The sequence below is a fragment of the Dryas octopetala genome, chromosome 9 (assembly GCF_963921425.1).
Source record: "Dryas octopetala chromosome 9, drDryOcto1.1, whole genome shotgun sequence".
Taxonomy (NCBI): Eukaryota; Viridiplantae; Streptophyta; class Magnoliopsida; order Rosales; family Rosaceae; genus Dryas; species Dryas octopetala.
In genome coordinates, this window is record NC_141374.1 from 7,735,756 (window position 1) to 7,806,662 (window position 70,907).

At 36.6% G+C, this 70,907-nt stretch overlaps 2 protein-coding genes across 2 annotated transcripts; both read left to right on the forward strand.

The window, feature by feature from the left end:
* The first annotated feature begins 14,047 nt into the window (after positions 1-14,047).
* Positions 14,048-21,153, forward strand: LOC147273609 (electron carrier/iron ion-binding protein). Its single transcript, XM_086227700.1, has 5 exons — positions 14,048-14,397; positions 17,404-17,465; positions 19,282-19,372; positions 19,861-19,963; positions 20,153-21,153. Exons 1-5 carry the CDS (start codon positions 14,189-14,191, stop codon positions 20,864-20,866), a joined length of 1,179 nt encoding a protein of 392 aa, XP_086083826.1. The 5' UTR covers positions 14,048-14,188; the 3' UTR covers positions 20,867-21,153.
* A 30,170-nt stretch (positions 21,154-51,323) lies between these two features.
* On the forward strand, positions 51,324-53,818 carry LOC147273610 (SBP (S-ribonuclease binding protein) family protein). Its single transcript, XM_086257068.1, has 4 exons — positions 51,324-52,131; positions 52,244-52,341; positions 52,512-52,873; positions 52,978-53,818. The coding sequence occupies exons 1-4, from the start codon at positions 52,085-52,087 to the stop codon at positions 53,515-53,517; spliced, it is 1,047 nt and encodes a 348-aa protein (XP_086113194.1). The 5' UTR covers positions 51,324-52,084; the 3' UTR covers positions 53,518-53,818.
* Positions 53,819-70,907: the final 17,089 nt, after the last annotated feature.

Sequence of the window (70,907 nt, forward strand, 5' to 3'; positions counted from 1 at the left end):
TCAGGGGTATAGCAATTTGTATTAGAAAAATTCTCACGGAACATTGTATGTGATGCATCTAGTTTTGATTTTTGAAAAGTTGTAAGAGTATACCATTCATGTAAGGTATAATTTTCCACAATTGAATGGTAGAAATTATCATGTTTAATGTCTAGAATTAGAATGGATATGTTAACTTATTAAATTAAAAGTTATTGAAGAAAGAGATAGATGCTAACTGTTTGTGGGAAAACCCACACCGATCCAAACGACCAATCACAGCTCGACACGTGGCTGGTCAACGCCCACCTCGGAGTTGATTCTCAGTGGTCAAACTTTGACCTCCACATCATCACTGATCAGCACTTCCTTTGCCAGCTCAGACCGGTCTCCGTGCCGGGCCCTCCATGTTCGGTCCGAGCCGAACCGACGATCTTCCAAGGGATTGAGTGTCCATCTTTCCACGGTCATCCCGGTTCGGATCGGCTCGGCACTGAAGTGACCTCCTCTCGAGCTCTGGCGTCGGCCAGTTAGGGCTCGGAGGGACCCCTATCTTTTGGGTCAGCTCGGTCCGGAATCTCATCTCCGATCCGATCACACATGGACTTCATGCATATGCATAAAGAATATCTGTTCGGTTCGGCTCGGCTCCCCGCCGCCATCTCCAGGAAGATCACGCTGGGACGAACCGCCACACTTAAATGCACCTGACACAAATCTTCTGACAGATAGAATATCCAGTCTGCATTCATGACTACTGGGGCAGTTTGCCTGAACCTTCCAACCTTGCATTCAATGGAGCATTCAATGCAGCATTGAATGCTGAGGAGGTGAGTAGCTGTGCATGCAACTAGCTCTGACCAGGTGCGTGGGTCTCTGGCAACCATTCATTCACATGCAGGTAACTTATTCATTAAGTCTTCCTTTGCCTATATAAGGCACCATATATGCACAAAATCATCTATGAATCTATGAATCTATCAATCTATCCACAAAACACTTCACAAAAAATCCCTACTCACCCAAGAGCATACCCAACTTGCTCAGAATAACCCAGAACATTTGCCTTGTTCTTCCTATTCTCCCAAGTTCATCCTTTGTTCTTCCTCACCCACCATCAAACATCATCACTGACTTCGTCATCGGAGCGTGTTTGGCTGGTACCACACCGGTCCATCTCCTTTGATCTTGTTTCTCTTGCAGGAAGATCTCAATCAACACTCACTTCATCATCCAGCAAAGCATCTGATCAGCCAGATCAGCTTTTCTAAGTTGTTGCATCTACCTTACGAGAATTTGCATCAACAGATTGGCGCCGTCTGTGGGAAGATCGACTTCAGCCATTGTGTTCATCACCGCAAGTGCTAAGCTCTTCCTTCACACAAGTCATCATGACTACCATCTTTCGGGACAGCAGTTCTTCTTCAGGGGCATCTCAGAATGATGAACAACATCAGCCTGAGACACCTGAGAAGAGGAGGGGAGCACAACTCCCCAGGACATCCAAGTCCAAAGGTCCCTCAAAAATCAGAGCTGCTCACAAACTCCTTAAGGAGAGCCAGCGACACCTAGCCGCTGAGAATGCACTCCTGAAGCAGAATAATGAGCTGCTCGCAAAACAGGCCGAGCTGGCCGGGGAACTTGCACGCCATCGTGCTCAGCTCGAGAACAGTGGGGGATCGGGTTTCCGATCGCGCCGGACCCGAACCGAGCAGGAGGTCCTTTCACCGTCTCCTTCTCGGCAGAGCACTCCCGCTGAGCCGAACGACCAGACCGATCGGCAGGATGCGGATTACGTCTTCCCGGGCTTCGAGGACATGCCCCCGGCCGAACAGGCCGAATTCCTAAACGCCCACCGTCTTCTTCAGCAAAAACAGGCGGCTTTCGGGAAGCGTGTCCCCAGGAATTCGAGCGGAGACCGTGCCGATCCGAATACAAATCGGCGACCGCCGGCCCAATCCAGGTTGGGGGCCAACAGTCCAACCGATTCGGCCGAAACCAGGGGCCCGATTAGGGATAGGCTCGGCCCTATCGCCAGCCAAGATCCTTCCCCATCAGGAGCTCCTTCGGGGAGACGATCGGTGAGCGACCGACTGGGATCTACTATGATCATGTCGGATCGACAACCGGTGAGCGAGAGGATCACTCGTCAGCCGGTGAGTGAGAGACTCGGCAACCAGGCCGAGTGCTCAGGAGAAAATGCGGCCGAGCCGACCCCGCCCAATGTGGAAAATCTTGTCCGGACTTTGGTCCAAAACCAAATCCGGAGCGTCCATGATCGGCTCGGCCAGGTCGAGGTCTCCAGGGGATACACCGGCAGGACCGACCACGGAGAGGAACTCCCCCTCCCGTACACCAGCAGAATTATGGATGCGGAGGTCTCCCGCGACACCAAACCCCCCAAGATGGATCAGTATGACGGGACTAAGGACCCCTACGACCATCTTGACAGCTTCAGATACGCCATGGAAGCCCGTCAGGCATCTGAAGCTACTAAGTGCCGGATCTTCCCTTCGACCTTGAAGGGATCTGCTCGGGTTTGGTTCCGGACCCTCCAGCCCAATTCCATCGACTCCTTCTCCGACCTCCGGAGGGCCTTCCTGGCGAGATATCGGGTTGTATCCGAACGACTCTACAACTTGAACGATATGTCCCTCATCAAACAGCAGGAAGGGAAGAGCCTCAAGGCCTATCTGATCCGCTTCAACATCGAGTATACGAAGTGCGACGATTGCGACGACAGATCAGCTAAGAATGCTCTTATGCAGGGTCTGCTCGCCGGGGGACTCCGCTCCCACCTGATGAGGAACCCCCCCTCTACTTACGACGAGCTTTCTGCTGAAGCCACCAAGTGGGCGCGGGCTGAGGAGTGGGATGCTCAGGTGGAGGCCCTGAATCCCAGGCCGACCCCAGCCAAGAGGAAGGAGGGAGAGGTTACAAGTCCCAAACCCCAGGTCCAATCCAAGAAGACCAGGACCGAGGAGCCACGCCAACTTCTGGGCAAGGGGCCCAAGTTTGTCCAGTACACAGAATACACTCCCCTCAACGCCGGTCTGGAGACGATCTTCTCCAAGATCAAGGACCAACTCCCAGCCGCCAGGGAGATCAAGGGACCTCCCCCGGACAAAATCAGGGAGGGCGTCTTCTGCAAGTACCATTCCAATCACGGCCACGTCACGGGTGATTGCTACGCCCTCCGCGACGGGATTGAGACTCTTGCCCGGGCGGGTAAGATCAATCAATTCCTGGCCGGCGGGCCTAGGGTACCCAAGGCCGCGCTGAAGAAGCCCACCAATACCATCGAAGTCCAGGACGCTGCCATCGGGTCGATCGGAGGGGGGCCAACCTTCGTGGGGAGTTCTAACCGATCCCAGAAGGAGTATGTCAGACAGGCGGCTCAAGCTCACGAGTCCCTGTCAATCCAAGCAGGTCAGCCCAGCACTTCCAAAAGACAACGGAAAGATTGGGCACCGGTCACCTTTGAGCCTAACGAGGCGAATGAGATCATCTTCCCCCACTATGATCCGGTCGTCATAGTGGCTGAGGTGGCCGGGACTACCATTGCACGCTCCTTCGTCGATGGAGGAAGCTCAGTCAATATCCTCTACCACTCTGCGTTCGCGCAGATGGGCATCGGCGAAGATAAGCTGGAGACCGACACACCCGCCTTGGTCGGGTTCGGGGGAGAAGTGGTTCAGCCCCTCGGACACATCTACCTTCCCCTTTCGCTCGGGAAGAGACCGATCAAGAAGACTTGTATGACGTACTTCATCGTCGTCAAGCGCCCATCGGCCTACAATATCATCCTGGGCAGACCAGCTCTGGTCGACCTCGACTGTATCGTCCACTATGCCAACCTCCTTATCAAGTGTCCGGTGGGCGACGATTGTATTGTCATTCAGGGCGACCAGTGCTCGGCTCGGTCTTGCTACGCCGCTTCGATCAGACAAAAGGGTCAGCTGCCGAACTCGCAGGAACTTGACTCCATCGCCGATTCGGGCAGGTGGCCGAGGGCGGAAACTTTCGACTTTACTCGGCCCGAGCCGAACCCGGACTCTCGGCCCCTTCCCGCCGAGGCCTGGGAAGAAGTGCCGATCTCGGACAGTACCCCGGATCGGCTCGTCCGAGTGGGGACTCAGATCAGCCCCGAGCAGCGGTCTGCCATAATTGACTTCCTCCGTGCCAATGCGGAAGTGTTCGCCTGGTCTTACGATGACATGCCAGGTATATCGTCTGACGTGATCACCCACAGGCTGAACACTGACCCGGGATGCAAACCGGTCCGTCAGAAGAGGAGGTCATACGATCCGGTCCGATACGCCGCCATGGCTGAAGAAGTAACCAAGTTGCAAAATAACGGGTTCATCCGGGAGGTCAACTATCCCGACTGGCTTGCCAACGTGGTCATGGTGAAAAAGAGCAACGGGAAGTGGAGGATGTGCGTAGACTTCACCGATCTGAACAGGGCTTGTCCCAAGGACAGCTTTCCCTTGCCCAGAATAGACCAGCTCGTCGATGCAACAGCTGGACATCAGCTCCTCAGCTTCATGGACGCCTATTCTGGGTATAATCAGATCCTCATGCACAAATCCAACCAGGAGGGCACATCTTTCATAACGGATCGCGGCATGTACTGCTACAAGGTCATGCCCTTCGGTCTTAAGAACGCCGGAGCCACCTACCAAAGGCTGGTCAACCACATGTTCAGATCTTCCATAGGCAAATCCGTAGAGGTTTACGTGGATGACATGCTGGTTAAAAGCATAAAGGCGGACGATCACGTCCAGGACCTCTCAGACATGTTCGGAGTCCTGAAAGAATATCAGATGCGGCTGAACCCAGCCAAGTGTGTCTTTGGAGTTCGGTCAGGCAAGTTCCTTGGCTATCTGGTCAGCCAACGGGGGATTGAAGCCAATCCGGAGAAGATCCAGGCTTTGATCAACATGAAGTCCCCAAGGACACGCAAGGAAATCCAGAGTCTGACTGGAAGAGTCGCCGCCCTGAACCGGTTCATCTCGAAGTCCACTGACCGGTGTCTCTCTTTCTTCAAAGCGCTAAGGGGAGCAGGGAAGGGCATAGAATGGACCCCCCAATGCGAGCATGCCTTTCAAGATCTGAAAAGGCACATGGGGGAACCTCCCATCTTATCCAAACCAGAGGAAGGTGAAGAACTCTTTCTCTACCTCTCTGTTTCTGACTCGGCCCTCAGCTCAGTTCTGGTGAGAGAGGTCGGCGGTGTACAACACCCTGTCTTCTATACGAGCCGAGCCCTCGCCGATGCCGAGACCAGGTATCCAAAATTCGAGAAGATGGCTCTCGCTCTGGTCAGCTCGGCTCGGAAATTAAGACCCTATTTCCAGGCTCATTCAATCGTCGTCTTGACGGATCAACCGCTCAGACAAATCCTGGCAAAACCCGAGACCTCGGGTCGGCTCATCAAATGGTCAGTCGAGCTCGGCGAGTTCGACATCATCTACCGTCCCAGGACGGCAATCAAAGGTCAGGCCATGTCGGACTTCATCTGTGAGTCGACCACCACGACGGAGGACCCACCGCGCGCCGACGCTGTGCCGACAGCGTCCGATCCGAACACAATCGACGAACGCGGCCAGGTTGATCTCCTCACCTGGACCCTCTATGTGGACGGATCTTCCAACGCCATGGGAAGCGGAGCCGGACTTGTTTTGATCTCCCCAGAGCAAGTTGTGATGGAGTATGCTCTTCGCTTCAAATTTCAAGCATCCAACAATGAAGCAGAATATGAGGCACTTATCGCCGGACTCAAATTGGCAAAAGAGCTCGGCGCGACCAAACTGAACATCTTCAGCGACTCCCAACTCATTGTCAATCAGATATTGGGAGAGTATGAGACTCGAGAACCTAGCATGGCTGCCTACCTCGATAAGACTCGTCTGCTGCTTGGGAATTTCCATGAGTACAAAATATCCCAAATCCCGAGGGCAGAAAACTGCAGAGCCGACGCCTTGGCACGCCTAGCTTCGGCCATAGACACCGGATCCGCTAGGCACGTTCCAGTTGAAATCCTGGACAGACCTAGCACCGCCGAAAACGAAATCACCGTCATGCAGACCGAGGCCGAGCCGAACTGGATGACGCCGATCATCAACTACTTGGTCTCCGGGATCCTCCCCCCAGAGAGGGACAAGGCACGTCTCATCAAGACGAGGTCAGCTCGGTTCAGCATGATTAACGGTCAGCTCTACAAAAGGAGTTTCTCCCTGCCCTACTTGCGGTGTGTCACTCCCCAAGAAGGTCAGGATGTGCTGAGAGAAATCCACGAGGGGATATGCGGAAACCATTCTGGAGGAAGAGCCCTTGCCTACAAGACAATCAGACAGGGCTACTTCTGGCCGACGCTGAACAAAGACGCAGACCATCTGTCTCGCGCTTGTGTCAAGTGCCAGCAATTTTGCCGCGGTCCCCCATCAACCTCCCCAGTTGCTAACCTCCATATCCAGTCTCTGGCCGTTCGCGCAGTGGGGACTCGATCTGATCGGCCCTATGCCGAAGGCGAAAGGGCAAGTCACCATGGCGGTGGTAGCAGTCGACTACTTCACCAAGTGGGCCGAAGCCGAGCCCCTAGCCACTACCACAGCCGAACGGATGGAGACCTTCGTCTGGAAGAACATCATATGCCGGTTCGGCATGCCGCACACCATCATTGCGGACAATGGCAAACAGTTCGACTGCAAGAAGTTCAGGAGTTTTTGTTCACGTCTGAACATCAACTTGCGCTTCACCGCACCTTACCATCCGCAGTCGAACGGACAGGTCGAGGCCATCAACAAGATCATCAAGAAGACCCTCAAGACTAAACTAGATAATGCCAAGGAAAATTGGCCTGAACTCTTGCCAGAGGTGCTTTGGTCCTACCGAACTTCCTATCGCAACTCCACGAAGGAAACACCCTATGCATTGGCGTTCGGAACTGACGCTGTCGTCCCGGTCGAAATGGGGACTCCTTCATTTCGGACCGGCACGTACAATCCCGAGACCAATGACAACGGACTTCGGCTCGGCCTAGACATGATCGAGGAGAGGCGGACCGACGCTAACCTCTGCCGAGCCGCTTATCAAAAAAGGGTAGCCAAATACTACAACCAAAGGGTCAGGCCCCGGAGCTTCGGATTGGGCAGTCTCGTCATGAAGAAGAATCCCCTTGCCGTCAAGGAAAGCTCATTCGATCCGAACTGGACCGGACCATACAGAATTACGGGCATAGTCAAACCCGGCACTTACAACTTGGCCACTCTGGCTGGGAAGCCTCTCAAGCATAGCTGGAACGCTGAACACTTGAAGACTTATTATCAGTAAGAATGTAGTTAGGATCGGGGACTGTCCGACCTAACATTCGTTCCAATCAATGAAAGGATGAACACATTTTTGACTCATCTTCTTCTTATTTTTTCGAAACAAACACTGGGGACTCTACTCCTATACACTTTCAACGAAGAGGAAAGATCTAAGTGTTCCCTTCAAAAAAATAATAAACCTATGTGCCGAGCCGAAGTGCCATTTTCGGCCTGACGCTCGGTACTACAGACTCATCAGGTCTATAAACTCATGTGTCGAGCTGGCGCGCCACTTTCGGCCCGACGCTCGGCATATTACAGACTCATCAGGTCTATAAACTCATGTGTCGAGCTGGCGCGCCACTTTCGGCCCGATGCTCGGCATATTACAGACTCATCAGGTCTATAAACTCATGTGTCGAGCTGGCGCGCCACTTTCGGCCCGACGCTCGACATATTACAGACTCATCAGGTCTATAAACTCCTGTGCCGAGCTGGCGCGCCACTTTCGGCCCGATGCTCGACATAGTACAGACTTATCAGGTCTATAAAAATCTCTGTCCGAGCCGAAGCGACTTTCTACAGTCCTAACGCTCAACATGATATTTCGAAAAGAAAAAATATACACTCCAACCAAAACTTTCATCGTGCACGCCGAGCCGATCCGAAAGTAGGTTTGAATATTTTTTCTCAAAAAACAAAATTCCTAAATATCTCAATGGGTATTCCGAACCCATCCGGGATCACTAGGGTTTTAAATTCTTACTTATCTTGGGTATGCTTATCAAGCTGATCCGAAGACAAGTTCTAATTTATCATTACCATTCATTTTCATTGCGATCGGTATGCCGAGCCGATCTCAAAATGTCTTGGTTTTTATTATTTTTGTCACTTTTATCACTTTCTTATTCATGTGTTACTTGTTATATCTTTAGCTTAATTTCCGAGCTGAACTGATAATAACTTGGCTCATAAAGAAAATACTGATGAATTAAACAAAGATAAAACCAAGTACAAATTGTTCCAAAATAAGTCAAACCCGAGCCACATCTCGGCTCGGGGAGAAAAAGTAAAAACATAACAAAAATAAAATCAATAATCATGCAGATCGTTCGGCAGGGCCCTCCAGGATCGGCTCAGTAGACTCCTCGGGCGTCTCCTCGCCGAGCTGCACCACCTCAACCCCGCCGATCTGCATCTCAGCATTGGGATCGGATTCGGGGACTGGGGGGATCGGGGTCGGCTCGTACGCAGGCAGCGGAGGATCCTCCAGAGTCGGCTCAGCTTCGGCGGAGACTTGGCGATCGGGAAGAGGAAGCTCATCCTGCTGACTTCCCTGGGTGTCCTCCTCACCGTCGGACTCGCCGAGGAATGAGACATCCCAGTCCGGCCTCTTCGACCGGATCTCAGCCAGAAGCTCCTTATACCCCTCGAAGTGGGCATCAGCAAGTGCCTGAGCGCTCGGCACTCCAGCTTGACGTCGGAGCTCGGCGGCCCTCCGTTCGGCAGCCTCGACGTCTCGCTGGAGATCGCCGACATACTGCCCCAGGTCAGCCACTTTTTGCTCCGAGGACACAAGCTCTTTACCGAGCCGAGCGACCTCCACCTCTTTCTCGGCCAGCCTGGACCGCAGACCCTCCGACCGTTCGCGCTCAGCCTTGACCGCCCGCTCGGCCTCGGCCAGCTTCTCTTTGAGCTCCAGGATTCGCTCCCGAAACCTCTCCATTTTCGCATCGGCCTCGACGGCGGCATGGGCAGCTTCGAACTGCCTCATGGCAAGCTGCAAAAAAAAAAAAAAAAATATTACTAATCCGAACCGAGCGGATAGACGAAATCCGAAGTAAAAAAGACTTACCAACATGGCCTGGCGGGATGTGCTCAGAGCTTGGTGGCTGAAGCTCGGCTCGCCCTGACCGGCCCAGAGCCCCTCCCGCGCCTTCGACGTCATCACGCGCTTGAGGCCCGTGACGAACGGCTCGAGGCAAGGGTCTACCTCCACCGCCTTCAGGGGTGCCGAGCCAGACGTTTCGGCACCAGGACCACTGGGCTCGGCCCGAGCTCTCTTCTCCGCCCGGGCCTCGGTCTGGGGAGCCTTCCTCTTCTCTGTTTGCCGAGCCGGCCTCGGCACAGAAGGTCCAGGCTGGGCTGCCGCTGCGACAGAAGTCGGGACCGGCTCGGCGGGGGCCCGCCCCGCGGCCCTCCTCTGAACGCTCCGCGCCGCCTTCCTCCTTAGGCGAGCCTCCATGTCGGCCGAGCTCATCCCTCTCTCCGCCCTAGGATTCCACCTGGGTACAAACCAGGAAATCCCGCTCGACCTGATCTGGGTCTCCCCGAGCAGGAACTTTGTAGACAGGTACTCTGCTGGTGAGTCCCTGATCGCGGCGATCTGATTCCTGAGCTCGCCTCGGAGTTTGTACTTGCCCCAGCTGACTGCAAAGACGAAACCAAAAAGAGTTAGACAAAGAAAAAATACAATTATTACAAGACGTATGCAAATTGTCCTCGGATCGGCCCCAAACTCCCAATGCCCACCTGGAATCCTAAAGGCTCTGGGGACCCGAGCCGAGGTGGCGGTGTTCGGATCGGCGAACTCCCAATCCCCAGAGACAAAGAAGTATCTTTTCTTCCATGTCTTCTGGGAGGAGGGATTCCCACCGAAGAGTGGCCCCGAGTACGCCTGGAGGTTGTAGAACCCGAGCTCGCTCTGCTTCGACCTCAGCGCGTAATTGCAGAACAGGACATCCTTGTGTGGCACACACTTGTGCACTTTGTGCCACAAGATATGCATGGACAGGATGATCCTGTATACATTTGGGTTCAGCTGGTGTGGCGCCGCGCCGATCGTCGCGAGCCAGTCCTGCAGGAAGGTGTGCAGGGGAAGCCGAACCCCGTTCTCAAACATCTCTGGGTACATGGTCACCCATCCTATTGGGGGTCGGCTCGGCTTCTCCCCCCCGGTCGGCAACCTCATCAACACGGAGTCGGGAACTGAGTACCTATTCCTCAAGTCCCTGAGATGGTACTCGGTCATCTCATTGGGGATCTGATCGGCCTTCCACGCCAATTCCTCGTAGAAGTCCAGGTCGATCGAACTCCCCGTCACCCCCTGAGCCGAGGTCGACGCCTCGTGACCCCTGTCCCTTTCATCCGAGCCTGAGGTGAGTCTGCTCGGGATGGTGGCGATCGGCTCGACGTCAAGAGGTTCTTCGTCACCTCCTTCGGCCGTCCCTTGTTCCCAGTCGGAACTCAATATTTCGGGGTTTTCCTGGTCCCCTCGGGCTCGGCGCTCTCCACCTGGATTGCGATTCAGTGCCGAGCCGGCCTCGTCCAATTCTTCGGACAACCCGTCCCAACTTGCCTCGCCTGCCGGAGGACTTCGGCTCTGCTCGGCGTCGCTATCTCCATCAAATGCCTCTCCCGAGCCGAGCCGATCACTCGAGTCGGATCCAGACATTACTAACAGTTTCTCTTTTTCTCTCTCTTGCTTTTTGGATCAAAAGGTGCTCTTTTCCAAGAACACCAAGAACACACACCCAAAACCCGAAAAGTGCAAAAAACTCAAAAGTGAGGAGAATCACTTACTGGTTTTCCTCCGCCCAAAGTCTCCGCCCCAAACACCCTCGGAACCACCTCGCCTATCGCCGTATCTGATCGGATTTGGGATCGGACCACCGCTCGATCGACGGGGAGAGAGGAAGAATCACGGTGAGAGAGAGAGAGAGTTTTGCAGGAGAGAGAGAAAGCTTTCTGGAAACTGAAAGTGAAAATGAGGGAAGAGAGAGAAACCATCACTTTTATACCCCATGCAAATCAGATCTCAACCCTTCATTTTTGGCGCTTCACATGCCAGATCTTGACACCTGTCAAGCATTCAAAAATACCCATAAATGAGGTGACCCTTACGTTCCCCCATGCAGAAATCAAACGTCCCTTCACCTGTCCCTGAGATATTTTGACCAATCACAAGTCGTCATGTGTTCGGATCTTCGGGGACATAGGCTTGTAGGGTTCGGCTCGGATCAAGCAACATGCTATCTTTGGGAAGGTCCTCACACTTCAACTTCCAATCCACCGCTGTCTGCTCGGATCGGAAGCTGGGGGACTCCTGTTTGTGGGAAAACCCACACCGATCCAAACAACCAATCACAGCTCGACACGTGGCTGGTCAACGCCCACCTCGGAGTTGATTCTCAGTGGTCAAACTTTGACCTCCACATCATCACTGATCAGCACTTCCTTTGCCAGCTCAGACCGGTCTCCGTGCCGGGCCCTCCATGTTCGGTCCGAGCCGAACCGACGATCTTCCAAGGGATTGAGTGTCCATCTTTCCACGGTCATCCCGGTTCGGATCGGCTCGGCACTGAAGTGACCTCCTCTCGAGCTCTGGCGTCGGCCAGTTAGGGCTCGGAGGGACCCCTATCTTTTGGGTCAGCTCGGTCCGGAATCTCATCTCCGATCCGATCACACATGGACTTCATGCATATGCATAAAGAATATCTGTTCGGTTCGGCTCGGCTCCCCGCCGCCATCTCCAGGAAGATCACGCTGGGACGAACCGCCACACTTAAATGCACCTGACACAAATCTTCTGACAGATAGAATATCCAGTCTGCATTCATGACTACTGGGGTAGTTTGCCTGAACCTTCCAACCTTGCATTCAATGGAGCATTCAATGCAGCATTGAATGCTGAGGAGGTGAGTAGCTGTGCATGCAACTAGCTCTGACCAGGTGCGTGGGTCTCTGGCAACCATTCATTCACATGCAGGTAACTTATTCATTAAGTCTTCCTTTGCCTATATAAGGCACCATATATGCACAAAATCATCTATGAATCTATGAATCTATTAATCTATCCACAAAACACTTCACAAAAAATCCCTACTCACCCAAGAGCATACCCAACTTGCTGAGAATAACCCAGAACATTTGCCTTGTTCTTCCTATTCTCCCAAGTTCATCCTTTGTTCTTCCTCACCCACCATCAAACATCATCACTGACTTCGTCATCGGAGCGTGTTTGGCTGGTACCACACCGGTCCATCTCCTTTGATCTTGTTTCTCTTGCAGGAAGATCTCAATCAACACCCACTTCATCATCCAGCAAAGCATCTGATCAGCCAGATCAGCTTTTCTAAGTTGTTGCATCTACCTTACGAGAATTTGCATCAACACTAACTTCTAACTTTTGTTCATGTTGAAAGAAGGAGATGAATTAGTCATTAGGGAGACTTAGCAATTCCAATCCCCACAAAATGGTGGGATATCAACCCATTACTAATCCATCTTCTTCGTTCAATTTGGACAAAATTAATTAGTTAGCCTCTATTTCTTCATTCAATATACATTGTTTAAATTAAGATAAAGGGTTCAACCAAATGTATGTACCACAGGAGCTCTCTTCGTATTAGTTTTTGTATCATATTATTTTGTGTTTATGTCAAATACTAGTCAGTTAGCTATAATCCAATTCATTTAAATAGGGGTGAAATATATTAATGCCTCTAACTTTTGGTTGATTTCTCATTTTGGTCTTTGAACTGTAAAACTTTGTAATTGACTCCTTAATTTTGTTGGAGCTGTTAGTTTTGTCTTTACTAAACAGTTGAATAAAATGGCACAATAATTCCATCCATTCCTTGAAGTTGAGCATTTGAATGGATGAAATTACCCTAGTTCTGTCATTTTTTTTTTTCAACTATTAGGCCTTGTTTGGTTTGTGGAATGGGTTATTTGGGAATGTCAAACCCATGTTCATTTCAGGGGGATGGGAATGCGTAATTCTCATTTAAGTGTTTGAAAATGCTGGGAAAAATTATTACCATTCCTATGTTTGGTTGGTTTGGTAATATGAATCAAAACTTGTTTTTCAATAATTTCCTCATTTATTATGTTCAAAAAAATATTTTTTAATCTTTAGAAGGGTGATTTAGTAACAAGTACCCACATTATATGCTTTCTCAGGTTATGAGAATAGTGAACCCAAAAGGAGCCCACGGGTTTTAAATTTCCCCTTCATGGGCATCTCATACCTATGTAAAATGTAATACATGCCCATGAGTGTGGTTACAAACATGAGAATGAGATTTCATACCAATTTCCAAGCCCCATATATGCAAACCAAATAGGCTCTTAGTGTTGTCATTAAACTTTCTTTATATAATACTAGTTAAACAAGTTTATAGTTAGAAATAAAAATGTACCGCCGAACAATTGAAAATGGCCGTCAAACACTCGATGTTTGGTATGTGTGAAAAAAATAAAAACTAATAGATCAATATTAAGTAACATAAAATTGTTACAATATTATTGTACTTTAGTTAGAATTTTAAAAGTTATAAGGTTTTAGTCAATAAATTATAAAATTAAAGAATATGGATAGAAGTTTCCTAGTTTTAATTATGTTTGATACTAAGTGAATCTATTTATCATTTGTGTTAGCATGTGATATCATATTTATATTCGTGTCAGGTAATGATCATTCTAAACCTGCCAATTTCAAATGCTGTTTCAAGTCGTGTTTTTCGTATCATGTTCAAATTGCCACCCATGCTAAAAATGCTAGGAAACTATCATACTTTGGTATTGGTCCAGATCTGAGGACCACTAAACTTCCCTTAAAAACAAAAAAAGCCCAACCCGGCCCATTATGACTCCGCTGACCAGTGAGCAACCCCCCTATTAAAATTGAAACGCACGCCGATCCCTTAACAATTACACAACTCCGCTGTGTCTCCGACTCTCCGGTGCCTGAAATCAAACCCTTTAAACTAAAAATTTTACGAAAAAAACTAAAATGCCAACAAATCACTCTCTAATTCAAATCTCTCTCTCCTTCTGACTCGTAATAATTCCCAATTCAAAATAAAAAACCAAAAATCAATTTTGGCGCTCTTATGGCAGCAGCAGCCCCTTCGCCCTCACCAGCCCTAAGCAACAACACCTCCGACGCATCTCATGCCACCACCACCGCCACCGCCACCCCCGCGAAGCCTGCGCCGCCGCCCCTCCACACGGTATTGCACCGTACGGACACGCCGCCCAAGACCCTTCGCGGTCTCAACAAGCCCAAGTGTAAAGTGTGCGGCAATGTCGCTCGCTCCAGGTAATTCTTTTTTTGGTTTTATTTCCTATTTTGTTCTGCACAACTTAGATTTGGAGCCCTAAGGACCTTGTTTGTGCTTGTTGTTTTTCGGTTTTGGTGATTAATTTGAAGTGATTGAATTCCTTGGGCTGAAAATTGATGTTGTTCATGCACTTAAGGGCAAGTAATGCAACTGCAACCTTCCAATTGGTGTTAGGGGAGTGTTAAAATATAGAACGATAGATCATCCACATTTTAACAGCTTAAACTTTTGGGGATAGTGGTAAATGAAAAGAACTTATTACTCTTGTAAGAGATGGATTAGGAAGGAGATCCATTTTGGGATTTTCAATTTGGTTTTGTGCATATTGCACAAGTTTCTCGAATATGGCACAACTGCAACCAATCATGTCCCCTTGTGTGTTGTGAAAACTAAGTTAAGCATTTTATACCAGTGAGGACTGAAGGCCCTATCGAGAATCCAATTTTTAGCGATGGCATCTTCACAAGAAGAATTGGAAGAGCCCACGACTCTTCCCTAGTTTGGAAAGAGAAGATCTTGGTAGAATTTGTTGCAATGCTATTTTTGTGAGTAGAAGGTAACTTGGTGGAGTTCAAAACATTTTCTGGTTCAATTATGACGTGTTTGAAATTAGTAGAGGCTTGACATTGATGAAGCCAATAATTGTGAGAATGATCTCTTATTCTAAAATGATGTAGGGGAGGTTTAGAGAAGATAAGCGAGTTACAACATTCATTTATAGGTGTGAAAACTAGGTAGTTGAAGTAAACTGTCATGAGCAGTGAAAATGGCATGAAAATTCTAGATAGAATACCAATGAGGGTTTGGTTGGAATGGTCAGGCCCATGGTTTGCTCCCATGTGGTCTGGGGATCAAATCCTCTCAAGGTACCTACCTAGCTATTTGCTAGAGTTTCCTGCCTCCTAAAGATTGTAGGGTTTGGCAAGAGGCCCCCAATTTCGAGCCCGGTTCCGTGAAGCACGTTTGGGGGATTTCTGGGTATTAAAAATAAAAATTCTAGATAGAATGCTTCTTCTTGTTATTTAGAATCCCTTGATAGTACTAAAAAAAAATTAATTTTGGAAGTTGGTGGTGAGATCATACTATAGCTGATGCAGTAGAAGTTTTGTTACATACTAAGTTCTCCTTCTCTCTTTTGTAGCTGCCATGTGCCAAACGGGCCCTAAGTTTTTTTTTAATCTTTGTATTTTTAATAAAATTTCTCGTTTCTTCTCAAAAAAAAAAAAAAAGGGTATTAATGAGCTAAAATTTCAATTTTTTCTTTTCCACATTTGCCCATAATTAATAATTTCACAACTCATCAACATTATTTATTTCACTCTTACATTAAAACTAAAACAAATAAATAAAAAACTTCGTCTTCCTCCCTCCCGTCCACACTACTACAGACCAAAGACGATGTTATACATACAAATTTCAAGTTAGTTGACCTCACCAAGCCCGTCAATTTCGTTTCCACCGGCATTGTCATGCCCAACTAGGAGATGGAGATGGACAACAATTCCAAGCATCAAAACGATGATAGGCCTGACCTTGGCACCATTGGGCTTCACTTTGGTTTTGATAATTTGACTTCCATGGGCGACGATGTTGACAACGTACAATGTTTCCCGACTGCGTTTGGGAAGAAGATAAAGGAGGGAGCTTTGAGGAGTTAAAAGGATAGGGAAAATCTCAAATTGTAGCAGTCGACTATTCAGAACGAGCAGGGCATTGTCAACCCTATTGAACCCAAGTTGAATCCAAGTTGCAGCTAAAAAATGTGGGCATGGATTTCAATGATACAAGGAGACGAAAGGAGTGGTGTGGACGGAGAGGGAGGAAGATGAACTACTTTTATTTTATTTGTAAGAGTGAAATAATTAATGTTGATGAGCTATGAAATCATTAATTTTGGGCAAATGTGGAAAAGAGAGATTTGAAATTTAGCTCATTAATAATTTGGTTTTATGTGCAATCAAATGACGCATGGCAGTTAAAAAAGAGAAGGCAAATGGAGAAGGCAGCTAGAATTCATATTTTAAATTCCTTGCAGTCTATCACAGTCTTGTAATCCTCTTTATTTGGCATTCTTGGTCATTAGCCAAAAAAGCCTAAAATGAAACATTTATGTCTTTGTTGGGCTCTGTAGTAGGATCAACTTAATTGGCATGAACTTTATTTTCAGTTTTAATGTCCTTAGATAAAGATGAATCTAAATGTTCTAAGTCTTGGGGTATCATTGTAGTTTAAAGTTTTAGGTTGCTTTATGTTGTTGGTAGTTCTTTGCATTAGTATTCTAGTTGGTTCGTTCTTATTTGGGATTAGTTTGAGCCGCCTTTAATTTTTAGGAAGACTTCTTTCCTGTATAAATTACAGATTTAGCTTCTTCATACTGTTTTAGGATTTGACATTAATATAAGCAAGTCTCCTATTTGAAAAACAAAATTGATATAAGCAAGTCTTTATAGAGCGAATTACCCAACTTTTGATTAATGAAATTTCTTGGAAGTTTGAAAGTTTCTGGTGAGACTCCTAGAATGGCCTTAATGAGACTTTAAGGTTTCTTCATTCTTAATTCTTCTTTCTCATTTTTAAATTTCCTACTTTCAGCCACTCCTGAACTTTATTCAAACTCCCTTTGACCCTAGAAATGCACTTTGCAAAACTTAAGATAATCTGTCTTCATTACCATCTATAAAAGAAGAATAAAAGAAAAAAGAAGAAAGAATCAAATAACTGTTCGAGGGTGCCATTCACAGCTCTTACTGAGGCTCACCCTAATTGTTTTCCTTGTTAATTTCAGTTATGATCCTTCTCCTTCACGCATCATTACGAGATAGACATTAGTTGGTTGATTCATTATCTTGATATTGTTGAAGATTCGGAAGTTTTATCTTTACTTCATACACACTGCGCCTGTAGTTTTTGCACTTGCATTGAAAATATTTTTTGTTTTAATCTAGCTTCTGTAATCACTTTAATGAGCTGAATTGAATGTGCAGGTGTCCATATGAGTCATGCAAGAGTTGCTGCTCAAAAGCTCAAAATCCATGTCCTATTCATGGTATGTTAAATTCAAGCATGCATACTTTGTCGAAATCTTTCTATTTTCAAGTGTGTAGGTATTTTCAAAAATGGACAATTTTATTGGTTTTAGCTATATTTGGGGGAGCATGTATGAAGTCTATATGAAGCTTTAGTGCGAAATAATGAAAAAAATCATTTTGGTGATGTGTTGGACAAATTGGCATTTCAGTTAGGATACTCTGTGTTGTTTCTTTGTAATGTTTTTGTAGCATAGCAGATATGTATAGGTGGACTTCGGTCCAGTGTTTGTATGTATATCTTTGCTCGTCCTAATAAAATTTGAGTTTCTCCTGAAAAAAAGTCTTATATTGCTTGCTTTTGTCTGGATGGTTTGCAACATTAACACAGAGTCCAAGCATATTGCCAAGTAACCTAGGCTTCTTTTTCTAGTTTGGAAAGCTCATTCATTGCCACATAAATTCTTTTACAATTACATTGGCTTTGTTTTTAATGCTATTCGGGATATGCATTAAGTGATAATAATGCTTTAGAATTAAATCTAGCTCTGCATATGTAAGTTTCTTCGCATATTTGGTTTCTGTCTGTTTTTTTTTAATATTTGGTAGTGTTGTCAGATGCTTAAGAAATCTGGTGTAGAGAGACTCTGGTGTGGATGGGATTAAATCTCATGTGAAGAAGAGTAATGATAGCAACTGCAGAGTTTTGAGGGAAGGCCATTAATGCCAGCTAGCTTAGGTAGTTAAATGTCATGGCTTTCAACTTCAGGCATGAAAATGGGCTGATGGCTGTGTCAAAGACTGCAGGCCATCTAGAAAAAATGGAGCAACTGTTGTGTGAGTGATAATGAGGAAATATTGGCAATTAACTATTTACATAGTTGTAATATTATTTTCTGAATATTGACTCAACTATAGGTAATGTTTCCTTCAAGGGAAAGGGCTAATAGGTAACTGTAGAGATGCATGGTCTTAAGCTATTTTACCACCCATGGTATCGCTTATGTAGAGCACCAAGTAAGCTAGCTGTGGCAATGTTGGTAATAATGAGGGGAGCTTAGTGTCTCTTGGATACTAGAAGAATCATGGACAGTTTTGGCAACACAACATTTGCTACAACTAAGATCTTCTCTGGGAGGCAAGATTTGTATGAAGATCCATATCTCAAGTGTTATGCAGCTTCTGGTTAATGTCAAAGTATGTTGGAGCCAATGCGGTAATGGTTTGGTTTGCCATGTTAGTGGGTTGTATGCTAATAGGTATGAATGGGGTAACTGTGCCGTCGGTGGACAAGATTATGGAAAATTTTGATCGTACTTGCTCACTTAGGTGACACGTCTATGATTACACTTAAGTGTGCATTAGCTTGTGGGTGTGAGAACCATCAATGGCTCATTTACACTACACAAGAGTCAGCAATGTGTCTTGATAAGGGTACGATTTGGATTTGATTTAGCACTTGCTTACATGATTTCCTGTGGGTTATCTGCTATGTTTGATGCACAATAGTAACAAATATATTTTGGTTCAATCATGTTCATTTTGTAAACAATGATAAAACATCATAACTTCTCTTAAAGATCTCAATGTTAAATTTTTAATAATATGTGGTTGTGAAAGAAAATGGCATTTCCGATATTGTTAGTCTACTTCCTAATGATCAACATTGGGAATCACCTAACAATAGACCAAAACATGTCAGTTTCGGTCAGTTTGGGTGGATTTTTCACAGCCCTAGTTTGAGGAGACTTTTTTATTATCTTTTAAATGTTTATTCTGTTTTCTTGAGATGACATTGTTTTTGGCTTCTCTGTACCAACTGTGTGAACACTGCAGTCCTGAAAGCAAATGCAACTTTTCCCGACAAGGCACCAGCCCCAAGCTCTCCTCTATTTGACCATCGGTCAACTGAGGCATCATCATCAGGGTGAGTTCTGAACATCAGTCCCCCATTTAATGTCTAGTTATATTTCTGATAATTAAAATCTACACTTTTACTGTCTCAAAAATTCCATTTATTAATTGTTTTCCCTAGAAAACTGTGTTGCTATTGTATTGTTTATATAATAGGGTCAGATTTCTCAAAGTTTAAAATCGGTAGCAGCTCAGCCAAGTTTAAAGTCTAATTTTTAGAACTTGCTGATTTTAATGAGTCAAAGTTTCCTATGGAAGGCAAGTAGCTCAATATTTCCTTGGGTTTTTAGCTTGTTCTATAGTCCAACAGTGATGGTTTTATCTCCCACAGCTTTTCAATTTTTGCTTTCTGAACTTCCCATGCTTCTACTTTTTATTGGCATGTTTGACTTGGCTGCACTTGGCACTTACTCAGTTAATTTTTCAGGGTCTTTAAAGCAAGCTCCTTTTTCATTTTTGGTTTGGGATGGTAGATATCTTAAATTGTTGGCTGTGTTTCAGGAATTCACTTAGAGTTGCATCACTCCGGCAACTTTCGAACAATTTTGCCCAATTCAATAATGTGCATATTCCACTTCGTTCAAAGAAGCCATTGACCAGAAAGGTGCATGCCCTTGGCACTATCTATCTGTTCTTATACTGTCTTTTTGGTACATTGGATAGAGTCGAACTCATTACCTATCCTGGTCCTAACCTTTTTCCCCACTCCCCCCTCATCCCCTAGGCTAGTCCCATGGATGTTCTACTGTTGTAAAGTGAGAATAACTTGTCCTAATATAGGAATTAATTTCAGGATGCTGTGGCTATTAATGAATGGAGATTTGCCAAGTTAAAGGAATACAAAGACAGAAGCATCGAAGTGGAAAATGAAGCTTTTGATCGTTACATGCAGAATATCAACCTATTAGAGGAAGTGTTTTCTGTGAAATCTATTGTTTCGGAAGAGTCCATAGGGGATGCTTCATCCATATCAGACCTTAATACTACTACTACTACAGAAGATGACATTGGGGATATGGTCTCAGGGTTGAAGTTGAAGTTGAGATCAAATCCTATGAGAACCAATAACTTCAGAAAGAGGATACAGCAAATTGTTGATGAGGGATTAAGGAAACTTAAAAAACGTGAGTTAGATGAAGGGGATAATGAACCAAGTGAGCAAAACGAATTGGATAAGGGACCCAAACATGGAGAAAAATGGCAGGCCGAAAGGGCTTCAGCTTTGAGTGATCTCATGGATAAGCTGAACAAAGCCCGAAATGAGGAGGATCTGAAGTCTTGTTTGGAGGCGAAATCTCAGCTCTTCAATGAACATAAATCGATTAGTAGATCGGAATCCGAAGGCACTGAGACAATGCAGGAACAGACTACAAAGAAGGATTTGGAACCCAGAAAAGAATCAAATTATTCATTTCCTAAATTGATTAGTACTACTGAAATTGATCAAGAAACTCTCAATAGCATTGATGCACACTTCTCTTCCCTTGAGCAGATAGGAGGATTGTGATTAAAGATTTAGAGGTAAGATTTTGCAGTAGGATATGGACTTTTAGCCAATTCAGAGGATCATAGGTTTGAGAGAGGTGCCATAGCTTAATGTATTTTCATCCTTGAGTTCCTGTTTCTTCTGGTGCATAAATCAGTGATGTCTATATGGCAGTTGCTTCAATTTACATTTTCAATTTCAATCCAATAAGTACCTTATTTTTCTTTTTAATGTAACATAGGGCAAAATTCATGAGCAATGTAAACTGCATCAAGCCAATGACCTAATTCTTCAATGCAAATTTCATGTATAACTAATGATTCTTCTGCTATTCTTACATTAAATAATTCTTGTAAAGAGTTAGGCTTGCTACTTGGTAGCATGCTTTGACAAGATGGGTACATGATATGCCAGGCAACCAGTAAAGTCATAGAACATAAAAATTGTTTTATAAAATATTGGGTGTAGGAAAAACATTTTTCTTTAAATACTTATTCTTTTTCTGATAAAAACAATTAAATAATTACATAAGCTTACTCTTGCGATCCTTTGGATCTGCCTGCTCCATTTAGCCTTATCCTTAAAATAAAAAATTCTAATTTTCTTTGTCGGGTCATTCGACACTTGTTTGTCGAATTGTTTGTGGTAATTCAACACCTAACTGTCAAACATTGGCGGAATTTTCAATAAGTAAGCACCGAATGGAAATGAAAAAGACATTTGGTAGTATTCTACTGAACATTATATTCGGCCGTAAGTTGCCGAATTCCTTAATATATTTTGGTGGCATGTTACCGAATGAGTTTGAGTGATTCTATAATTTTTTGCAAGAAAGAATAAAATAAGAAAAATTTGTCCAAAATATATTAGGATGATCAACTTAGCAATAGAGGGTGGTCGGAATAGCCTCCCTCTGCCAATAGAAAATTGTGTGACATTGGTTATTCACCAATTCCCCCAAATCTGTATTTCCTAATTATTAGTGAGGATGAAAAACTGCCTTAAAAACAAAGAGAATACAGTCAGGATTAGTTGTGTCATTGTGTGTACTCATTCTCAAACCCATAAAATTAATTTTTAAAAGAGAGAAAAAAAAAAAAAAAGGAAAAAGAACCCCTGTTATTCTTGAGAGAAAATGTGTGGTCCATGCCCAAATGGCTTCTTAGGTTTTGACTTTTATAAGTCTGACTTTCAATGGCCAACTAAGAGGTTCCACCCAAACAATTTAAAATGTAGTAAAAGAAAATCTGCTTAGGGCAATGTCTTTGGGCTAAGATAGTGGGTCAATTATATCCATAAGGAGAGAATTCAATGCAGGCCATCTAAATATTTTATCATTTTCTTGTGATCTCTAGCATTCTCAACCTTTCAACTTTCAAGAAACCCCAATTGGGAATACGTGGTTTTCAAATGATATCATGTCCATCTCTTAAAAACCCATTCCATACAATATTGAATTTTTATCTCAAGTCTCAATTTTGGGTTTGTTTGGATGCCTCTTGAAAGCCCTTTGATTGCTTGTGCTTCACTTGCCACAAAAATAGGATTATTATTTGGTAAAGCAATACCAACAATGTAGGATTTTCATCTCGATTGATTGCCAATCAAAGAGTTAAGAATTAGAGGAAGGGTGCTTCCAAAGTGAGTTCAGTCACAAAATAAACCATAGACATAAAAGACACCAACTTTATGTGGTTCAACATGGTTACAAAGATATAAGGTACAATCATCTAATTCAACATCTTTCATTTGAGCCCTAAAACTATCTATGATCTTTTATTTGCTCCTTAAGACAAGTTCCTAATTTTTAAACTGTGACACATTGTGCCATATAAGAAGATAAAACTAACCATACAAAAATAGACCCGAATGATGTTTTGTGAGCTCTTGGCGATTGTGCCAAACACATGGAATAACTTTTGCATCTTTCTCATATATAAAGTCACCATAGTTATTTCTTATTTGATAATAGAATAAATTTAATTTTTCCTCATGTGAAACTCAAACAAGTAATTTACTAAAAGAAAGAATTTAAAATATTATAAAAAGTTTAAGCCAAGAAGTCGAACTCATAATGTTAACCAAGTCAAATTAGCACAGCACAATTACAGATCCTTAATTATCTCATTGTTCTGTCTTTTAATCAAAGTCTTATTAGCTCGGTTGGCTTGTTGGTGCCCTCATGAAAAGAATCCCATATGGGTTCTAAAGGTACATACCATTATGACAAAGAAATCCCATCTTCTGAATTTTTCACATAAAGCTTTGTTGAAACCATTAGTTTTGTAGGTTTCTCAATGCTTAGTGCTTTTCTTGCTTTATTCTTCTTCATATACTTCTCAACCCACAACTACTTTCTTGGTGGATATCAAACTTTCTAGCCCATCTTCCCTTGAAACAAGGCTGTCAATGCTTTCAATTTCAATGGCTCTACTCATCTCAACCTCACCTTTTCAAGAGTTTGCATTTCTATCAACCCCATTATCATGACCAGTGCCCTCAACCTGTTCATCTTAATCATGATTCTTTCTCATTGATCTAGGTTCACTATACACTAAATTATTAGCCACCTGAAAAAGAAAACACAGAAAAGGAATATGTTATTAAAAGAATAAAATGGAGTTGAGATGATGCCAAAGGGGATCTTGACAATAAAAAGCACAAATCTTTCAAGTTTTTAAATGGTTGTACTCGTGCCTCTACAAAGTAGAGAAATATTTCTAGTGATTATCAAAGCAATCCAACTTTTAAATGTTTAATTATTTGTAATTTGTAATCCAAAATATATGATTTTCCTCTCTGAATAGTCAAACTTTACTAGACAATATCCCTTCAATAAGTCACTTATTTAAGACATTGATTTTTTGTATAACAAGCAAAATCATTTCCATTAACTGTTGATCAGTACTCTCCCTCAAACCCTCATTCACACATGCTTTCCATCTGGAACCCTTTCTGCTTCAAATCAAATTGATTTGTTTAATTTAGGCCACAGGGTGAGGAACCATAATTATGTTGGCCGGCGATAAAGATTAAAAAATTAAAACCCAGATGAGAATCTCATGCACCTGGTAATGCAGATTTCCAAGCCATTTAAAAAGAAATATATATAACAATATTATATATATTAATTTTGAATGACTATCACCAAAGCCCAGGCCAGGAAGGAAGCATCTAAATTTCCCTGTAATTGGTATCTATATTCTACTTTTATAAAGTCCTCTTCATGTGTATATGTGCAGCCAAGAATCATGGTTTCTCTATAATTGCTGCCTACTTGTACAGTTTCTATATAGAGAGCTTTGCTTTGATTGATGCCATTCCAGTGCCACTGGTTTATGGTTTAAACTGTGCAAAAAAATGCCTTTCACTATGGTCATGTTTGCTTGTCAAGTCACTCAGCAGCACATGGGCTTGGACACTATTTTAAATGTGCTAAACTTAAAGTCACTTGGAGATATATGCTTAACTTGGCCAACTCTACATCATGTATTCATGTTGGGTTGAGTCATAAATCAAGATGTCCAAATCAAGATTAGTTTATTTATTACTGTACCCTTATGAAAATGGATAGATTTTTTCTAATAATCTTTCTGAAAGGATAATTACATAGAAGAATATTATATAAGAAAAATTACTGAATATAATGGTCTTGTAGTTTGGGTCTTTTTTTTTTTTTTTTGGTAACTGAAAGTGTTCTGGGCCACCTTTCACGCATCAGGCTAATCCCTTGAACCGGTCAAAGACACATTATTTTAAATAAAGTCATTTTTTATTGTATGGGCGTGAATGTAAGGAGAACAAAAAAAATTAGGTAGCTGTGACCAAGAACCAATACGTGTTATGTTTTGGACCATGTTGGCTACCATGCCAAATGTTTACATATACACTCATCAGTCATTTTATTGCCATGGACAGATAATATGACAATACCATTAGTTGTTTCTTTAGCATGAAATTGACCCAAACAATGACACATTTGGGTTATATATACTTATATCGTTAGACAAACCAGAGGAGGTGATTATCCTAATTCTTAATGAACAATAATAATATGGGAGAATGACCAATTTAATTATCATAGTTTGGTTATTTTCATTTAAATCCCTGTGATTTTAATTTGTCAATCAAGTCTCTATATATAGTTGGAGAAATTATTAGTTACAAATTACAATGAAGCTAGGACTAATTTTAGAATTTTTCAATTAGTTAGACAATTTTTTTTCAATTAGGTCTCTGTACGTAGTTATGTTTCATTTCCCAATCAGGTTTCTACCTTATTATTCCACAAACATTTCACACATGTTGTTCGTGACATTTTTAGCTAACTAATTGACGAATTCTCTAATTTGGCCTTAATTGCAAACAAAACTTAACTACTGGAGTCTAATTGAAAAAAATAAAATTGTAAGGACTTAATTACAAATTTCTAAATTATATGGACTAAATGGCTCATTTTCTTAATAATAATGTTCAAGATTGGTGCCTGCCTCACATGGTCCCAAGCCATTAGGCACACATATTCCTCACTTGAGTTTAAGCAATGTGTAATTGATTGATGCTTCACTGAATGGTACTGCTATTTGTATGGGATTGGATTAATGGGTCAAGAGAAGCAGGTGACTTGGTAGAGTGGTTCCACATAATATGGGGTGTTGCTGAACAACCGTGTCCTGCAAGCTAGGCATCTGAGCAGACAAATCCAAGCAAAAAAATCCAAACCCAACTTAAGATTTACAAATTGTTAATGTTTTAATCGATGTGGGATTATGGTGCATTTTAATAGTTAGTGAATTATTAGAAAAAAAAAAAAGAAAAAAGAAGCACGTAACAATAATTAATGTATAGTTAATTAATATAGATGTTTTCCAGGTTTGCTAGTGGGGCTCTCTTTGGTGAGGTTATTATAATCTAACAACTGTTAGGGATATAGAGATTTGATGAGCTTAACTTTTGCAAAAGTTGCAAACTTTGAACCACCAAAACCAGTATATTGGCTAATTTAAATTAGGGTATATAAGACAAAAAAATGCAAAGATAAAGAATCGGGGGCAATCTCTACCTCATCCCCTACATGACCAAGCCTCCCATTTCCCTATCTAGCTATAAAGTCGTGCAAAGTGGTAAACACCAAACCCATCCAATTAATTCGAAATATGTACGTGTTTTTGTTTTTTTCGATTTAAAATTCAATACCTTGTGCCATAAGCTTACTATTATATCTAAAGCCTACAATAGACAATAAGTCTAGTTTACCTATCATAAAAGTAAAAAATAAAAAGGGAAGAGAGACAATTTGACTGTTGTAATTCTTTTTTACTTTTTTTTTTCAATGACTATTGTGATTCGATTGTAATGTGAATAACAAAGTAAAACATTATTTGTGCTCTTCCATATCATTGCCAATTTGCCACATTAACACTTTACTGCCACATGATCACATCGGAGAGTAAATATAATATATTTGATTCTTCCTTTGGTATTAACAACGGTTATCTTTTAGTATAATATAATCTTATATATATTACGAATATAAGGATTAATCTGTATCTTTGAGTTTTAAAATTAAACCATAAACCATATAAGACAACTTTGGATTAATTTGTAATATACACAAGGATTAATATGTTTGGACAAAGGTGTTAAGGACTATAGAACGATTGTGTGTGCAAAGGAACCGAATTAATGAGTGGAGGATGATCATGCATGTTTGGACTTTGGACAGACAGATGAGGACACAAGGGTTGAGAGATTGAGATTGCATAGACAAGGGAAAGCTAGCTGGGCTAATGGGCTGGAGCCGCTGGACATACAATTAATGAGTGAACCATATATAGGCTGTAAGCCTATTTGCCTATATATAATATGTACCCAAATGAAAAAAAAAAAAAAAAAAATGTTTTTTTTCCTTCTTTTTTCTAGCTATTGATTTAAAATTAGGTGCCCAAATTACTTTTGGTCTACTTTAATACGTGCCATAATAGCCGCCACAATAAGCAGCTAGAGTCCAAATGTTAGAAATCTACTTCATTAACAAAGATTTTGATTGTGACCTTTCGAAATTCATGCTATAATAATTAAGAAAAACTTACTTATAATAGGATAAAGACTGATTTGTCATTATAAAAAATATTTTTTATTTTAAAATTAAAAAAAATCATTAAATATATGATAAAATGTGAAAATATATATAAGTGTCATCTTATTAGATTGAAATATTAAATCAGTCATATCATGTTGCAAGAAAGTTTCTTTAATCATATTATGGAGCGTAGATCGAAGAGTCTACATTTTTTTGTTTGCAATTTTAATTTGATCAGGTTTAATAATTAATAATTTGACAAAAAAAAAATTTAATTAATGACACCTGCTTTTACTTAATTAATCATGCTTTGAATATTAAATTCACTCGTTATTAATCTTTTTTTATCTGTAAATGGAAAATTAAAGCTGTTTTGAAAGCTAAGCTGTTTGATTTTCTTTTTTATTTAAAAAAAAAAAAACACCTGCTTACAACAGGGTAAAAAAGCTGTTTGGTCGTTTCAACTTTGAGAAGATAGTTTTCCTCATTAATTGGCTGCTTCTCTATTAATTCTAGAATGAACAAAAGTTGGTCTCGATCGGCTGTATATTTCATGCATGTTTGTTATCTTTTCATATGTTCATTTTGATAGAAATATGTAAATTACCTTTTAGCGAAGTGCAAAATTCATTCAGTATCAAGGTTTAGGATGGTGAGAGAGAGAAATTTTTTTTAATTAATACCTTTTTTTTTTTCTTCTAGAAGAAGTACCGGTCTTGGAACCTAGCTAGCTATGACCTTGTGTACTTAAGCTGCAAGCACTTATATAACTACAAGGCTAGACAGACGGTCGGTCATCTCCATACAAGGCTAAGCTTAATTGTCATCTACTTGGCCAAAAAAAAGCTTAATTGTCATCTCTCCATGATATCTATCTGATCGATCAAGTTCTCACCTTCCTCAAAAAAATTGAACTTATAAAGTAGGTGAGGAAATTGGGGAGGTGAGGTAATGTGGGGATATGTGCCAAATAAGTGAGACTCGATCTCTGAGAGCATGATATCAATGATAGCATGAAAATAGAGGGTCAAGAAGCATCAAAGGCAACGTGGAGGCAAAGGAAAGAAAACACTGACAGTACCATATGCTTTGAGATAGATGGGTGGGGTGGTGGGTTTGTAACTTTGTACTAAGGGAGAGACTTTCTTTTGTAGCTCGATCACCCCTTTTCTCAATTATGTGTTGGTTGAGAGGTTTGGGAAGTGGGAAGATATATGCAATATTTTAGAATATAAAAATTGACCCAATTGGCCTTCCCATCTCATATAATCATGGACATGATCTATAGGCTATAAGGCTATAACTTCCTTACAAGGCCACGAATGAATAGAAAAGGATCAAACATATAAAACAAACATCCCTCTATCCCTAAAAGCTTATAATATTCTTGGCTAATTCCCCTTTAATTTATTTAAAATCTCAATGAATCTGTCCTTAGTTTGAAGTTTCTCCACTCATAGCCAGGGCGGTGTATAAGATAAAAGTTAAAGTTTCATTCTCTTCCTACATATCACAATAACATAGCACTCAAAAAAAAAAAAAAAAGATTTACAATTTGGATAGGGATCGAGAATATTATGTATTTTGAGCAATATATTTCAAGCTTTACATATATATAACTATATATAATATTTAGAGTCTCTTTATTTATTGTTATTTGATTTCAAATCAAATGTTTCAACTTTAATATGATATAAGAACTTCAGTCTATTCTTCCCATCCTAATGTATATTAAAGTCTGTTTCACAGTAAATGAAGAATATGACTGTGGATCCACTGAAAGCTCCCCTTTGCATTGTTAGTTTTTTATGGAATTTATTCCCCTCTCTTGGCCCCCTCTCTCTACCTTTGATTAAGATCCTATGATATTTCGATGAATATGTTTCTATAAATGAACCACCGCATAATTCTTCTTCAAGAAAAAAGGGCAAAAGAAAGTATTGGAAATTTGGAATTAAGACACAATTTCAAACTTTACCGTTCAATTCTTTGGTTCTAGGAAGCATGATGTCATGTCTTCCCTTTAATGAGGTATATGAGTTTTATTGAGTATTGATAATCCTTCCTCGATATACTAGAACATTTTAGAAAGATGTATAAATAAGTTTCAGCCATTCCTTAGCTTTGGACAATTTATTTTAGGCATAAATTCAATTTAGACATATAACTATATATGTCATTTCAACGGAGTTCACGAACTTTAAAATATTTCAAATATATACCTGATCTACTATCTAAATTAAAAAATGGACTTACGTCTATTGATTCATTGAGAGATCAGTTAAATACCAGCTTGGCTTTTGCTGACCGGGATTACTTGGCAACATAGCGCCATATCAGCAAATTTTTCCTGCCAAATGAGCGACATGGTGACACATGTCCACCTAACCCTTGACACAGGCCCACAAACTCACCATCTCTTTCTCGCTCGTCGAATACATGTGAGAAATTTATATTTGAATTTAGAGGAAAACATGATGTTTTTGGGAGACTAAATGATTAGGAGAGCATTCGACGAGTAGAAAAGAGGTGATGGGTGTGTGGGCCCGTGTCAGGTGGACATGTGTCGCTCATTTGACGGGAAATGTATGCTGAGTTGGCGCCACGTCGCCAATTAATTCCCGTCAGCAAAAACCAAACTAACATTTAACTGATCTCTCAACAAATCGATGAATAGAAATTCAGTTTTCAATTTAGATAATAAATCGGGTGTTTATTTGAAATATATGAGAGTTTGTGAACCCCGTTGAAATGACATATATAATTATGTGTTTAAATTGAATTTATGCCTTTATTTTAATATATTTATCTAGTTTTGGTCAATAGCTTGGGACAATTTGATTAATTAGGCAGTCACATTTGGGATCGATCAATATATAGCTAGTAAAATGATATGGAAGAGCTTGGTTTTTTTTGGTCTAAGGAAGATCGGAGCTTGGTTTGAATTTAGGAAATATATATGGAAATTGGTTCTGACTTCTGAGTCACTACTTCTGACCCTTTTCTTTGACATGACAGAACTGGAAGAAATTTGAACAAAAGGTTTTTGAATTCAAATAAAAGAGCTCCACATTGCATAGTCTCATGAATTTGAGAAATCAAGGTGGTTGTACACTTGTACATGTTTAAATCTCATCACATCACATCTATGCCTAAAAGGAACAATAATATAGCTAAAAAAAACAATAATATTGTTGGAGTCGGTAATTTGTTCACCAATTTAATGTATCAGTATAATGAGATTCAAAGTAGCTAGATTTATATTTATTTTGAATGAAAGTAAATCTATATTTAAATAAATAAAACATTGTCACATTACTTGTGAACAAAATTTGTTAAATGGAACAGCACTATAAAAAGAATTTGGCTTTGAGAAATGGGTTAAACCAAACATTTTGGTGTGACCCCATTTTGATAAAGACATGATCAACAATTTGAATATAAAGGTAGTCCAATAATCAAGCCAAAAATGAACCTTGGGAAAACAAGAATCAAGGAAAACGTACAAACAAGAGAGAAAATAAAGAAGACCCATTTGGTTAATGATTCCATCCAACGGCAAGCTAGAAATCTATTGGTATTGTGTGTAGTGAGTGTCTGTGTCAGAGTGTGAATTGAACATTGCAAGTATGTTATAGTACTTTTCACATGCAACTTCCCAAAGGAAAAAAAATGTCAAGATGGTGTTGTTTCGTAGGTACCAGTTTTTGAGTGATTATTATTGTTTCTTTGCAAAGCTTTGTTGGATTCTAAACAAGAAAAGCTAGCTGCGAGAATCATGCATGAGAGAGAGAGAGAGAGAGAGAGAGAGAGAGAGAGAGAGAGAGAGAGAGAGAGAGAGGGGCATGTTTCTTGGTTCTTTGTTAGTGCATGTGTGTGTCTGACGCGTGAACGTTATTAATGCGTTGCGTTTTCCTAGAGCAAGAGTGAAAAGTGTGTGTGACTGACCCCTCTCTGTGTGCGTGAGAGTGATGTACGGAGAGAGAGAGAGAGAGAGAGAGAGAGAGAGAGAGTGGAGTTTTATTTTACAATTACAAACAATACCCATCTTCCCACGTCTCTTCATATCTTGGCCATGCATTATTGTTTCTTATTACCATCAAAGGTGCTCATATTCCATATTTCCATGACACTTTTATGCCCTGTATGACTGTATCGTTGAATGAAAAACATTCATGGCTTGAAATGTTGAATACTTGATAACAAAAATAAACACAATAAATATATATTTATGTCCAGAATTATTGAATGAAAAACTTTTATGAGTTGAAAAAAATACGTGATAAGAAAAAAAAAAACACAATAAATATATACACATTCGTAATTGGCAAGTTTTTCTACCAAATTAAAACTTAAATTAATTACTTAGTAAAAAACGGAGATATTCTGAACATTATATACTATAAGATAAAGTTCGCATTCTCCTAGCCTGTTGTTAAGTTTGACTAAGTTTTCTGATTGGAAGAGCTATTCAATTAAAATTGAAATCTTACTAGAACTAATTTGACAGGTTGGTGTACGTTCATCAATATTATTTAAAGTTGAAAATGTTTTAAAACCTAACAATTTCCCCCTTTTCTCTTTCTTCTTTTTTGAGTCTCTCACGTACAGTAAAAGCTATAATGCATATAGAACTGGCCGGTTTGTGGGTCTCACCTTATTTCATGTAAGAAAATTAGTTAAGAAAATAGATAATTAGCTTTATGTTTCTTTGAAGTTTAATTTAGATATCCACTTGAGTTTTAAGCATGAGAAAATTGTGTATATGCTATATACTGGATAATGAGATGACATTTAATTTCTTGTACCCATACAAGAAGTATATATAAGAAAAGAAATATATATTTGCTGGCCATTGACAAATCTTGAATAAAGATGTTGCATTTAATATTATTAATGCTTTTCTTTTTCTTCTCTAGCTTGTTTTTCAATCAATAAATTACATGTTGTCTTTAAGCTATTGCATGCGGTATAATGACATTTAACTAATTTTCACAATTTGCAAACAAATTATTGATATAAATGAAAAGAATAATAAATTATAATTCGTTTTTCTTCGACATATGACATGATTTACTTTGAACTTAAGATCTACTACTATTTCTCTATCCTACTTGAATGCCACTTTTTTTTTTTTTTGGCCAACTACTTGAATGCCACTTTAGTTAAGAGTTCATGGACATTTCTGAACAAAATTAACAAATTCTATATTTTCACGTTTCACTCTGAATTTTAATAGATGATGTAGAGAAAAGTGACATGTACGTAAATTTTTAAAAAGAAAAAAAAGTTGGATATTTTGTTTGGTTATTGGGTTGAAGAATCCAAAATAGCTGTGTCAATATAAAAGACATTAGTGCTTGAAAGGGACAACACATCTCTCTGGCTCCCCCTTATTAGAGAATAGGCTAGGGCATATATATAAAGAGCTAAAAAGGGGAAGCAAGCTAGTTGAAGCAATTATATTCCATTGGCACCTTTGAATTGGAAAGTGAGGCTTCTCTTGTTTGCATATAATAAGGTCCATATATATATGTGTGTGTGTGTGTGTATATATGGTGCCAATTAAACACTGGCCATTAATCCAAACAATGCCAACCCATGACCTTATATATACATATATTCCCTTCATGATCATCAACCCTTGCCTACCCATCTCTCATGGTCCCCATGAAAAAGAAGTTTTAATTTGGTGTTTATATATTAATTAATATGGTGATTAGTGTTGGCATTCATATATAATTTGCTTCTTAGTGTGGACAAGGTTAATTCAAAGAGGGGATTCATGGGTCATAAGGTCTTGCCTCCTGCTTGCTAGTGGTTGCAATGAAAAGGTAGCCAAAACCCATCAATACGCATGACCTTATATATAGAGTTGGTTTTGTATCGTAGTCTTGTTAGCTCATCATCAACCATTATATTATCACCAAATCGCTTTCTTTATACGTGTTGCTCAAGGCCTATATTAAAACGATATCATATGAACATAAATATATAATAGGGTTAATTACATATATATACCTCAACTATACATCACTTATCAGTTGGGTACCTCTGGTTTAAAAACTTTCATTAGGGTACATCAACTTATGTTTTTTGTCAATTGAATACCTCCGTTAGTCTGACCGTTAACTGCCTACGTGGCGCTGACGTGGCACACGCGGACCCCACCATTAAATCTTGATTTGGCATTTAAAAATAGCCACCTAAACCAAAATTAATAAAAAACTAATAAACCTTTAAAATAATATAAAATTAAAAAAAAAAAAAGCCAACCCCCACCTAGCACCCTCCTTCCTCCCCCACCCTTCCCCCACCCAGGCCACCGCCTCCACCTTCCTCGCCCCTCCCCCCCAAACCTAGGCCACCCCCCCAACCTCCCCCGCCTTTCCCCCCCAAATCCAGGCCACTCGCTCCACCTCCCTCGCCCCTCGCCCTCCCCCCAAACCCAACCCCCCTGGCCCGTCGCACCCCCCCAAACCCAGGCCTCTATCTCTTTCTCTCTGTCACTCTCTTTTCCTCTCACTCTAGCTGCTCCGCGAGCTCGGTTTCCTTCCCCACCACCACCCCGTCCACCCCGCCCAGCCCCTCACCAACCTCCTATGTCTCGTCTCTCTTTCTCTCCTCCCGTTCTCCAGCCACAACAACCAAAACCTAGTAAGCAATTAATCGAATTCAAAACAAAAACCAACAAAAACAGACCAAAATCGTAAATCATAATCCAAGTCAGATCTCAGGGTTGGGCAAAAAAATTCTTTGACTAAAAAAAACATCCTTTGACCAAAAAAAAAAATCCATCAATCTGCACCTCTGAATCTTGTAGATTGGTCTTTGCATAATGTGCTAGTTGTTGGGTTGGGCAATTGTGTTTATTTGAGGAATGCTTGTACTACTTTGCCAACTAGTTTGATCACCAATGGGATCCTAAGGTCTCATATTTTGGCCTTGCTACGCTTTTTGGAGAAGATAGCAATCGAGAAGCAAGGGAGGGGCTGGGTTGCGAGGGAGAGTGGCAGGGATGGGTGGAGGAGGAGGGACTGGACTGGGTGGGTGGGAGGAGAGGCGGAGCTGGGTGGGTGGGTGGGTGGGAGGAGCGACGGGGCTAGGTGGGTGGGAGGAGAGACGGAGCTGGGTGGGTGGGTGAGAGGAGCGACGGGGCTGGGTGGGTGGGAGAAGAGACCGGGCTGGGTGGGTGGGAGGAGCAACGGGGCTAGGTGGGTGGAAGGTGTGATGAGGCTGGGTGGGTGGGTGGGGGGAGTGGCGGGGATGGGTAGGGGAGGAAGGGGAAGGGAGGGGGCTGGGTAGGGAGGTGAGGCCGGGTAGGGGAAGGGGCTGGTTTCTTTTTTTTTTCTTTTTTTTCAATTCTTTTCTATTTTATATCATTTTATATCATTTTTATTGATTTTTTTATTATTTTTTGTCCATGTAACCTTTTTTAAAAGACAAGTCAACATTTAGTAGTGGGTCCCCATGTGCCACGTCAGCGCCACGTAGACAGTTAACGGTCAGACTAACGGAGGTACTAAGTTGACAATATATTGAAGTTGAGGTACCCGAATGAAAGTTTTTGAACCAGAGGTACCCAATTGATAAGTGATGTATAATTGAGGTATATAATTGTAATTAACCCTATATAATATAATATAAATTAGAAAAACATTAATTGAAACACATTTTACTATGCTTCAACAATATTGAATTATAAAATAATACTATCAAATTTAAAAAATAGATAAAAATTAAACTTAAATTGAAATATAATTAATTAATTATAAAAATAAATATGCATATATATTTATTAAATTAAACGATCAGAGCGTAGAGCTAGAGACATGGACAAGTGGTATTCTCATACTCCTTTTATTGCATCGGGGCCGGGGGGCCGGAGAATTTTGTTTGCATCACGTACACAACATGCATTGCTAGCTTGGTCAACAAAAACCATTTAAAAGCATGGAAAAATAAATTCAGATTGAAAACTTTTTTTTGTTTGTCATATTGATATATAACTTCTAGCTGCTCATACTTAATTTAATTATTAATTAAGGCCTGGGCGTTGGCCGACAATGAATATCAAATTCAAACTATGTATCTGATCAATTTTTCAAATATAATTATCATTTGTGGATTTGTTTAATTTTGTAATCGAAGATAACATTGCATATGACTTAATTTGCAGATTTTGAGAAATTGTCGTGTTCTTATAATGTCTTGTGTCCTATGTCACATCAAGCAAAAGTAGGTTGAAGATTATCAATCTTCTATGTATTCGTCCATTTTTTCTTCTTTTTGTATTTTTCTTTTCCCCTTATTCTGCTTCTGTAAGCATAGTTTTTAATTAAGCAAGGTCGAAGAACAAATTAAGAAATGTTCCAGGTCAAAAAAAATAAAATTAAAAGAGAAATGTTCAAATCCTAGCCACAAAAAAAGGACCACGAAGGAAGGGTTACGTACCCCTCAATGTGTATCTCACAAATGTATTTTTTGAATAATAACAAAAAAAAAGAATGCTAGTTATCTTTCTTTTTCTATTTTCACTTTCGATTTTTGCTCTTATTATGTCCATTCTGCAGTGTAGTCTTATAATCAATGTTACTTGTTCATACAAGAGAGAAATTGTTACTTGTTCATACAAGAGAGAAATTGTTACTTATTGAGATGGGTATTTTGAGAAATTGTTACTTGTTACTTGTTATTAGTACTTTGTGTTTAAAAATAATTAAAAAACGCCTAGGTATTAATCGGGGTGGCTGGCCAACGCCTAGCGCCTAGGCGGCCACCTAGAGGGATTTTTAGAATACTGCTTATAATCGAAACTGTTTATATTTTAGATTACTGTTTAAAGATCATTTTTGCAAAAATCAATCAAATCTAAAATTATTTGGTAATGTAACTACTATCAAATAAAAATATGATGAATCTAACTGTTATAAAAATAGTTTATTTATTTGATAATAGTTATATGATTAAATAATTTTTAATTTGGTTTATGTTTGCTCAGACCGAATATATAGAAGATTAATGGGTTTTTTTTTTTTTTTTTTTGAGTTGGGAAGAGCGGGGATTGAACTTGAGTGTATTGTGAGTAATTTTACTACCTTTTCAACTGGGCTATCTAACAACTGCAGTAATGGTTATATCTTCTTTATATGTAAATCATAAATTTATAAAAAGCAAACGGGTCTACTAAGTGAAATTTTCAAAATACCAAAAAATTCCTATGCTTAATTAAAATGTCAACATACAGAAATTTTATTAGTAGATAATAAAATGGTAAAATAAATAAACTGTTAAGAAATTGAAGGAAAAAGAACACACTTTCTGTTGTGCAGTTTAACACCAATACACCACATTTTCTTCCACCAAGTTAAGTTCCAATTTAAACTAGAGAAGCAAATTCATCTCCTATAGATACGTTTCTTCAATTCATAACCCCAAAATTGGAAAATAGAAAAAGACATCACCCGCATGCCAAAGAGTCTAGATTTTCATAATTGGTGTTGGGAGTATATTTTACATCGACATGTGAAGTTTTGTCCCTATAATATATAATGTACGTTTTGGGTCTCTCCACACATTGTTATTGGTGTTGTGTTGAATGCTCTAACTTCTACAGGGTATCAGATTAAGCGATCTATGTATCAGATTAATTATTATGTATGTATAACCGTAACACAATCATATGATGTTACCAATCCACGTATTATAATATGGGTAAAAGACAAGTTTCCACTTTTAAGGTATAGTATTGATAACATTCACTTATATATATTATTACATGTGAATTGGTTATACCACATAACGTACGGTGTTACGGTTACAATATTTTTAACCACATATCGACCTAACACTTACACATGCTCCCACGTCATCCAATTGAGATATAAAATGTCCATATATATGTATGATTCAAATGACACCACACATGACACATGAAGGTAGATGTTGGGAGTATATCCCGCATGGGAATGTAAAGACTTGTCTTACACAATATATATACAATATCTTGAGCATTTTCATCCATTACCAATTAATTTTAGATTAGATACTCTAACTTCTACAATTATATATATATATATACATAAAAATGATCACTCGCTCACTAAAGAGCAGGGTATTCTTCGTTCACCTAACTACCCGCTCATCACAGAGCGATAAATTCAATGAGCGGGATTGTATTCAAAATAAACACAAATGGAAGAAAAAATGTAGAGCAATTAATTTGACGGATTAAGTCATTAATATATATATAAGTATTTATTAATTGATTGGATGGAGGTTCTTAAAGTTTATTGAACTCCCTTTTTCATATATATCCAATCTCACCGTATTCACCTACAATATTAGACTGCCTTCTTAATATTGCAGGTGAAGACCATCGTTTTTTCTTTTGGGTGGAAGAAGGCCATTTTTTTTATGTGGTGGAATTGAGAGAGAGAGAGAGAGAGAGGACTGCCGACATATGTGCCTCTTCTTTATATATAGCAATTAAGCAGCACATCACCCAACTCGTTAAGTGGAGCTAGCAGAAGATCCACGAATCAAGCATACAAATATATATGCATGGGATCGACTTAATTAACCTTGTGGCCCTCAAAAATAAAGCCTTTCAAACCCACTTGAGATCCGTCCACTCACATAGTCACATCAATAATAGTACTGAAGATGTATATATATGGTACTAGAGAGACCATCTCATGTGCATGAAATATTGGTCTTTCTGAATCCTATAAATTACTGTGAATACCGTAATTACTTGAAGAATCATTCAAATGGAAAATTAGGTCAAGGGTACTACACCACTATTTATATGTTTTGCCTATATATAATTTTTTTTATCATGATATAAATGGTCCATATTCAATTATTCATCATGTGACTTGTCATCAACTACACATATGTGATAAAGCATTTGATGCTCTATAAAAGTGGGGGTTAGAATAGCATGTTTCTTTCATGAAAAGGAAGAATTAAACTATACTAATCATATGAGGAGGCCAACTTATAAATCAATTTGCTTGGTAATTAGCTAGGCTATATCAAGATAGTAAGTAGGCTAAAATCAAGATAGTAATTAGGCTAAAATCAAAATGGTAACTAATTAGCAATCTCATCTCTTAATTTCCTAATTTGTAACATTCTACATGCACAAATCCTCCAATGGAGGGAGAATAATATAGCTAGATTTAATCCCATAATTCTTCCACATATTTTGAAAAATTTTATCTTATTTTCTGGATAATGAGAAAAATCATCATGAACACTAAAGTCTTAACATAAATCTCTAATATGAAAAATTATCTACAAATCATACATATCACCGTAATCAGTACAACTAATATGAGAGATAAGTGATGAACAACACATCTAAAGGTTGGATTTACTTCAATTGTGTATTGTTTTTTACAATCGTACGTATGAAATTTTATATTTATATGTACATGTTGTCTCTCATTTGTCTTTCATATTTAATTTCTCATATTAACCCAACTCTCACAATAATAGTCTTTGTCTTTTGGTTAATAATACCAAACTAAAAAATTAAAGATTGAAAAGGAAAAACAAAAGGATACTCAATTCCTCATTGCCAAATTACACAAAAGAACTTAGAGTCCTTCCCGTAAGGCTTATATAAATTTTTACCACAAGGATGAAAAACAATATTTATGCCCCTGGACCAAAATGGGGAACTTGAGTAAGGAGTAGACCTTTTTGGGGTTTTATAGAATTTAAAAGGGGGGCCAATCCAATCAAAATAATAAATTTTTTTTTGTCAGAAATCTAAATAATAATGTTGGTACGTACTAGTAAAAGAGAGAACCATAATTTGTAAAGGTTGGTCCCATGCACCCTTAATTAGGGATGTGTGTCAGATTAGGTAGCAAAACAGAGAGTGCCTTCGATTGGTAGCCCTTTCATTCATATGGAAATCTGTGAAATCGGTGACTCTGAGGCTGTGTGAGTTCTATACTACACAAAATTCATAACAATTCATAACAACAGTTGAGTAGTACTCTGTAGTATTACAGCACTCTGCATGATGTGATGGATTCAGTACCATTTTACTATTATGATACCTTTGCTATGATCCGTTGGATTATGGGACCACTCATCTTCTGTATTTATGACTTTTTCATCTTAACCAAAATTTCTCCACATTCATTATTGTACTGTGTGCCACTTGTGGTTTTTTTCTTTTGGGTCGGATACCCTATCATCCATATTTTAGATCTAACATTTGTCTGTTTATGAATTTTGACCGAACTCCCCTCCTTAAAATTAGGTTCTACGTAAAGACGTTAAATTCTCACTATTTTATACATTAACTACATAGAATGCCACTAGACTATTATAACCTAAATACTAATGTTCCTCAATCAAAAAACAAAAAAACAATCACTATTCCTCAATTTTAGTTACTCTTACAATTGTTTTTTAAATTTGAATGCAATGTCAAATTGAAATGGTAACTACAAGCTAAATTTCATATTGGAGGAAAAATTAAGAAATTAAAAATTTTCAAAAAAGATCGATATGCACAATCCTTAAAAAGAAAAAAATTTTGTTAAAAAAATGGAGATTGTACTCAAGAAATATATATGTATGGTAGTATTATACAACATAAAAGAATGTACCCCATAATTTTGTGAAGAACGTACCAATATTTTCATCCATCAGCTTTATGTTAGATTTTAACTCTGGGCTCAAAATTTTAGAGTTAAACTAACCCACCTAAGCAATAAACTAGAAAAAATGGGAAAAATAGATAGTAAAATTAGAAGAGATCACACATTTTTAATTAAGGTTTTAAATAATTTGAATCACTATTAACTAACTCTTAGTCAACTGGTATTTCTATTCTTAGTGTTGAAGAGAAAAACTGAACTATATCAAAGATATGAGCTGATTTGACATCTTAAGAGATAGATTATGTATTGAAATTGGATAAATTATTATGTCATGAAGTATAAAAGCATAGGTGTTATCATGTTATTAGATTGAAATACCAAATCAGTCATATCACTGTTGCAAGGAAGTTTCTCTATGTTGTTGAAACATATCTCAAACTATGGCCCACCTGCTTATGTTAGTTTTAAACTTTTCATTGTGTTATTAACCCACCTAGATTTTGTTATGTTAAAAAAGTTCGGCACAAACTTTACCATTGATAAATAAGTCCACATTTTTAAACATGGAGGCGCTGCACTGCAATGCCAATCCATCGGCCCCGTTGTAGATCAATAATGTGCTCTTTTTATTTTTTATTCTTAGTTGTTTTAATCCCTTTCTTGACGGAGTAGTGTGCCATAAAATGTAGATATGTCCTGATTTAACTTAGAGTTTAGGGTTAGCTTCGAGGTTTTGGGCTCCAAACGGGGTGAAACGACCCTAGCTAGATCTTTTGGTATAACTTTACTTATCATGTTTCAATACTAAGAAAAGAAATACAAGTTGAATAAGAGTTAGCTGATAGTGATTCAAATTGTTTAAAACCTTAATAAAAAATGTGCGATCTCTTCTAATTTTATTATCTATTTTTTCCCATTTTGTCTAGTTTATTGTTTATGTAGAAATCTTCATTTTTTTGTTTTTTTTTTGTTTCTTTAGACATAGAAACCTTCATATTATAAACTTCATTTTATAAAAACAAATAGAGAAGCTTTTGAACTTTTCATGAAGGCCAATTTTGAATTTCCTAGTAATGATGAAAATAACAAAAGATATGAATAAAATCAACCCACTCACATTTGAATTGAATGTGGAAATATCACACACAAGACATGCACTTATTAACTATTAGAAAAAAGGAGGGAAAAAAAAAAGCAGAATTCTTTGCATGGGACCATGGGCCCTGTGGTTGGCTCTTAAGTTGTGCCCCAAATCAATAAGGAAGGGAGTTGGGTTTGGCAGTGTTTAAGTGAGAGATTTGATTCTCTTTCTGCAGCAAATGCAAAACAGACCCCCCACCACCACCACCACTCCACTCCATCACCTTCCATTCCATGACACCTCCTTAAGCGTTTTAATTTTTGCTTTCCTAATTCAATTCCTCTGCTGCTTTCTTGTGACTGCACCCATTAATTATATATCATCACCAGGAACAGTGGCTCTACTCCAAAGTAGTACTAGTATATACAGTAGTACATACCACACATCACAGATATATAGTACCCTCATAAATTATAGTAGCACCACCGAACCTCTCCCACTGACATTATCATAAATATTTCTTTTCCACCTCTTCATGCATTCTATCTTCACCCTTTAAATTATTATTCGTGCACATTGATATTCTTTTATTCTTTTTATAATGTTTGAAAATATGTAGTTTGAGAAAAAAAAAATACAAAATATAAAGTGAAAAATTGTATAGAAAATATCGAAATGTACGTCTTTTGTTATATTGATTGTTGGGTAGCATTCATGGACGGCACTTGCCATGTGCTTGTACTACATGCCATGAAAGAAAAGAAAACACAAGCATGGAAAGTGGAGCAAAAATACATATGGAATAGATATACAGCACCTTCCATTTGCACAAATAATTGTGCAAAGGAAAGAAAAGTATTGGTTGGATTGAAAAACTTTATTCTACTTGTTCAATCAGCAATGATACAATAATCGATTTGCAGAAGCTAGCATTATAAGATTTACCATCATCATAGATCTGCTTTTAATTTTTTCAATTCACCTTTAATCAATGGTGCAGATTTATCTGAACAAATAATGTCTTTGTACATAAATATTATGAATTGCAAATATTACCTTAAAATAAATTTTGTTTCAGATCAAATACAAAAACTATGAATATTGACAACAAATTAACAAAAAGGCAAAACATACCATCCATATTCAAAATAGTAAGTGAGCTATGAGAATTAGAAAATTTAAGTAATATAGACTAATATTGTGAAAAAGCCACAAGAGAAAAAGTTAAATTAATGGAAGAGTACTATTCCTTTAATTTCCATATAATAAAGAAGGTATACAAATCATCTTGATTTTAATATATATAAGTATGCCATCAATCACCAAATCCACTCCTTAATTTCTTGTCTTCCCTAATCTAAACAAACAAAGAAGGAAGGAAACTACAATGGACTATGTGCTTGTCCACTAAATACAAAATGGGAAACTAGTGTGGTAATAATCGAGCTGAGTACTGATGCTTGGTTTGATTTAGGTAATTGTACACTAAGTTGTCCTTTAACAAGTGTCCATCACTACTAGTTCTTCCATTACGTGTTTTGTTAGCTCACTTTTATGTTTGTGAAAGATGGAATAAAATATAGAATGGTTGGAAGCACAAGTTCCATATTTGGTTCCACTATTTCCAACTAAATTTATAATATTTCATTTGAAGTGTATTAGTGAAAAATAATTATTAATAAATAAAAGGAGGGTTCTTGCATCAGACAACAGATGAACATATGCATGTGTTGTAGGCTGAACCTTTAATAAGTATATAATAATGAAACATTTTTTTCCCAATAAACAAGATTTTGCGGTACGTTTGTGGGTTGTGATTAGGGATGGGTAGTAATGTTTTTGGTGTGATACTAAAGTGTGGTAGTGGGTAGACTACTGTAGAGGAGTGGTGGAAGCTGTGTAGAATGCAAAATTTATTTTGAGATATATATATAAAGCTAACTGGTTAGTAAGTTAATACGAAGCTAACTATGTTTTTGGGCTCGCCACATAATTAATCTCATAATCTGAACCGTTCATTTTTTAGGCCTTACTTCAAAGATTATCATTGAAAAAAATCAACAAAATCAGAAATCATTTAGTCATCTAATTGTGATCAAATAAATAGACGATCATTGTTTTCAATAAAAATATATAAGTAGTTGTTATTATAATTAAATGGCTAAATGCGTTCCGATTTTGGAGATTTTTACATAAATGATATTTGAAGTAGGGTCTAAAAAATAAACGGTTCGGATTTTGAGATTATATTGTGCGGTGGGCTCAACATGGTGGTTAGTTTTGTATTAATTTACTAACTAGTTACCTTTAGAGCATTCCTATATATATATATATATGATCCTACATTTAACACTAAATGTATGATCCCTCATAGGGCCCACTTCCATATAGTTTTTTAACAATCTGAACCGTCTATTTTTTAGACCTCTATTCATAAATCATCCTTTCAAAAAATTAGCCCAATCGAAATCATTTGCCTATCTAACTTTGATCAAACAAATGAACAGTTTTATCAAAAAAAATTTGTTCGTCTATTTTTTTATCAAAATTAGATAGGCAAATGATTTCTAATTTCGCTAATTTTTTACAAAGATGATCTATGAATAGAGGTCTAAAAAATAGACGATTCGGATTGTCGAAAATATATGGGAGTGGGCCCCACGAGGTATCCTACAAATAATTTTATTTGTAGGATCCTACGATGGAACCTCCCAGTATATATATATATATATGTATATATATTAATACTCTCTTGTCAAGTAGTTTGACAATTAGATTATAAATTTAGATCACACATTTAGTTACTGATCAACTTAGGCCTAGTTTGATATTGCATTGTGTGGGAAAAAACAGCTTATTTTGACCACTTTTAACAATGAGCTGTTTGGTAAAAAAAGTAAAACCAACTTAATTATTTTCAAAACAGGGTTTGGGAAAAATAGTTTTTGGAGTTGAAAATAAGCAGTTCAATTCATAATAAGGGAGTGTTTTTCAAAGTTGTTGTGTGGGAAAGCACTTCCAACTATCAATATTGCCCTCATCCAAATTATGAAATGACGACCCCCACTCTCATTAATTGTCAACCCCTAATCTCTAAATTTTTTATCAATGTTTAATGTTTTTTCCTTTTTATCAATGAACCTTCATCTTCCTTTGTTATTATGTATGCAACTTCATTTTCTTTTCTTTCTTTTTTTTTTTTTCCGATTTGTAAAGCCTCCATCTTCACCACAGTAACCACGAAATTTGAATAACTTGCAAGACATAAATTAGTTTACAACTAAGATATACGATTGCTAAATAAATGCTAATGTTTGGAAGAAAAGAAAAAGAGAAGAAAAACTATAGATTTCTGTTGATCAGCTTTTATCTTTGATGACGTGGCAAAGATATTTTCATTTTTCCACCCTAGTTTTATCCACTTGGACTCTAATTAGCCACTTAAGTTGCCACATGTAAAAAAAATTATTTTAATATTTTAAAAAATTTAAATCATTTAAACAAATTTTTTTTTTTTGTCAAAAAAAAATCTTCCTTCCCTCACCCACCCTAGCAACCCCCCAAACTACCATCTCTCTCTCTCTCTCTCTCTCTCTCTCTCTCTCTCTCTCTCTCTCCTAACTCCCTCACTCTCTCTGCAACTTTCTCCTCTGCAGCCTGTGCCGGACCACCACCACCAGTCTCGTCTATCTCTCTTCTTCCTCCCCTTATGAGCAGAACATCTAGAAAAGCAGTATTGTAACGGAAAGCCCAGCCCGAGACCGATCGACCCCCATCGTCGTTGACCCCCTTTCCCAGCAAAATTGAGACTGGACACCACCCCCAATCAGTTTCCCCTCATTATTCTGAGCAAAAGGGTGGTCTTGGATCATTCATCGGACCACCGAGCACGGACAATCGACGTCGAGAAGCCGTGGTGGCTCCTGCGGCTTTTCCGGCCAATTCCGACGACGAATTGGGTCGACCTAGGTATTAAACTTGATCCTTTCTTCATGTTCTTGCTATTGGTATCTTTGTTTTGGGCCAATTCTTATGAAATTTGAAAACCAGTTTAGGGAACCCACGACCACCACGAGCTTCGTCACGGTGGCTGGGTTGGGCTCCCCTCACTCGAATTTGGTCCTTTGGTAATCAATTGTTGCTTGTGAGTTGAATTGGGACTGAAATTATTGAAATTTATGTGTTTTCAGGTGTTTCCACCTCTTCCACCGTCAGCGTCAGGTTGGTGATGGATTTTGTCTATCTTCGCTTGGTTGGGCCTCAAAAGACATTTTCCTGGTTGAATTGTGTTTTTGGGTGAGTTTTTGTGAAGTTTTAGTGGCGGGCTGCGGAGGAGATAGTTGGAGAGAGAGAGAGAGAGAGAGAGAGAGAGAGAGAGAGAGAGAGTCGGGGGGAGAGAGAGATGGTGGTTTGGGGTGGGGCTGTGGGGGTTGCTCGGGTGGGTGAGGGAAGGAAGAAACTTTTATTTTTGACAAAAAGAAAAAAAAATTTGTTCAAATGATTTAAAGTTTTTAAAATATTAAAATATATTTTTTTACATGTGTAACTTAGGTGGCTAATTAGAGTCAAAGTGGACAAAACTAGGGTAAAAAGACAAAAATATCTCTGCCACGTCATCAAAGATAACGGTTGATTGGCAAAAAATCTAATAGAGGTACTAACTTGAAACAAAATGAAAGTTGAGGCATGTATTTATAAGATTTTAAACTTGAGGTATGAATTTGAAAAATGTGAAAAAATTGAAGTATTAAATTGTAATTAAGCCTAAGTTATAATGTTATTGTCTGTGGTGTCTGAAATGTCGTTTGGTCCAAGCTGAGTAGCTAGCTAACTAAGTAGCTAGAAGACAATCAATGGAGTCTCCAGCACATTCTAAAAAATTCAAGACTTTGTTTCATGCCCTTTGCCCAAAGTACAAGTTCAATTCAATTGCTTGCATTAGACAATGTTAAAAGCATATGTATTCAAGCTTGGTGGACACATAAGAAAATTAGCTCAGCATTCAAAGTGTCCACAGTATTTCAAAAAGGTAAAACAACACAAGGTTGACTTTCCCTGTCGTGTATTGACTCGATGAATTATGTTCACACCATTGCTAACTAATCATGCATGGATTCTGATATATGTATAATGGAGTACAATAATGTTAGGCTAAACTAAATTTGTTCACTTATTCGGATTATATGCTTGTTATCTTTTTTTCTTTTTAATTATTTTTTAGGGAGAAAAAAGAAAAAGATTCATAATAGCTTTTTAGGTGTGTGTGACATTATATTCATGCAATTATATTTAACTTTTCGATTTGTAATACATGATATTGAGGATTAAAACAATAAAATATACAAATCCATTTGAGTATACTACGATGATTTACTTGTTGAAAATAAATAGGATTCGAAAAAAAGCCAAATTTAAATGATTAAAAAGAATCACATTATTTAGTAAATAAAATTTGATAAAGTGCTCAATGAGTATGATATATGGATCCTTTATTCCTTTATATTTGGACTCATTGATTTACTTTAACCTGCACTTTTCTTTTATATGTTTTTTTGGAGGACATGCTAATTAAAAGTTATTTACATTTATATTCTCTAAAATTTATCGTCTTTTCACATACTCTTTAAAATTTTTAAAATTACATATACACCCCCTGAGGTTTTAAAATTGTTGCACATAACCCCTATAATAAAAAAAAATAATGAGAATATATGTAAAAAGACATGCTAAGGGGGTGTAATGGCCTAATAAAATTACTCAAGATGTAATGTCCAACCTCCAACCTTAATACAATTATGAAATTTTTTTTTCTTTGTTTATTTATTATTTTATCTTGCAGGAAGTTATGTGCAATAGTTTTGAAACCTTAAGGAGTGTATGTGTAATTTTTAAAACATCAAAAGCTGTATGTGAAAAGACGATAAACTTTAAGAATTGTAAGTGTAAATTACTCTGCTAATTAATTTATAGCATATATGGTTGTGCCAAAGCAGAGTAGAGCTAAAGGTATTGTCACATAGCAGTACAAATGACAGGCACATTAAATTAATTATTCAAACTTCGCTTTACCCACCTGCTATTGAAACCAGGGATAAGGTCTATCAATTCAATTCAACATGTTGAGTGTTGATCCGATCTTGAATTCTTAAACCTAATTCTTTTCACATAATTCCACCAAATCAGCGATAAAATCATGGGACTTTAGAAATCTCCAAACACCCATGTGAATCCTGCCTTTGTACTTTTTATTGGTAATTAATTAATTATCTTAAATAATTTTTCTGGGTAAATTAAATCATTTCAAAATCGACAATGGTGTTAGGAATTTAGTATAATATACTTGACTATTGTACAGCTTTAATTGTGCTTTATGCATATGCAAACCGAGTAAAATGGTAGGTTTGGTTATGCTTATGCATTAGCTAACCAAGTAAAACGGACAAACTGATTCCCTTAAAACTATTTTTTTATAAAAAAAATAAAAAAAACAGGGGAACGAGAATCAAATTCTTAAACACAAACATAATGTACTAACAAAAAAAAAATCGAGCTAAGTAATATATGCTACAAGTATTATATTTATTGTTCGTAACTCTTATAATGATTGCATTCATTCACATAAACATGTTTTCGTAAATTTTATTTTACGAGAGATGTAATTAGTAATGTAATCAATCAATACCATAAATATGAAATCGTTTAGTTATATATGTAATTGTTATTGAATAAACATACATCAAGTCTAATTGTTATCAAATTCATGTGTTTATTTTATAATGATAACATGATTAAACGATTTTCGATTTAATTGATTTTTTTTAGAAATGATCTTTAATGGTGCGTTTGGATGAAGTAGTTTGAAATTACTAAGGAATTCACAAATGACGGAATTTAAAACGATGTGATTTAAAATTCTAGAATATGTAAATTCTCTTGTTTGGATAACATGTAAACATAATGGAGTTTAAATACGGAATTTATGGTAGTTTTAATTTTTGATACATCAATTCAAAAGAGTGATGGTGATGGTGATGGTGGCAACAATAAAACTGATGTTTATGATGAGTTGACCATATTGGTAGGGGTAATAGCTCACAAGCGGTAGGAGAAATGGTGGTGGCTAAAATTGGGGTGTTGGCGGTGGCGGTGACGGTGGTGGTGTTGGAAATGGCGGTGATGGTGGTGGCGGCGGTGACGATGATGGCGGTGGTGGCGGTCTTGGTGTTGGTGTTGGTGGTGGTGGCGGCAGCGACAGCGGGGGTGGTGGCGGGGGTGGTGGTGTTAGTGGTGATGACGTTGGCGGCAGTGATGGTAGTGTCAACATGGTCGACATGACTTATTTTTCTTTTGTAAAAATTGGAATTTTGAAAATGACACCAATTTAGGTGGAATTTAAAGTTGGAATTTACAGCCTTCAAATCCCAAATTTTTTTCCACCTAGAATTTACAAAATTCTGTATTTATTGACCCAAACAAGGAAATTAGAGCATATAATTTCTTAAATGCTTAGTTTTGTTTAAATTCCGAGTTTTTTTCCTCCATCCAAACACACCATAAATGAGATTTATAAAATGAATAGTTTCAATCATTACACTATATTGTAAAACTAGGTAATTCTAATTAATTAATATAAGATTAGTACCTAAGAAATTTAAAAGATCTAAATTCACGACGGATATATATATGTGGAGAGTGTCGATCATATTGCGGTGCAGGGCTGTAATACCATCACGCACACAGACAATTACACAGATAATAGGAGAGAGGGGAGGAGAGGAGAGAGCTGTCTTAGCCGACCCTTTAGTGGGGCCAAAGCAAAGACAAATTGTGTGATGCCATTCCAAATCCAAGCACTCTCTTTCACAATTCACATTACCTCTCAGCTTCCTACTTCCCTTTTCTCTCTTTTTTGGTGGCTTCCCTCTTTCTTTATCCCTCTTTCTTGGTTTTGGGGAAGATCACCAATACCCACTTAAACTTTTCTTGTGAGATTCACATTCACTCCATTTTCTTTACAATTTTTTAATTATTTGCCAAAAATACTCTCTTCCTAAGTACTAGTAATACCCTGGTTGGGGAATAGAAAATTTTTCATGCCTACTCTGCATTACCAAATAAACACCCTTGATGATTAATAGAAAAATACTCTCTTTCCTAAGTACTAGTAAAAAAGTAAAACTTTTCTCTCCTCCATTAGTTGTTTCTTCTCATAAATTCCTTAATAAGTTACTAAGGAAAAAAAGATAAAAATATAATATGAAAAACTAAAAAGAAAAAACAATAATAGCCATGAATTGAGAAGTAATCTTGTAAAATTGAATTATTTTATTCCTTATTCCTTAAATTTATTAAATTTAAATGAGCGAAAAACTTTACGTAGTCTACTCAAAACTTATTCGTTATAAACGTTTAGGATTAACTCGAGTAGTGATAAATGATGAGAAAATGAGTTAGAATTAATAAAAATTTGCTCTCGAAGCATATTCAGTTATTACTTAGAATAAAAAGAATTTGGAATAAATCACCATATATAGGAGGGAAGTGCATGTCAATAGAGGTCTAGTACTCCAATGACCAATACAAGCATTTATTTGATTTCCTTAGTATAATTTTTTTTTTTCTGAGAACTTGTGCAACCATTTCTGTTATTATTATTTAAACTAGTTGATGATCCATGCAATGCATGGGAAATGATTGTTAAATAAAATATTCAATGGGAAAATGATCATTAAAATATTTTTAAATAAATATTAGGACCCTTTTTTTTTTTTACATATATATGCTTTTATTTTTAACTGATAATAATCTTTCTTAACTTTTCAAAAGTTATTTTAATTTTGACTCAAATACTTAATACTTAATACTTAATATTTCCAAGGGAAGAAGTTTGGGGTTTACAATTAATCTGAGGTTATCTTCCTCCTATTTCATTACCAATCTTTAAAAGAAAAGTAGTATAAAGCAACACGATAATGAGAATATGAAGCAATGTAATGAATGCCTGTGCATATCTAATTTGATGGTTTGAAATTTAATTTGATTTGCAAGTCCTTAATTTTCTTTTTTATCAGATGGCAGTGAAAAATTAAATCCTCAATTTAAGTCCTTATTAGAATGTTACCGCATACCAAATTTTCATATATTTAACGTGCCTTACAAAATTTGGGTGCTCAAATTTTAAGAATTATAATATTGAAATGCATGCAACTTGGTCGACACTCAATGTTATAGTTAATATACAGCTAATCTAAACATAGATATAGGAGTGATTTTTGGCATTTAATTTGTAATGGTATGTGATGATTTTCCACATAATTTGGATCTTGCAAATAGCAAGAAAGGGTTTGGGTTTTGATGACGACTATGATATATATGAAAGTACTAATTCGATCCATTACCTAAAGAAAGATTGGATTTTAAAGGATCCCTATCTTGATCATAACAATATATATAATATCAATTTCTTGATAATTTATCGGAGTAAACTATGAGGGTTATTTAAACATTTCTTATCAATAAACCAATTAAAGATGACCATGAATCAAGAAAAGAAAAAAAAAATCAATCAATCAATTAAAGATAATCACTACAACCAATCAAAATGTATAATTTTGGGATTTCCTAACCTTTTTTTTTTTTTTACTTAGTCCTGAATTAAAGGTAAGGCCATGTTAGTCATTTGGCATATATATAGTCAATATCATGAAATTAATCTATATCTCAAGCATTTCTTATAAAAAAAAACCAAAGATAACAGTGAATAGATGAATCAATCAATTAAAGATAGTCATTACAGCAATCAATACAGTATATTTTGGGATTTCCTAATTTTTTTCTTTGACTTCGACCTTAATGAAAGGTTAAAAGGGCCATATTAGTCATTTGGCATGCATATATAGTCAATTACATGAAATCAACATCTTCATCAAACGCTAATTAATAAGAAAGTTTTGTAAAAGGTAAAAAGATAGAAAACCCAACAACCATGCAATTTGGTCGGAGTTATAATGGTGTGATGTTTTCTCCATTTTCTAAGATAAGGAAGCCAAGCAAGAGCAAACATAGCTGTTGAGGGTTTGAATCTTCACAGCCAAGTAAAATTATTAATTTCTAATTAATTTTCTTTTTTCTTGGGCATGAAGATTTACTAAAAACCAATTCAACCAAATTAAAATCAAATAAATAGAATATATTGAAACCCGAAAAAGAAAATAAATTAATGAATAATTTTTGCATTGGATTTATTCATGGAAGAAAAAAAAAATAATAAATATATAAAGAGAGAGGTAGGCAAAGCTGGCGAGAGATGCATGGGCCATATAAAAACAATTCCAGCGGCAGCGGTAGCGGCAGAGAGACCTGCACGCTCAACAACAACAACAACTACATCGATCTACATCACTCTTTCACCAGCACCTTCACATTTTCTCTCTCTTCTTTATTATTATTGTTATTTATAAAACAAATTTATTTTTTTTTTTGGGTGAAAAAATTATAACCCTTTTGTGAAATTTTAAATGGGTAATTGTTTGTTTTTTAAAAAATTGTGGTATATTTAATTAGTGAATGGGATGTGTTGGTGTTGGAAATAACAAGCACGAGACTCCTTCTCAAGAAAAGACAAACCCACGCGAAGAAGAAGAGAAGCAAAGCAAAGCAAGGCAATTAAAAGAGGAGAGATCAAACAAAGAAAGAAAGAAAGAGCAGAATATAAGGGTGTCTCTCTCTTGGACTGATTCGCTTCAATCGCATCTATCTCTTCCCAAGCTCCCTCTCCCCCTATTCTCTCTCTCTCTCTCTACTTTCTCTCTTTCTCTCTCTATCTATATTAACAAAGCTAGATAGAGGGCATAGCAAACAAGGAAGGCCAACCAACAAAGAGAAGAAGAGAAAGAAAGAAGGAAAAGTAGGTGAAAACAAAGTGCCAAGTAAATGAGAAGAAGCAAGAATGGTGCTGATGATGCTCAAGAAGGTGGTGGTGGTGCCCTCTCAATACCCATAATTCATTTCCTTTCCTTTTTCTCTCTCTCTCTCTCTCTCTCTCTCTCTCTCTCTCTCTCTCTCTCTCTCTGATTCCTTCTCTTTCTTTCTCTGAAAAGTATACATCTCTATCTCTCTGTTTTTTTGTTATTAAATTTTCGGGTTTTTAATTAAATTCTTCTTGGCTAGTACTCATTGAATAGTCCGCCTTTGGCTTGGTAGATAGGCATCTTTCATGCTTGTTATGTGGTAGCGTTTATTGTTCTTCACATTGCTCTCCATTCCCCTTATTAATTAACTTCCTCTGCCATCATTTGCTCTTACCAATTTCCAATACATACCCCATCTCTCTCTCTCTCTCTCTCTCTCTCTCTCTTCCCTCCTATTCATACATATACATTCATTTATATATCACAACCTTCTCTTCTCTTCTCTTCTATATCATCATCATCAATCTATAATCTACAATGGCGGTTCAAGCTCAATACCCATCCAACATCCTCTTTCTAAACAGGTTTGCAATCTCTCTTCTTCTTCACTAATTTTCTCTATATTTTTCACCAGCCATATTTACAATCCATTTCTATCTTATCTAATCCTTTCTTTGGTTTTTATTGATTCTGCAGAAACGCACAAGAAGGGCATGATTACTCATTGCAAGCCCAACCAGGAGGATTTCTTGATCAATCCCATATGCTATTCAACAATGGAGGAGGAGTAGGAGGTGATTAACCAATCAATTAACTTCAAATTCATTTATTTTTCTTCAACTTGTTGATTACCCAATTCAGTTTTTGGGCCATTAAAACCAATTCAATGAATAAAGATTGTTTTGTTTTGTTTTGTTTTGTTTTTTTTTTGAATTGGCTTTGTAACTCTGTTTGATCACAACAGGCAATAGTAGTACTACCAATCTGCGCAAAAGAGGAAGAGAAACTTCAGCTGCCACTGAAATCACACCAACAATGATTCCTTTCTCTTTGCAACAGTCCCAACCTCCTCCTCAGCTCATCGACCTCTCTCAGCTCCACAACCACCATCCCAATGTCGTCTCCACCGGCCTCCGCTTATCCTTCGGAGACCAACAACAACAACAACAACAATTACAACAGCATCACAATCAACAACAGCAGCAACAACAACAACAACAGCAACATGCTTTTCACTCTTCACCTTTGTTCTCTGTATTAACAGAGGACTTTGCTACCCAAATCAAACACCAGCGAGACGACTTAGAGCAATTCCTTCAAGCCCAGGTAACAATCTTCACTTTTCTCAAATGGGTTTTTCGAATTTTTCAATTTCATTGCGGAAGAAATTATTAAATTTCTCTTTTCGTGTGGTTTTTGTATTTTTCTAGGGGGAACAGCTGCAGCGCACATTAGCAGAGAAAAGGCAGAGGCACTACCGTGCGCTCCTGGGCGCAGCGGAAGAAGCAATTGCGCGCAGGCTGAGGGAGAAAGAGGCGGACTTCGAAAAGGCCACGCGCAGGAATGCCGAGTTGGAAGCACGCGCGGCCCAACTCAGCGTGGAGGCCCAGGTTTGGCAGGCCAAGGCCCGGGCCCAAGAGGCCACCGCCGCGTCTCTACAAGCCCAACTGCACCAGGCAATGATGAGCGGCGGGTTCGTCGCGGCGCAGGATAGCAGAAGAGGGGAGGACGGACAAGCATGCGCCGCGGGTGTAGAGGGCCAGGCGGAAGACGCCGAGTCGGCGTACATTGACCCGGAACGAGTCACCGCGTCGGGTCCGAGTTGCAAAGCGTGTCGGAAACGAGTCGCCTCGGTGGTTTTGTTGCCGTGTCGGCACTTATGCCTCTGTACAGAGTGTGACCAAGTGGTTCAGGCCTGCCCGCTGTGCCTCTCTCTGAGAAATTCGAGTGTGCAAGTCTTTCTTTCTTAGTGAGCCCAAGCCCAATGCCAGAGGCCCAGGCCCAGGAAGAGGCAACACTGCATGAGAGCTACGTATTTGAAAAAAAAAAAAATTTCAACTGAAAAGAAAAGAAGAGCAAACAAACCAAATAATATTGGGTATAATAAAATCATTTTTTTCTTTGTCCTTTTGGGAAAATATTCTGATAGCCCATCAAGTTTTTTATGGTTTCTTTTTGGTCCCCCCCACCCTCTTGGATTGAATTGCCTAGAGGTAATGTACATGGCCACATGGGTGGTGGCATTGGTTTTTTTTTTTTTTTTTTTTTTCTTCTGTGAAATTTAATTCATATATAAATTCTTTTATTTGACATAAATTCTTGCCCATTTTTTGTCTCTCATTTATTTTTTTTCCAATTATTGTTTGCATAAAATGAATGGTAATGTTGAATGCAGTATTTGAAAAAAGCTCGTTTTGTAACTTTTTCGTTTGATTTGGTTTTTTTTTTTTTTTCTTTCTCCCACTTTGCTACATTTCACTCAAAATGTAGTAAACATAAATTTTTGTTTATGTTGGGGTTGGTGTTGGTGTTGGTGTTGTCTTTGCACAATACCACAATGTGAGTTGCAGTCACACTGTCCTCAAATTTCTTTCACTCACTAGCTGACCAAAAGGACAAAATCTGGCGTTCGAATTTGAAATTAGGTTTGGGATACATGTCATGTCATCAAGCAAGCAGGTATGTCTTGTAGTGTTCAAGTGGTATGTTTTGTAATGTTGCTCATTTCTTGTTGTCGATTTTTCAATTACATATTAAAAAAAAAAAACAAAGCTTTAATCTTGATTTAGTCCTCTCTATACTCAGCTATGAGAAAAGAAAAAAGAATTATATATTTAATTTTACATTTGAGCTTTTCTTCTATTGGCATGAGCAGGGTGAGCTAGAGATAGAAATTTTATGTTAAATTCTCCTTGTAGCTCAAGTGAGGTTAGGGTGGGTGCATGAAAAAGAAATGAATCTCAACTTCGAATCAACGACATTTATATAAAAAAATATATATAATCCCAATTTTATTTACTTAACTAAATTTAACATAAATGAAATATTATAGTTTTCCGCATCCGTTGGCCTCTTCTATTTTTTGTTCTTTTTATTCTTTTCCTTTTCATGCCATGTTAGCATTTCCATGGCCTGGGCATTGCCATGGTGTTTTGAGCGTTGCATGTGTGAGATTAATATAAAGAGTGCTACTATTTCCATCTCCATATTCTATTTTTTCATCCACCCTACAATTACACCCCCTTTAAAGTTTTAAGAAATAATAATCATCTTTTTTCAACCCCTAATGTCCCTTAAATACCCTTATTAATAAACACTTTTTTCACCAAATTTCTTTCTCTATCTTTCTTTCTTCCATAAACCCTAAACTCTATTCACCAACCAAATTGGAACCCATATACAACCTCATACGTACTCCTAGATCAAATAGGAAGAGATTGAGAGGAGGGAGCAGGGTTAAATCAACCCATAAATTGTAATTTAAAACTTTTATGTTAGGGTGAGATTGTGGGTAAGAGATGAAATCAAACAAAACAATTAAAAAAACAAGGGGGATTTCATAATATGAATGATCGAGAAAAAATCATATATTGGAAACAATATCTTAAAGTCAGATTGTGAATAAATTTCTGCAGAAGAAAAAAAAATTATAATCCAAAGTGGTTTTCCTTGTATATTAAAGTGTGGAATATAAAGAGAAGATGAAATGATCTTTGGTGAGTGGGTAAATTATTTTTTTGTTTACATAAGTCTTTAGAGGTCATTTAGCAAAAATTAAACAACTGATTAATATTTTTATAAAGTAGTGAGTGGAAAAATAGGACATTGGGGTGGGAATAGTAGCACTCAATATAAATTACCCTTGTTCTAATATCTTATTATTTTATGTCTATTTAAGGTAAAAGATTATGAGCCTTAAAATTAAGGGTTTTTTTTTTTAAGTCCAGTTCAAAAATTAGTCTCATAATCCAGTCCACTTGCTACAAGAAATCTCAGCCCGGTCCACTTTAATGAGAAGCACACGACACGAAAGTCACTGAGCGCTTGACGCCAAAAACACGTGTGACAGTAGTTATTTGTATTGTAAAAAATACCCGTGTTATACTGTTATTAGTTGTCATTGTTTGACAGTGGCAATCATTACTATTATGCGACAGTGACAATTTGTCTAGTTTTCAAAAAAAAAAAAAAATCCCACCAAGCGTTCGGCGTCAAAAAAAAAAATATATATAACGTGAGCTTTATTTGTACAAAGTGAATCTATTTATCATTGTAACTTTCTAAGTGAATTTATTTATCATTAAAAACTGTAAAATAGAGTTTAGATTCAGAATAATTTATTTTAAAATTAGTGTCCTAATTTGTGCCATAATGACATGTAAAGTCCATATCATTTAAATGAACTATTTTTTAAATTATACTCTCCACATCACTAAAAGGTAAATATCCAATTTAACCATATTTATAAATTTGAAAAACTCACTTCCTTCTAATCACTCCAGCAAAAATCCATGGCCATATCATTGATTACTGATGAGTTTTACATTCATTTAAAAGACAATAATCCAAATCGACCTATTGTCTTGTCTCTAACTTGTGGAAAACCACAACCAATGCAATTTTTCACAACCAAAGCCTAAGAAGGAAAAAAGAAGACATAAATTCAATTTAAACACATAATTATATATGTCATTTCAATGGGGTCCATGAATTTTAAAATATTTCAAATATACACGGGATTTATTATCTGAATTGAAAAATGGACTTTCGTCCATCGATTTGTTGAGAGATCAGTTAAATGCCAGTTTGACTTTTGCGGATGGGGATTAATTAGCGACGTGGCACAAACTCAGCATACATATCCCGCCAAATGAGCGACATATGTCCACCTGACAAGGGCCCACACACCCATCACCTATTTCCTGCCTGTCGAACGCTCTCCTGACCATTTAGTCTCTAAAAAACATAACGTTTTCCCCCAAATTCGAATATAATTTTTCACCTGTGTTCGACGAGCGAGAAAGAGATGATGAGTTTGTGGGCCCGTGTCAGGGGTTAGGTGGACAAGTGTCACCGTGTCGCTCATTTGGCGGGAAATGTTTGCTGAGATGGTGCCATTACCAAGTAATCCCGGTCAGTAAAAGCTAAGCTGACATTTAACTGATCTCTCAAAGAATCAATGGACGGAAGTTCATTTTTCAATTTAGATAGTAAATTGGATGTATATTTGAAATATTTTAAAGTTCGTGGACTCCGTTGAAATAACATATATAATTATGTGTCTAAATTAAATTTATGCCAAAAAAAAAAAACCATCATTCCACACCAGCGAAACCACTGTTTTCCTTTCTGTCTCAACTTAATATCTTTCTCCATTCTCAATTTTATACAGATATAACTATATAAGATACACAACCTATTTCTACATCTATGACGAAAACGACAATTAAGCAAAAGGCATTTTGATTCTCCAACAACGCCTTTTTAGAACATTGAAATGCTCGATCTTCCCAACCTTGCTGCATTTCCAACTACCCAAAATTTAATTAAGAGCTAAATCCTCAATCACCCTCCAAATTGAGGAAAGTCAAAAAATCAACCATAAGGGTTGTCGGCAATTAAATCCAAGCTATGATCTTTGTTTTTTTAATTATCTTCTTTATTCAAAGAGATAAAGGAACAACAAGAATATATAGAAGGAAAAGAAAAAAACAACTGATGCAAATTTTTTTTCTTGTTCTTTTTGAGAAATAACAATTTGATGCAGAGTTTGATAGTAAATATAACTATTAGATTTAGGCTTAGTTTGGTATTGTTGTGAAGTAAAGTAAGCTATAAAGTAAAACAGTTGATTGTTTGGTACACTATGTTTTCAAAAGTATTGTTAGTGTAAAAAGCAATATCAAAGTGTTTGGTAAATTTTAATATAAAACTGTTGTGGCTGTTTATAATTATTAAAATAGACATGATGCTGTGGCTCTTTTGATTTATTTGTTTGGTAAAAAACAGGCATTTTACTTGTGTATAATTTTTTGAGTACAAATTTATATTAACATTAAAATTTTTAAAAACAAAATAATTAAATAAGTATGCATATTATTTTTGTAGGTATATTATAATTTTAATGGTACAAATAAAATACCATAATTAATAATCAATATAAAATCAACTAAACTTTTTAATTAATGGGCCCAACAACTTTCATTCACTGCAGTTTTAAAAAACAGGTGAATAACTGATTTTCAAAATTATAGTGAGGCACTACAGTTTTATTTTTTACCAAATACCAAAACTGTTGTGAGTGAATTAGAATTGTCATCCACAACAGTTTTTAGGTGTCATGGGTAAAATATTACTTTTTATTATTATTATAATTAAACAATATTTTATAATATTATAAAATAAAGGGGAAAATAGTTTTTGCCAAATATGATGTGGCAATAATATTAAGTGTTTTAATAGACATGGTAATTAGGGCACATTTTTAAGGCACAAAATTAGGGCACCCTAGCATATTGTCCTCTATTTAAATTTTATATACAATAGAAATTTAAGAATTTAAAATTTAAAAATTCGTAAACATAAAGTATAAAGAAATTTGAAATATTTAGAAAGGTAATTGTGATTACACCTAAAAAAAAAAGGTAAAAAAAAAAAATGCACTCATTCTAAACTCACTAAAAAACACGCATTCTATACTAAAAATAGGTAGTGTTATCGTTACTTACAATACTTTTTTATAAAGATGCTAACCAAATTTCTAAAAATCCTACATTTGTGCTTAATTAACATGCCTCTACCATAAACTAATTTAACAAAAGATTGAAAGGTGCCAGCAATTTGCCGAGAATGGGCACCACATAATCCACCATATAATATATATATATATATATATATATAAAGGATGCTCAAGTTGAAATGAATTGGAGTACTTCCTCTCATTATAGTGGTGCTTGCCTTTTGTGATAAACCACTTGAAAATTCAAATGGTGGTCTCCTATTGACTTTAATTGGATTTGGCTCTATGCCTTTAATTGGATTTGGCTCCATTGGCATAGAGGTGCAATGATACATATAGGTATATGCGAATATTTTCTAGCTAGCTAGGGAAGACAATTTAATTTCATGATATGATAATATAACTCAAATTCAACATGAAATTGGTGGGTTAGGATTAAATAATTATTTAACTTGTATTATAAAAAAAATTACTTTTTTTTCTGAATTTTTTTAACATTTCATGATGGAGTTTGACACCTTCTACCTTTCCTCTCCAACAAATCAAATAGTAATGTTTATGAAAGAACATAAGGAAAAAACAAAAGAAAGTCATTTTAAATGATGTCCATCTAGATGTACAATTCATATTCATACCCCCAATGACTTCTTCATAAAAGTAATTGGATTTTTTTTTTTTTGAGTGCGTTAATTTCTAAATACTGACAAACTAAAAACTTAACTAAAAATACTTTAACACAAAAACTTAACTTGCAAGTAACCTTCTATAAGACCTAAGATAGGGGTGCCAGCGAAATGACAAAACACAACACAACAAATATAAAAAATACCAACCGTGTCCTTACTGGACCACCTTTTTCAATGGCGGGCCGAGAAAAAACAAAAAACTAAAATAAAAAACTAAAACTAACACAAGTCCAACTCACCCAAAACAACTTCAGCAAGCATCAAACTTAAATTACAAATTGAAATTACAAACTGAAACTGCGACTGCAGACATATTTTCACGACATTTTTGACAAATATAAGTTTTATATACCAAAAAAAAAAAGAGAATTTGAGAGAAAAAAATTCAAAACGAACAAAACTACAAAAAAAAAAAAAAAACAAACTAAATAAGCAAACTATCGAAAACTAAAACTGAATAAAAGGTAAAAATGTAAATGAATACCACCTGGCAACTGCATTTTACTAAGTGACCTAGAAGTAACAAATGTTAAATGACAAAACTGTCAGCTGGCAACTGTATTTAGCTAAGTGACCTAGAGGTTACAAATGTCACCTTATTGTTTCATTTTAACAATAGGTGTACTAAAGATTAAGTAGGATGCTTGTCATGCATCTTAAGCTAATTTATTTATTTTATATCTTTAATAGGATCAAAATCTAGGTTGACATTTATTAAAAAAATACTTTATCGAGATTTCAATATCAATAACAGTTGGTGAGCATCAAATGATATATGCACAACTAATGTGTCCTTTAATCGTTTTGTTTATTGTAGTGCTCATTAACATTTTGGTCAGAATAGTTTTTGATCTACTAACTTCGTATTAGTTAAATTCAAGCCATAGTAAAAAATTGTGTTGAGATCTATCGTCCTTAGATTTAGAGAATTTAAAATAAATTATATGTTACAAAATTTTAAGTAAATTATTCTAAAGTATATTTTACAGCCCTTAATGATAAACAAACTCTCCCAAAAGGTTGCAATGATAAATAGGTTCACTTTGTACAAATAAAACCCACGTTATAACTCTTCCGTGTTTTTTGGGCCGAGCACTCGGTGAATTTTTTTTTTTTAATACTGGAAAAATTGCCACTATCCTACAATGGAAATTAGTAACAGTCATTTTTATGCTATAACACGAGTGGATATGACTTTATAAGCATGAATTGTGTGTTTTATGTTGGTTTTATTAGTTTTTGACATGTTTATGTAAGAAAATACATAAGTGATATCAACAAGTATCATTTTTATGCAGCTTTAAATAGTTACTGTCGCACAGTGGCAATTGCCGAGCGCTCGGTGAATAGTACTAAGCGTTCGATGAACATTTTGAGCACTCGGTACTGTTCACCAAGAGTTCAATGGATTTCGTATCGCACGCATTTCATTAAAGTGGACCGGGCTAAGATTTTTTGTAACAAGTAGGCTAAGTTATCAACCTTATTTGTGAATTGGACTTTAAAAAACAAAATCCTAAAATTTTTATGTGAGAAAGAAATGAAGATTGATTATATTGCAAAAACTAACATAATTTTTTTGTTTTATTTACAATGAGATTTGAACTTACCATATATCCTCGTACTTACTAATCTCTATCTCTTTTTTTTTTTTTCTTTTCAGAAATCTTTATCCCATATCACTTTAAGTCAAAAAATTGATTGAATATATTAAATAAGTATAAGGATAAATCGTACATATGAATGTGAGATGGAGAAAGTAATCCGACAAAAAAAAAAAGGGATGGAGAAAGTAATCAATGATCTAATAATTATATTTAGTAAAGAGTATTAAAATTATCAAGATAAAGTAGTAAATTGTCAAAATTTCAAATAAAAAGATAATAATAAAATATTTTTTTTGAATGGGAATAATAATAAAAATTTAAGATGAGCTCAAAAGAAAGCCACGTGAAAAAATGAAGGAATATAAGAAAATACAATATTCATTTAATTTTGCATGTAAAATAATTATTGTTATCGTTATAAGAATTGAGTTTCCAATTGGCTCCATAATCCTTTCACCAATGGATTTTTTACTTTAATTTTCTATATGAACCGTGTAATACAAAATTAAAAATTATTCTTCATGTTTTAGCATTAAATAACAACACTCAAACATATAAAAAAAAACGATTAGTTAATATTTATAAGGTAGACTTAGAGTGCAATCCATTTTATGAGTCTTTCTTATACTAAGACCAGAAATGATTTAGGGTTTTTAATTAATTTTTTTTATTTTTCTTCTTTGAAGGCTTTATGTTAGGTTTTAACTCCAAAATTTTTTGCTTTGCCCAAAATCTCGGAATTAAAACCTAACATGCAGCCTCTACAAAGCCCACTCTACATCCTAGGAGGGGAAATACCCTTCAAATCGAGGAATGACTTTATTATAAATTAAAATGACTTTATTATGAATTAAAATGATTTTCTTATAAATTATTATGAATTATAATGATTTTCTTATAAATTTTAAAACACTCCCGATCTCCATCTAAAAACTATTTTTCTAAAGAACCTAACTCATAAGCCTAATTATCTCTATTTATAAACCCCCTAATCCTGCCTAAATCCTAATTAATTCATAACCCTTTAGTTTAGTTAGATTTTTGCTAAACCCCCTAAGTCAACATAGATTGAGTGCATGTTGACATTTTTTATAAAAAATATTGGTTTGGCCCTTTTCTTTTATTTCCTTGTATACATTTATTAAAACAATTTTATTTTTTGTTTGAATCAGGGTTATCTCTCTCTCTTTCTCTTATCCTCTCTCACTGATCCCTTTGTTTCTATCGATCCTCGGTCATCCGGCGTCCGATGACCAATGCTGGCGAGAACGAAGACAATGATTAGCTTCCTTCCCCTCTTACTCGCGCCAAAGCAGGTTGCGCTTCGAGATGGAGGTATTAGTACGGAAAAGCGCTGTGAGACGATGGCAATGGGGATGACATCCTAGGGTTTGATTTTAAGATCAGAGATTTGGACGATGATCGGTGTATGGACGATGATCGGCATACGGACAACCACACTATAGTGGCTAAGAGCCTTCGGGAAGCAATTTTGTGTACGAACATCGATCGAGCTAGGTTCCAATGAGGATGGTGTTGGAAATATTCCCTAGAACCAATGATAATTGGTTAACCAAAGATGTTTGGTTGAAGTGACTCGAGCGATATTTCAATTAGTATGTATTACACATAAATAAGAGAGACTCAAATCATGAACATATCCTAATCATAACCCATTACCCCCACTAATTACTTTAAATTACTCGAGTTTGTTTATTTAGGTTATGGGTTTCGAATGTTAGGTCATTTAAATAGGTTTAGTTAGGTTTTGCAAAAGGAAAATGTGGGTCAAGCCCTCAAGGGATCGACAGGATAGAAAGAGAATTTATGAGGGATGAGTTACTTGGGAAAAATACTTTTTTCATATTTATAATTTGAGCTCATAAGATTTTTTAAATTACAACTGTGTCTCAAACATATTTTGTGAAGAATGCTCTGATCATAAAACTTAATTCATTAATTGTTTTCTGTGAGCATATATAAGGTGCACTCTACGTCTACCATCCTATATACAGCCTATATACACAGATTGTTTGAACTTGGTAAAATAAATTCTCTACTTCCAAAAAATGCTAATCGTGATGGCTTCGCTGCTTTCTTGTAAAAAGCAGCCTCCTAATTGAAGCAAATATTTTTTTAAAAAAAATTTTGTTCACAATTGAAGCAAATTTTCGAGTGCACTCATAGGTCGGGAGCTACACTTAATTAAGAAATCTCTTAAATAAATTTATTTGAAAAGTTAGTTTTTAGAGCCCACATTATATTGTATTTCAATAATTAGAACCAGCTATTATTTTTGTCTCAATTCAAAAATTATCTTTACAAAAATTAGATAAATTAAAAACTATTTAACCGTTTAATAAATGGTCATCATTTAAAGTATTTGTCGAAAACTTTATATTTGTTTATTTATTTGATCAAAATTATATATTTTAATAATTTTTTATTTATCTAAATTTTGATATAAATAATATTTAAATAGACACCAAAAAAAAAAAGACAGTTTATACCATTGAATACAATATGAAACCAGCCTTACAAAAATTATGTTAAACAAAATTATTTAAGAAATTCCTTCAGGAAAGCTTCTTTAGTTGAGGGATCCTTGAGAATTATATAACTCCTAATTGTGGCTAGCTAACTACCTTGCAGATTGTGATCACGTGGGCATCACACTAGTCTGTCCAACATTGCTACATGAATCAAGGGATTGTGAAGGTGTTGCAAGTCATCAAACTAGCATAGCTTATGTGATAAAGTAGCCAAGATCGAGTTGTTATAAACTTAGAGCTGTCCTGTTTTAATTAGGATACAAACAAGGTTCGTTGCACTTGAGCTAGCTTAGCTATCTAAAGTGCTTATTAATAAAGTTTCATTGTTCTTTTCTGATAATTAATTAAAACCCTTTTCCACCCAAACGTGTCATACTGAGCTTAGCTATCTAAAGTGCTTATTAATAAAGTTTCATTGTTCTTTTCTGATAATTAATTAAAACCCTTTTCCACCCAAACGTGTCATACTGAGGACTGGGGAGACATTAATGAATCAGCTCACACGCCTATCCAGAAACTAGTATTTCTTTACCTCCAAAGTCCAAAGCTTATCCACCAAAGTAGTAGAACAAAGAAAACAGGGATCACTATCTTCAATTTGACCAAATACTCGATCATGTGATCCATATGAATTGTTGCATTGTTAAATTGTGAATATGATTTGATTCATCATATAAAAGAATGTGACTCTTTTATAGATAGAAGTAATTTTAATATTATCTCAACGTCAATATCAATTAGTGTGACATATGATATATTGATATGTTAATTAGTTTCTCACTCATGAATAAATAAAGTCCAAAATAAGGTTCAAACATAAATAAATGACAAACTGCCATATCAATTGGCAACTAAAAATTAAAATAATAATTAGTGATTCTAATATTTATGTCAAGGAAACATATACATATGTCTGCCGATTAAATCAAAATATTATTTTGTAACAAAAAAAAATCCAAATATTATTTCCAACCAAATAGTAAAAGGAAACACATTCATATTATTGGTTGTGATCGTATTATTTCATTTGTTCATATATGAGCTTATTTTGAATATTTTGTATTTATAATAAATAAAAAATTATTATATGATACTCAATTTGATAACTAAAAGTTAAGATAATAGTCCATAAATCTAGTATTTAAGAAGCTTGTAGCCTTGAGTGGCCCAAAAAAAAAAAAAAGAAGCTTGTAGCCTTGTACATCTTTTGGGCAATAATCCAAGCACCATTTCGAGCCAAGTAGGCAAAAACAATCAAGTGATAGAAGCACTGTATGGACTATGAAAGGGGCTCTTGTACGTATACTATCCATTATTATTATTATTATTATTATTATAGCATGCCCGTTTAATCTTTGGTACATGTTTTTGGCCTTTTCTTCTCTATTTCTTTTAGGTGGACATTTCCTTTTCTCTTTTAATATTATGATACTTGCTGTCATCCAAACATAATAATGAAACAACTAGCTGATCGATTGATGACATTTTACTTATAGGCACCATGCAGAATATGCAATTGAGTGTGAAATCACAAGGACAACTTCCTAACACATTATATATTGAAACAGGTACATTTACTAAATATTTTATTTTTAATGGAAACAAAACAGATATATGAAATATTAATTCTAGGGTTATTGTGCTTTTACCTATTCATAGCATGCCAATGCTTGGGAAATGGCATATGGTGTATGTGTAATGTAAGCTCTATTTTAGCTAGAAAGTTATTATTAAAAAAAAAAAACTCGATCTCAATGGGGGGATGTTTGGACAATGCTATTAATTTTCTTTTCCGACCTGCAGCTGGCATGCTCATATTGGATTCTACAATTTTATTCCTTAATTAATATAAATGATGTGATGTGCTTCATCATATATATGCAACTAGGATGGGAGAATAAATTAGGATAAAAAGTTAGGCTCAATAGCTAGAGAAAATAACATTTTAACGCACTTATATATCTTAATTATTTTGTTCAACGGTAATAAACCTAACATATAAATCAATGTCAATAAATAAATATGTATTCCTCTATTCAATCTATTATATGTTATATGTCCCGCGTAATACGTCAAACTCTAATAAAAATAAGGGAGACTTAGAGTTCAGTCTATTTTTTAAGTATTTCTTAGACTAAGACCGATAGTGATTTAAGATTTTTAATTAAATTCTTTTATTTTTCTTCTTTGACTGCTTTATGTTACATTTTAACTCTAAGATTTTGGACTCCGCCCAAACTCTCTGAATTAAAACCTAACATGCAGTCTCTACAAAACCCACTCTACATCCTAGGAGGTGAAATACCCTTTAAATAGAGAAAAATACCCTTCAAATCGGGGAAGAACTTTATTTTAAATTAAAAGAATTTTCTTATAAATTAAAAGAACTTTATTATGAATTAAAATGATTTTATTATAAATTATTATGAATTAAAAATATTTTTTAAAATTTTAAAACACGCCCGGTCTCAATTTAAAAATTATTTTTCTAAAAGACGTAAGTCTAATTATCTCTAAAAATAATAAGATTGAATCATGCTTAATGTAATACGTCAAACTCTAATAAAAATAATAGGATTGAGTCATGCTTAATGTTTATTGTTATCACTAGACGTATTATATCAGATATTCTAAGACTTATTTGTAGCGGACCCATATCATCAAGACATCAATTCTAAACCTAATTAAGATTCCTCATATAAGAAAAAGATGAAGAATGTTGTATTATTGCAACTTTAGTTAGAGCATAACTGAACTTTTCAAATGCATGGATTAAGTTAGATTGCAAATCACCAAGGCAAACTCTACTTAAAAAAATTCGCATCCTCCCTAATCAGCAAAAGGTATTGACAGCATTAGACACCTAAACAAAAAACCAGTACCAAAAGGTAAAAACAGTTTTAAATTAATGGGCCAGTGGGCAAATTAAACAGACCCAATTTTCAATGGGCTAGCTGCTTGCTTCAAGCAATGGCCCTGACTATCTGACTATTCTGACCCACTTGTTTGTAAGGTCCACTGGTGGGTTGAAGCATCTAATTCTTTAAAAATGTATCTGCCATGCAACTATGTGGGGGGACCCCATATTGAGTCTAAAGGACTCTGCATTCTGCAACTTTAAAGTTTGGGCTATGATCAGATGATTCTGACAGGCACACCCATTTATCCATTAATTTTAGTAGGTGAAGATGTAGTCAATAGCCCTGTGAAGGCTCTTAAATTCGTTCATCCACTTATTGGGCCAATTTAGTTGTAGTTTTCTACTGTGTATTTAGCAAGGGTCACAATCCTTACAGCACTAATCATAGCATGAGTTTTTGGACAACTCAACCAGTCAAAGAAAAAGAAAAATAAATAAAAATACACACATTTATTTATTTAAATAAAAATACAGCTCATTCTTTGCGTATTATCCAGGTGGTGCTACATGGGAACCAAGATTTTTCCCCTCATGTTCCCCGTCAGGCCGATGGGGTGGCCCATAGACCAGCTCGTTTTGGAGAGCCTCCTACTTTGCTTGAAGACGCTCTATCAAGGTATTTATTTTATACACAAATTTTCAATGAAATATATTTTATATAGGATTTCTACGATTCGAAATGTCTATTTTTTAAGTTTTCATAAAAAGATCATTCTTACAAAAAATTAGATAAATCAGAAACTATTTACTTACAAATATTAAATGAACAACATTTCAAGTGTTTATTTTGTTGACCATTTAATCTTTGTAGGTAAATGATTTTCGATTTACCTAATTTTTTGCAATAATGATCTTTTAATAAAGACCTAAAAATTAGACAGTTCAGATCATTGAAATCCTATATGAAATAGACCCCATTAAAAACTTGTGTCAAAAATATAGTATCACGGATCCGCCCCCTTTATGTAATGTTTCTTCTTGATTAATATAATATTGTTTCTTAAAAAAAAATAAAAGAAATTAATCAACTAGCTATTAGTCTAGTGGTATTTCTCATGGAGAGATTTCAAGTTCGAATCCCCCTCTTTTAAATTATCAGAGATAAAGAGACCAGTAATTAAATTTAACCATCAAACACCTCCTAATTATATTTGTAAAATTTATGATTTGGATTAGTTTAAGTATTTCACATATTATTATAGAATGTTTTTTTTAGCCATATTAAAGAATGTTATATGCATATACTTGTGTATTGCTTAAACTTTTACTGTTCAATAATTGATAAGATTGTAATTTATGTCTCTTTTTCTCCTTTGTTTTAGGTTGTTATCGACATCTATATAAACAGATCCTAGATCCATGATGTATACCCATTCCTAGAAGAGTTGCTTTTCAAATGTGGTTGGCAACACAATACAAGAATACAACATGGCAAATCATGCTTAAAAGATACTTGGGTTTGTTTAATTTATCTACCCATTTTTTTCCTCTGTATTTTGGTGCGCAATCTCTCCTACCTGTCCACTGTCCACCATTTCTGGATCTCATTGATTACAATTGTTTTTGCCAATGAATACTTTCTAGGGGTATATGCAATCAAGGGATAAAAAAGTAAAAGGAGAAGAAAAGAGAAAGTGTATGTTGATTAGCTTATTGTTACTTTATCTTTTAGTGGATTTGCAACAACAAGAAGATACCCATAAAGCTATGGGAGGAGATAACAAGGTTGATTAATTGAGATTTTATTTAACTTTTTGGTTAATTAAATTTTGATTTAGAAAGATCGATAGCTAAACATAGTTGTCAACCAACTTTATTGACATACAGTTAGGTAATCTCCAGTGACTAAAATTAGGATTTAATTAGTTTGATTGTTAAAATTTAACAATAACTCATGTTTGGATCATGTCACAATCTTAATTTAAATAAAGTATATTAGATGTAACATTTGTTGCGAATCTAAACAACTTGTTTTTTTCTTCTCTCAAAAAAAAAAAAGACTTGTTTTTTCTATTTATGTAACTCATGTTTGGATGAGAGTCAAATTTTGATCGTCATGTAGAGATAAGTATTATATTAAAATGGTCAAATTTAGGTTCAGTATTTCCTTAAAATCAATTTTTCTGGTATGTGTATGGTTGTTGTTTCCATTAAATATTTGTTAGCCTTTTGGTGCTCTTTAGGTGTTGACCGTGAAAGATGAAAGATCATCATATGAAGTGCCTTCACATAATTGGGGATGGGTATGTGCACCAACATACATTGGAACATGGAAGATGTGTGTAAAAAAGGAAAAGTTCATTCTCACGCCTGACGTGACAGTGGCACGTATCTTAAAGATCTCATTATAACATTTATCCTCAAATGTCATAATCTCAAATCTTTTGGAATACGTTAAATCGTTTTATTTGAAATCTGGTTTAAACCAGAGATAAAACAACAACAGGAAATAAAAATATCATCAAATTTAATTCAATCAAATGCTTAAAATAAAACTAACCCTTTGAAGTTACATATAAATAAATGCAACCCGAAAAAAATAAATGATTTACACAACAATTCACAAGGTAAAGAGTATCCATCCAATTCACAAGGTAGAGAGAGAGAGAGAGAGAGAGAGAGAGAGAGAGAGAGAGAGAGAGAGTGTGGGAAGGCTCAAGCTCTACCTGACTTTGAGCTGTTTCGGCCTTTAAGGACTGCACGAATTGGGTCGGGCTAATCCCATTACAAACAGGGTAGGTGCAGGCCCTGCCAAATGCCTTAAAACTTTAGAGCTCCTGGGCCGGACCCATTTGGCTCTTACCAAATGCACCTCAAGTTGGGCCATGTTGGCTCCTCTTCATTTAATAGAACAACAAATTTATTTTGTTGTAGATGAAATTTATATCTAGGATCGATTAAATCCTCACACCATCCTTATGTAATTTATGTGAGTTTAACCAAAAACTTTGTTTGTTATAAAGTAATTTAAAATTAAAATAACATAACCCAAAATATGGTAAACTAGAATTTGATTTTAATGATTCTAAACAAAATAATTGAGAAAAACTTATGTGGGGACTAAGCTTGTCACCTCACCTTGTTGAGTGACACAACTATCCACTTAAAACTTGCCACATAATTAAGCTTTAATTATTTTTATTTTATTTCCTTCTCTGTCTTCTCCAAACAATCTTATATAATGGTTAATTGAAATTAAAACTAAACATGTGGCAAGTTTTAAGTGGGTGGTTGTGCTACTCCTAAGATGAGATAGTAGGAGACACCCCACTCAAGTTTTTCTCTGATTTCAATAATGTGGACTAAGTTTGGGTCGAACCACGGACCAACCCAAAACCAAAAGAGTAAGGCCTAAAAGGCTAAACCCTACCCTCTGCACAAACTGGCATGGTCGAGCTCGGGCCTGGGCATTTTTTCACCTTCATTTTCACTCTCTTTTTTCTTTCCAAAATTTACTAATTACTATAGCCTAGGGCTTAACAAACCTTGAGATTAGAATTTTTTTGAGAAAAAAATTTACATTGAAACCATCAATTATTTTCTTTCAAAGCACAATGCTCTGTACCAAAAAATAGAATCCATTTTGGCCTATTTAAATTGATCCTGCTTTCTTTTTTTTTCTTTTTCTTTTTTTGGTGAACAATTGAGGTTGATTTCTAGAATGCGGGACAAATAGAGAATTCCCTCAAAATTATATTATTATTCTAGCAATTATTGGTTTCATATAAGACTGATAAACTAATTAATTAAAGTACTATTTTATGTGTGATCAATCAAATTTATGAAGTTGTGGACATATTCCTTGATGTAACGGTATTTTATACTTTTATTCATTAATATTAATTATTGATTTGATCAAAGTTTTAAAATATATATATATATAACCCACTAAACCTCATTTATTTTAATACGAATTTTGTTACCAAATCGTATCAAAAAGAATAAATTTATTTCGGTCTTTAATGCTTATAGTTTTGTCCATTTAATTAAGAATTTTGGTAATCAATGATTGAAGGTCGAGCAACTTGAGAAGATTCAACAATGAAAATAATTCTTCCAAATAATTTTTTTTTTGGGCCAAGGATTCAAAAGAAATTAAATATTAGCGAAAGGGACTTATTAGATACTAGGAAAATCAACCATTGAAACTTGAAACCATGTCCCATATTATACAACTTGATTTGGTGGACCACTTATACAACTCCAACAAATCCATGGGCGGTTCACATTAATATTCCGCTTGAAGAATTCCAAGAACAAAGTCTTTGGCATCTTACTAACAATTTATAATCATATAATGTCTCTATCAAACAAAGCTACAAAAAGAGTATATGATACGCGCACGTAAGCTAGTGATTTAGAGCCCGCCTGCTAACGTTTTATAGAATAATTTTTAAAAAATTGTATTGTAAAATGAAAATGATAAATTAAATTTTATATTCTCAAAATATGAGAAGGTGTCTGGTAGAGTAATAGAAAAACAATTTTATAAAAAAAAATAATTAAAATACATTTGATATTAATCAATTATTACAACCAAATAATTATATTCACAAAAGATATTAATTATAAATTATTATTAATTAATTTCATAAAATATATAATTAAAAAAGAGAGAAATTTCATAAAAACCCAACCCACCTTAGCCGGTGCAACTACTTTAGAGGTGGAAGAGTTATTGGTGGCCGTATTATTCATGGAGACAAGACTGCAAGCACCTATGATTTAGTTGAATGAATGTATTTTCTCTATGTAAGGGTTGTTAAGACTCGAGAGCTTCCTGTCATGGATGTTACGGAAAGTCTTGATCTGTTTATTGAAGCGAGAATTCGAAACTATAGAGGGATTACAAAGTA

What these genes read in the sequence shown, in the direction of transcription:
- LOC147273610 (XM_086257068.1), top strand. Translation starts at nt 52,085, where the DNA reads ATGGCGGTTCAAGCTCAATACCCATCCAACATCCTCTTTCTAAACAG. An exon ending in AACATCCTCTTTCTAAACAG is followed by an intron (nt 52,132 to 52,243) that starts GTTTGCAATCTC and finishes TTGATTCTGCAG; the next exon opens with AAACGCACAAGAAGGGCATG. An exon ending in CAATGGAGGAGGAGTAGGAG is followed by an intron (nt 52,342 to 52,511) that starts GTGATTAACCAA and finishes TGATCACAACAG; the next exon opens with GCAATAGTAGTACTACCAAT.
- LOC147273609 (XM_086227700.1), top strand. Translation starts at nt 14,189, where the DNA reads ATGGCAGCAGCAGCCCCTTCGCCCTCACCAGCCCTAAGCAACAACACC. An exon ending in AAATCCATGTCCTATTCATG is followed by an intron (nt 17,466 to 19,281) that starts GTATGTTAAATT and finishes TGAACACTGCAG; the next exon opens with TCCTGAAAGCAAATGCAACT. An exon ending in AGAAGCCATTGACCAGAAAG is followed by an intron (nt 19,964 to 20,152) that starts GTGCATGCCCTT and finishes AATTAATTTCAG; the next exon opens with GATGCTGTGGCTATTAATGA.